The 60948-nt window shown below is 45.4% G+C and overlaps 1 pseudogene; it reads right to left on the bottom strand.

The window, feature by feature from the left end:
• Positions 1-23691: 23691 nt before the first annotated feature.
• LOC138287328 (zinc finger protein 271-like) lies at positions 23692-51299 on the bottom strand (annotated as a pseudogene).
• Between the last annotated feature and the right edge of the window lie 9649 nt (positions 51300-60948).

Genomic DNA, 60948 nt, shown 5'->3' with positions numbered 1-60948 from the left:
TTTGAAAACTTCTAAAAGTTTTCCCAAGTTTGAAAAAGTATTTTTTTCTGTGCTTTCTAAAGTTCTAAAACTTTTTCTCTCACTATCCTTATACCTAAACTATCATGTCTGTTGTAGAGCCCACTCCCAAAACTGTTAATGCAACATATGAGAGTTTAAACTATAAAAGTTTGAGGGGTCTCTGCCTGGATAGAGGTTTGAGTATAGGTAAGAATCCTACAAAAGAGTTTCTCTTTAACATGCTCATTGTGGATGACCAGAACCAGTCTGGCCCAAATCAGGAGAGGTTAGAAAATGGGGAAGCTTCCCAGTCTGACTCAGAGGAGTTCCATGAGGAAGCTGGGGAGGGTTCTTACAAGGTCCTGCCCCCTAGCAGGGCACCTAGTGACACTGGTAGTGTTAGAGGGTCCCACACCAGTAGGGCATCTTTCACTCCTACAGGCCAGGTTACTGGGGTCCAGACAGTTAGGGACAGGTCTCCTTCTGAAACTTCCCATATTTCTTCTGTGTCTAAACATTCCCAACCCACCCACCCTGAGGATAACTTGTTAGAAAGGGAACTCAAAAAGTTGAGGGTTGAAGAGACCAGACTGAAGCTTAAACAGAAGCAGCTGGCCTTAGACAGGAAATCCCTAGACATAGAGAGGGAAAGACAGAGGCTGGGGTTAGTTCCCCATGGTGGCAGCAGCAGTATTTCTGATAGTGATCCTGTTAAAGAGTAAGATTTCAGGAATCTGCACAAGATAGTGCTCCCTTACAAGGAGGGGGATGACATTAATAAGTGGTTTGCTGCACTTGAGAGGGCCTGTATGGTACAGTTGGTTCCTCAAAGGCAGCGGGTTGCTATTTTGTGGCTATCTTTCACTGGAAAGGGTAGGGATAGGCTCCTTACTGTCAGATAAAGTGATGCCAATAATTACAAAGGTTTGAAAGATGCACTCTTGGATGGATTTGGCTTAACCACAGAACAATACAGGATTAAGTTCAGAGACACCAGAAAAGAGTCTTTTCAAGACTGGACAGATTTTGTGGACTGTTCAGTGAAGGCCTCGGAAGGGCGGTTGCATGGCAGTAAAGTTTCTGACTATGAGAGCCTGTATAATCTTATTCTGAGAGAGCATATTCTTAACAATTGTGTGTCTGACTTGTTGCACCAGTACTTAGTGGACTCTGATCTGACCTCTCCCAAGAATTGGAAAGAAGGCAGACAAATGGGTCAGAACAAGGTTGAACAGAAAAGTTCATACAGGGGGTGACAAGGATGGCAAGAAGAAGGATGGTAAATCTTCTGAGAAGGGTGGGGACAAAAGTAAGCATTCTGAGTCTTCATAAGGCCCACAAAAATCCTCTGGGGGAGGTGGGTCCAAATCCTCTTCTAATAATCAACTAAAAAAGCCTTGGTGTTATTTGTGTAAAGTCAAAGGCCATTGGGCAAGTGATTCCACTTGTCCAAAGAAAAACACCAAACCTCCCACCACCACAACCCCTGCTGCAAATTCTAGTGCCCCTAGTAATAGCAGTGGTGGTGGGAAATCTACTACTAATAGCCAATACAAGGGTGTAGCTGGGCTCACTATTGGCAATGTAGTTGGGGTTGGTCTTGTTAGGGAGACCACACAGGCTGTTTTAGTCTCTGATGGTGGCATTGATTTTGCCACCTTGGTTGCTTGTCCCCTTAATATGGGTAAGTACAAGCAACGTCCCCTAATCAATGGTGTTGAGGTTGAGGCCTACAGGGACACAGGAGCCAATGTAACTAGGGTGATAGAAAAACTGGTCCACCCTGATAAACACCTACTTGGTCAGCAGTACCAGGTGACAGACGCTCATAACAACACTCTTAGCCACCCCATGGCTGTTGTGAATCTCAACAGGGGGGGGGGGGGCTACTGGTCCAAAGAAAGTTGTGGTTGCCTCAGATTTACCTGTAGACTGTCTACTAGGAAACGATTTAGAGACATCAGCTTGAGCAGAAGTGGAGTTGGAGGCCCATGCAGCAATGCTGGGCATTCCTGGGCATATTTCTGCTTTAACAAAGGCTCAGGCCAAGAAGCAAAAAAGACAGGGTAACTTGGATCCTGGAACAATGGACCAAGTGCTCCCTAAATCTAGGAGTAGCAAGGGTAAATCCCAACCCACTATCCCTCCCTCTACAGATGATTCCCCTTTTGAGGAAGAGGAATTCTCTCCCTGTGCAGAACCTACACCAGAGGAGCTGGCAGCAGACACTGCTGAACTTTTGGATGGAGGGGGGCCTGCCAGGGAAGAGCTGAATGTGGCACAGCAAACCTGTCCCACATTAGAGGGTCTCAGACAGCAAGCTGTCAAACAGCAAAATGGGGATGTCAGTGACAGTCATAGGGTTTACTGGGAAGAGAGCCTCTTGTACACAGAGTCAAGGGACCCAAAACCTGGAGCAACCAGGAGATTGGTCATTCCCCTGCAGTACAGAGAGTTTCTTCTCACCCTAGCACGACATTCCTTTGGCTGGGAATTTGGGCCAGACAAAAACTTGGGAAAGACTTGTCCCCTTGTTTCACTGGCCTCATATGTCAGAGGACACAAAAGACTTTTGTAAGTCTTGTGTGACCTGCCAAGCCAGTGGCAAGACTGGTGGCACTCCAAAGGCCCCTCTAATTCCACAACATTGTAGCGCTTAATCCTGCCGTCTTTCTCGACTGCTTCCTGGTGGTGCATGCTCTGAGGGCTGTCTGCCTTCACCCTGCACTGGAAATCCCGAAGAAATCTCCAGTGGGTTGGTGGAGTCTTCCCCCTGCTAACGCAGGCACCAAACTTCTGCATCACCGGTACTATGGGTCCCCTCTCATCTCGACGAGCGTGATCCCTGGAACACAGGAGCTATATCCAAATGACCCCCACAGTCCAGTGATCCTTCAGTCCAAGTTTGGTGGAGGTAAGTCCTTGCCTCCCCACGCTAGACTGCAAACCTGTGTACTGCGTGATTTGCAGCTGCTCTGGCTTCTGTGCGTTTCTCCAAGGATTCCTTTGTGCACAGCCTAGCCTGGGTCCCCAGCACTCCGTCCTGCAGTGCTCAACCCTCTGAGTTGGACTCTGACGTCGTGGGACCCTCCTTTGTGACTGCGTGGACTCCGGTTCACAAATCTTCTAAGTGCCTGCTCCGGTACTTCTGCGGGTGCTGCCTGCTTCTGTGGGGGCTCTCTTAGTTGCTGAGCGCCCCCTCTGTCTCATCCTCCCAGGGGCGACATCCTGGTCCTTCTTGGTCCCCAGCAGCACCCAAAAACCTATACCGCGACCTTTGCCGCTAGCAAGGCTTGTTTGCGGTATTTCTGCGTGGAAACACTTCTGCAACCACCAGCACGCTGTGAGACATCTTTCATCCAAAGGAGAAGTTCCTAGACCTTTTTGTTGTTGCAGAATCCTTGGCTTCTTCCACCCAAAGGCAGCCTTCTTGGACCTTCATCTGGGGTTTCCTGGGCTCCTGCCCCCCCGGACACTATCACGACTCTTGGACTTGGTCCCCTTGCCTTGTAGGTCCTCAGGTCCAGGAATCCATCTTTAATGCTTTGCTAGTGTTTGTGGTTCTTGCAGAATCCCCCTATCACGACTATTGTGTCCTATTGGAGTAGTAGGGGTACTTTACTCCTACTTTTCAGGGTCTTGGGGTGGGGTATCTTGGACACCCTGACTGTTTTCTTACAGCCCCAGCGACCCTCTACAAGCTCCCAAAGGTCTGGGGTCCATTCGTGATTCACATTCCGCTTTTGGAGTATATGGTCTGTGTTGCCCCTAGACTTATGTTCACCTATTGCAACCTATTGTAATTCTACACTGTTTGGATTACTTTTCTTACTATTACTTACCTGTTTTGGGTTTGTGTACATATGACTTGTGTATATTACTTACCTTCTAACTGAGGGTACTCACTGAGATACTTTTGGCATATTGTCATAAAGTACCTTTATTTTTAGTAACTCTGTGTATTGTGTTTGCTTATGATATTGTGCTATATGATATAAGTGGTATAGTAGGAGCTTTGCATGACTACTCCTCTGATGGGAGCTCCCTTGCGTTGGCGGGCACCTCTGTGCCCACCGCAACAACAGGTACAGCCACCACCCCCTCCTACCAGCACCGCCCACACAGCAGCCCCTCGAGTTTCCCGTGCCCGCTTACCCAGGAGGGTGGGCATGTCCTTCGCCCCAGGCACCTCAGGCCCTGCCCCAGTCAGCCCTGCTGCCCTCAGTGAGGAGGCTATTGACCTCCTGAAATCCCTCACTGTTGGGCAATCAACCATTTTGAATACCATCCAGGGTGTTGAGAGGCATTTGCAGCAAACAAATGCATACCTGGAGGGCATTCATTCTGGCGTGGTAGCCCAACAGAGAGCATTTCAGGCTCTGGCCTCAGCACTGATGGCAGCCATTGTCCCTGTGTCCAGCCTCCCCCCGCCAACTTCCTCTATCCAGACCCAATCCCCTCTACCTCAGCCCATTTCAAGCACACCATCAGACCAGCATGCACACTCATCAACACACAAGAGTGGACATGGCAAACATAAGCACCACACATCCCAAAGGCACTCACACAAGCACCATCCCCATGCAGACACACAAACATCCACTGTGTCCCCCTCCTTCACGTCCTCCCCATCCCTCCCTGTCTCGTCTCCACTCACACCTCCATGCACTACATCTTCATCCACTACCTCCATCTCTAGCATGCCCATCACCACCCCCACTACCATTCACACATCCCGTGTCCTCTCACAGTGTGTCTTTGAGCTCTCCTCCTGTGAGAAAGTAGCCTCTTTCTAGCCTTGTTACCCCCACTTTAGGCCTGTTTGTGAGTGTATGTTAGGGTGTTTTCACTGTCTCACTGGGATCCTGCCAGCCAGGGCCCAGTGCTCATAGTGAAAACCCTATGTTTTCAGTATGTTTGTTATGTGTCACTGGGACCCTGCTAGTCAGGACCCCAGTGCTCATAAGTTTGTGACCTATAGGTATGTGTTCCCTGTGTGATGCCTAACTGTCTCACTGAGGCTCTGCTAATCAGAACCTCAGTGGTTATGCTCTCTCATTTCTTTCAAATTGTCACTAACAGGCTAGTGACCAATTTTACCAATTAACATTGGCTTACTGGAACACCCTTATAATTCCCTAGTATATGGTACTGAGGTACCCAGGGTATTGGGGTTCCAGGAGAGCCCTATGGGCTGCAGCATTTATTTTGCCACCCATAGGGAGCTCTGACAATTCTTACACAGGCCTGCCATTTTACACTGCACTTAAGTAACTAATAAGTCACCTATATGTCTAACCTTTACCTGGTAAAGGTTAGGTGCAAAGTTACTTAGTGTGAGGGCACCCTGGCATTAGCCAAGGTGCCCCCACATTGTTCAGGGCCAATTCCCCGGACTTTGTGAGTGCGGGGACACCATTACACGCGTGCACTACATATAGGTCACTACCTATATGTAGCTTCACAATGGTAACTCCGAATATGGCCATGTAACATGTCTATGATCATGGAATTGCCCCCTCTATGCCATCCTGGCATAGTTGGCACAATCCCATGATCCCAGTGGTCTGTAGCACAGACCCTGGTACTGCCAAACTGCCTTTCCTGGGGTTTCACTGCAGCTGCTGCTGCTGCCAACCCCTCAGACAGGCTTCTGCCCTCCTGGGGTCCAGCCAGGCCTGGCCCAGGATGGCAGAACAAAGGACTTCCTCTGAGAGAGGGTGTTACACCCTCTCCCTTTGGAAAATGGTGTGAAGGCAGGGGAGAAGTAGCCTCCCCCAGCCTCTGGAAATGCTTTCATGGGCACATTTGGTGCCCATTTCTGCATAAGCCAGTCTACACCGGTTCAGGGACCCCTTAGCCCTGCTCTGGCGCGAAACTGGACAAAGGAAAGGGGAGTGACCACTCCCCTGACCTGCACCTCCCCTGGGAGGTGTCCAGAGCTCCTCCAGTGTGCTCCAGACCTCTGCCATCTTGGAAACAGAGGTGCTGCTGGCACACTGGACTGCTCTGAGTGGCCAGTGCCACCAGGTGACGTCAGAGGCTCCTTCTGATAGGCTCCTTCAGGTGTTGCTAGCCTATCCTCTCTCCTAGGTAGCCAAACCCTCTTTTCTGGCTATTTAGGGTCTCTGTCTCTTGGGATTCCTTAGATAACGAATGCAAGAGCTCATCCGAGTTCCTCTGCATCTCTCTCTTCACCTTCTGCCAAGGAATCGACTGCTGACCGCGCTGGAAGCCTGCAAAACTGCAACATAGTAGCAAAGACGACTACTGCAACTCTGTAACGCTGATCCTGCCGCCTTCTCGACTGTTTTCCTGGTGGTGCATCCTGTGGGGGTAGTCTGCCTCCTCTCTGCACTAGAAGCTCCGAAGAAATCTCCCGTGGGTCGACGGAATTGTCCCCCTGCAACCGCAGGCACCAAAGAACTGCATCACCAGTACCCTGGGTCTCCTCTCAGCACGACGAGCGAGGTCCCTTGAATCCAGCAACTCTGTCCAAGTGACTCCCACAGTCCAGTGACTCTTCAGTCCAAGTTTGGTGGAGGTAAGTCCTTGCCTCCCCACGCCAGACTGCATTGCTGGGAACTGCGACTTTTTCAGCTACTCCGGCCTCCGTGCACTTCCGGCGGAAATCCTTTGTGCACAGTCCAGCCTGGGTCCACGGCACTCTAACCTGCATTGCACGACCTCCTAAGTTGTTCTCCGGCGACGTGGGACTCCTTTGTGCGACTTCAGGTGAGCACCGTTTCACGCATCCTCGTAGTGCCTGTTTCTGGCACTTCTCCGGGTGCTACCTGCTGCTGAGAGGGCTCCTTGTCTTGCTCGACGTCCCCTCTGTCTCCTGACGCAATTTGCGACATCCTGGTCCCTCCTGGGCCACAGCAGCGTCCAAAAACCCTTACCGCACGATTTGCAGCTAGCAAGGCTTGTTGGCGGTCTTTCGGCGGGAAAACACTTCTGCACGACTCTCCACGGCGTGAGGGATCCGTCCTCCAAAGGGGAAGGCTCTAGCCCTTGTCGTTCCTGCAGAAACCTAAGCTTCTACAGTCCAGTAGCAGCTTCTTTGCACCCGCAGCTGGCATTTCCTGGGCATCTGCCCATCTCCGACTTGCTTGTGACTTTTGGACTTGGTCCCCTTGTTCCACAGGTACCCTCGACTGGAAATCCATCCATACTGAGGGTACATTCTGAGATACTTTGGCATATTGTCATAAAAATAAAGTACCTTTATTTTTAGTATAACTGTGTATTGTGTTTTCTTATGATATTGTGCATATGACACTAAGTGGTACTGTAGGAGCTTCACTCGTCTCCTAGTTCAGCCTAAGCTGCTCTGGTAAGCTACCTTTTCTATCAGCCTAAGCTGCTAGACACCCCTCTACATTAATAAGGGATACCTGGGCCTGGTGCAAGGTGTAAGTACCCGTTGGTACTCACTACAAGCCAGTCCAGCCTCCTATAGATGTCAGTCTCCACTGGTTCTGGAGAGGGCATTGTGCCCAGAGTGCTTCATCCTGCCAAGGGTAGGGTGAGTGGATGCTTTTCTCCACTGGTTCTGGAGGGGGCTTTGTGCCCAGAGTGCGTCATCCTGCCAAGGACTGGGGTAGTAGATGGTTTTCTCCACTGGTTCTGGAGGGGGCATTGTACCCAGAGTGCTTCATCCTGCCAAGGACTGGGGTAGTGGATGCTTTTCTCCACTGGTTCTGGAGGGGGCATTGTGCCCAGAGTGCTTCATCCTGCCAAGGATAGGGCGAGGGGATGCTTTTCTCCACTGGGTCTTGAGGGGGCATTGTGCCCAGAGTGCTTCATCCTGCTTCATCTCACAACATCCACTTGAGAGACCGTGGCTTTGCACTCCCCAGGATAAAGCAGTGGGCAAACCACCCACTGGAGAGACTAGAGCGACTGTGGCTTTGCACTCCCCAGGATATAGCAGTGGGCAGTGCACCCACTGGAGAGACTTGAGAGACTGTGGCTTTGCACTCCCCAGCATAAAGCAGTGGGCAAACCACCCACTGGAGAGACTGTGGCTTTGCACTCCCCAGGACCAAACTGTGGGCCTGGAACCCCCTCGTGGAGCAGTGGTCCGTTGCTCCGGCTGAGGTGCCACCCCTCCTCCTCCCCCTGAGGTGTGTGTTTATTTTCGATCTGATGCCGCAGAAGTGTTCTCTCGGTTTCGAATCAGATATCATGTGTGGGCTTCGCCCATGCATTTTGGGACCACTGGTTCACAGACAATGATTTCATTACTATCCGGACTTGTGTAGTTGGTGTACATATTTGTATATACTGATGATTTTAATTTTGGCCTATCTGATTTTTCGATGATTATACTCGTTACAATCATTTTATCTTTATTCCAGGGGGTGACGGGGTGTAAATGTAATGTTGATGCATGTATTTGTGTGTATGGTGTTGTGGGTGGGGGTGGGGGTTTTGCATTTTGTGTGTGTGTCACTCTCTTTTCCCTCCTCCCCTCCCCTGTGTGCTAGGTGCAGTACTCACTGTGGTTGTCGCCGGCGTCTTTGCTGCTCCTGATAGAAGAGGAGGTAAACCAACATGGGCAGGACCTGTAACTCGGGCTCCATGGCGTCCTGGTTTCTCGTTGGGTGTTGAGAGGTGAGTGGTTTCCGTTCCACAGACTGTTTCTGCCGTGCTTTTGATGGCGTTGGTATCCCCCCGGAAAAGCTGGCGTATTGGTGCCTTGTAATACGGTGGGCGGTACACTGTGTTCTGCCTGTCTGTTGGCAGTTACCGCCACGATGTTTGTTTCTATTGCTGTGGCGGTCGGAGTGTTAAAGTGGCTGTCTATGTTGGCAGTTTCCGCCATGGTCGTGATTCCATTTTTTTTACCGCCGGCCTGTTGGCGGTCTTACCGCTGCTTTAACACAGGCTGCCAGGGTTGTAATGAAGGCCTTAATCTCTTCAGGAAACTCCTTGTGCATGGAAAATTGACGCAAAGCCTGCCGGAAACAGCGCACAACTGTTTTGCAACTGAAGAATCGCCACACAGGTGAACCAGAACAACGCAGCCTGACTTCCCGAGTGAAGATTCAATGCAGCGACTGCCTTGCAACCGGAAATTCAACACACAGCTCTACCGGATCGGCGCACAGGCCAACCCGGAACAACGCAGCCGATTCCCCGAGTGGAAAATTGACGCATCGCCTGCTGTGCGACAGGGAATTCACCACATTGCTCTACTTGAGCAACGCCTGTGACTTCTTCCAGAGCACCCAGGATTTTCCCGCATCATCATGAGGCATCCAAAAGCTCCCTGCATCGCAGTGAGGAACCAAGACTGCACGCCGAGAAACAACACAAAGCCCCTTGCAGCATGGAAAGAAACGACACATCGTCTGTGGCGCATCAGAAAATCCAACGCACACCTTATTTTCCCACGCAAACCAGGTACTTTGTGTAATCAAGAGACAACTGTTGATTTCTAAGATTTAAGGCTTTTTAATCTTGCAAAAGTGATATCTTAAATTGTGATTATTGAATTTTTATGGTTTTTACCTTATTTTAACCAGATAAATATCCTATATTTTTCTAACCCTGTGTGGTGTATTATTGTGGTGCTTGCACTGTGTTACTGCATGACTGATTGCACAAACACATTGCCTTCTATGTTAAGCATCACTGCTCAGTGCCAAGCTACCAGAGGGTGGGCACAGGATAATTAGGCCTGTGTATGATTTACCCTCACTAGGATTGGTGTCCCTACTTGGACAAGGGTGTACACTTCTGCCAACTTGAGACCCCATTTCTAACACCTGCACATCCCCACAGTGCTGTCCGCATTTCCTCCTATTTCCTCCTTCCAAGTTAAAAATCTCCTGAATATGAAATCAGGCTCACCTGATGATCCCTGCCCAACTAAAGTCACTTGTTCTGGGATCAGATCTATGACTTTTGTGGTCAAAGTCTTCAATTAGATATTAACAGGAGTTTATCCCTGGCTTTGGAAGGAATCTGTGGTCATTCCTCTTCGAAAGAAACCAAATGGGGACCCAGAGGACCTCAAGAACCTTTGCCCAATCCCATTAATGTACCCAACAGCAAAGATTCTTGGAAAATATATAAACCGTGAATTGGATGAATTTATAAACCTCCTAGGACATCTTAGGTCCATCATAGAATAGTTTCAGAATTCGTCAAAGCTCGGAGTCGGTAGTGGTTGCCGCTGCAGATTCCATTTGTTACGAAGAAAACCTGGGGTTGCCGCTATATTGGTAATGTTCGATCTATCAGTGGCATTTGACACAATAACACCGTGCCACCTGGTCCAAAGATTATATTAGGTGGGGGTGAGGGTCACCGCTCTGAACCCTCTTTGTTCCTTTCTGATGGATGGGGTCTAGTCAGTTATAGTAATTTTAGAGCAGAGGCTTTCAAGCTCCCGTGTGGGATTCCACAGGGGTCCTCCCTCAGCCCCACATTATTCCGTCGCTATGTCTCCTCATTTGCTGAACTGGTGCGCTCTTTCAGCTTTTGGGTGTTATCGTTTGCGGACGACCCTCAATTTATTATCTCTATATTGGACAATCAGCTGCTGGTAGCTGACAAGCTCAAACACCTTATGAATGGCATCATTATCTGGATGAAAGACAATTGTGCAAAACTGAATGCTGAAAAAACAGAGATCTCGGTTTTTAAGGCGCAGCATTTGGTGTGGACTTGTGGTCCGCTACCATCTCCAGTGCAAGTTATTTGTTATAACACTCCTACTTTTGTCGCCCAGGTCAGTAGGATTGTGAGCTCCTGCTTCTTTATTATCAGATCCTTGAAAAAAATCTTTAATCTTATTCCATCTACACTCCGAATGCCAGTGCTCGTCGCTTTGATCACATCTCGTCAAGACTTTTTTAACGCTCTATATTTGTCCAAGTCCTCGCTGAATAGACCACAGGTCATTCAGAATGAGGCAGCCCACCAGGTCCTGAATGTGCCTAAACTCTCTTGGGGAAGGAAGGCACTCACTCCCTTCACTGGCTGCCAGTCAGGAAGCGGGTGATATGTGAAGCTCGATGCATGGTCTCTCTGGCTCTTCACCATCAAGGGCCTGTGCCTTCCAGAACAGCGTTCCACTGGTGCACACCTAAAGGACTGCTCCGATCATCCTCTCTCAGGAAGGTGACTATCCCCAGATTCGGCAAAGCCAGGTGGGGCGGCCACTCGTTCTCAGTCTCGGCTTGATTATGGAACACTATGCCTGTTCATATCGCGGCTCTGGGCTCCTTCTTGGTGTTCCAAAAGCAACTTAAAACCTGGCTTTTCCATTCCATGAATGTAGCTCCTTGGCTTCCACAGATGTTTCCTAATCAGCCCTAGTGCTTTGACATCTGCAGGTTTAGTGCGCTTTACAAATTTTATTCCATTCCAAAGAGGGAGTAACAATTCTCTTCATGGAGTACAGTAACTATTCATAAGACCCAATGTCCTACAGTTTGGTGATAATACCTTTCACATATTTCATCTTGACTTTTGCACATATTGTACTGTTCAGTGGGCAAAGCTGGTCCCTGTATCTGACCCGTGCTCCATCACAGTTGACCTGAACTTTTGGATTTGACCCTTTGAAATGTGATCAGAGAACCCGAGTTGGCGCTATCTGTTTCTAAGCACTACAAAACAGTTTATTCTTTACAAAATTCCTGTCTTGAATACTACTTATTCAATTTTTGTTGTTTGGGTCTTGTTTTATTCATAAAAATATAAGCTATGTTTTTAAACTGGTGTGGAGTCTTTTCGTTGTGTTTTCACTGTGTTACTGTTTAAAGTATTCCACAAAGACTTTACAAATTGCGTCATGACTGACTGCTCTGTGCCAAGCTATCAGAGGGTGAGCCCAGGTTAATTTAAAGTGTGTTACTGACTTACCCTAACTAGGATTGTGATTCCTGGTTAGACAGAGTTGGGTGAAACTGGCACCTTGTTGCAGTACCCCCCCCTAATTTTTCCCTGGTTTCTGATTGCAACTTGGACTAGAGTGCACTGGGATCCAGCTAACCAGGGTCCCAGTGCCAGTCGTCTTTCCCTAAAATTGTAAAGGTAATTGGAAACACCCTTAACTCCCTAGTAAATGGGTACCTAGGTCCATGGGTTACTAAGGGTAGGCCCCTGAGGGCAGTAGCACTGATTCTGCCACCCTCTAGGACCATGCATCCAGATGCACCCAGCACTGCCACAGCAGGCTGAGTATACTGATGCAAACCTAAAATGCAAACTCGACATGGCACACTGACTGTGTGCCCGGTCCACCATACACTGTATACCATATAGGTAAGTCGCCCCTCTGGTAGGCCTTTCAGCCCTAAGGCAGGGTGCAATATGATGTATATGAGGGCATAGCTGCATGAGCAATATGCCCCCACTGTTTTCTTGCCAAACCTGAGACATAGTGAGTGAACAGAGCAGCCATTAAAATACATGTGCTGGACACTGGTCAACACGAGTTCCCCAGCTACACAATGGCCACTCTGAACCCTGGGTTGTTTGGTATCAAACAACTCAGAATGATAAATTCAAACTGGTGCCAGCCTTGGATGTATCCATAGATTTTCCTCATGGGCCACCTTAGAGGTGCCCCCTGCAAAAGCTAACTATCCTGGCATGGTTGCTGACTGGTCCTATTCAGCTGCCATCTCCAGACAGCCAATATACAAACCTTGGGGGAGAGCACTGCCTTTCCGGTTTGTAAGACAATGCCCTTCCCTCAGGAATGTGCACTGTCCTGGCAGTGAGCTTCAAAGGGCCTACTGCCCTTGAAGCTCAACCCCCAAGCGTGCTGCTAGCAGCAGCTAGTATCCCCCTTTGCAAATCATCACTTTTGGCTGGAGAAAAGGTGGGAAACCTAACAAAGGGCAGGAGGAGTGGCCTCACCTGGCATGAACCCCCCCTAAGGTGATGCCTGCGAGGTGGACCCTCTTTTCCATTTTCCTCTATCTTGAATGGAGGGAAAGTAGCCAATTAGGTTTAGGGCAGTGACCCTTCCCACAGGAAGGGGTCACTATAGTGGGTTTAGTCACCCAAAGGTAAGTGCCCCAGTGGACACTACTGGGTTCCCCCCAAAACACCCACTAAATTCAGTATTTAGTGGGCACTTCTAGGCCAAGATTTCAGATTTGAAAGGACAAAGAAGACTAGTCCAAAGAAGATCCAAGGCATGAGAACTGTGGACCTGCTGCACAAGAAAAAGGCGAAAAAACCTGCCTGCTGTACCCAGGACACGACAATCGCTGCTGCAGAATAGCTGCACACTGGACTGACATTAAGAAACCCAGAGGAACTCCAGGCTTCACAAATCATCCAAGATCTCCCTTCTGAGCGGAGGTACCACTCTGCAACCAACAAAGAACCAGCAGCCCAGTGAGGGTCACTTCACTGACTGGCCAATATCTCCAGAACCGGAAGTTGCAGATGGACCCAATGACACACCGATGACCACCAGGACAAACCCAGCAAGTGTGCCACCTTTGGTGGCACTGTGCTCTCCAGTGGCCGAGTTGTGCCAATACACTGAGTACTGGTCAGCTGATGTTGGACAACCAGTAAACCAGCTTTCTCAGAGTTGAAAAAGGATCAAGAAGAAGCTCCAGTCAAGGGACGTCAGAAACACACTGGACCTCCCATCAGAGTGTCCCCGTTGTCCTGTAAGCAGCCCTCAAAGAGACTCACCTGCAGCTCCAAAGGACTCTGTTGTGTACAGCTCCTAGATCACCAACTCGCTCCGCACCCAGCTGACCAGCGTTCTGCAACGAGGAACCAGCTGTGCACCCAGGGTCGCACACCCCTTGCGACCTCAACACTGCAAGAGGACCACCTTTAACTTTGCAACTGCAGACCTTTTCAAAGTGGACACTCGGAGTGGCCCTGCACCAGCTCCAAGAGACTTTTCAACGCTGCTCCCGCCGGAACCGGGAGTCACTCAAACTTCTCCTGTTCGCACAGCATGGCTACCGATGACCTCGACCAACCTGCGAAAGCTGAACTTGATATAGCAACTGTTTGATTTTACATGCATTTTTTAAAGTGACTGCCTATTGATTCCTATGGTGCATAATTATGCACAGAAAGACTGCATTTATTAAAAGTTCAGAAAATCATATCTTAAAAAGTACTTAACCAATCTTAACAATCTTGGTCTTAAAATGTATATAAAAAGCTGAAGTAGTTTTATAAATTGGTCTCAAGTTACTCCTTTGAGTGTGTGTGGTGCATGATTGATACTATGAGTACAACACTCTCCAAGATTAGCCTAACTGCTCGAACAAGCTACTTCAAAAATTAGAGCATTACGTGGTCTAGTTTTTACCTCTGGAAACCAATGTGTGGTTGCCTTGACCCCCTGCAGAGTGTGCCTAGTTTTGCACACTAGATAGAGGGCAAGCCTCCTACAAGAGTGCATACCTATGCCAACCAGAAACCCAATTTCTAACAAGAATGGTATACTTTGTGTCATCACTGCTCACCCTACGCTACATGCTGTTGTGGAACTCGCTGATTCATAACGGAGAAGGGACCTTGAAAATGGACAGGCAGTGCGACCTTCACAAACTGAAATCATTTTGCAACATTCATAGCCAGATTGCCCAACACCAGTCCATGCTCTTGGTGACAAAATCCTACCTAATAATTCTGAAATAACTGAGGAAACAAGATGTAAAGCTCCCCACCAGAGGGTCATAGAGGGAGTGTGGAAAACTGAGGCCCGGATTTATGGGTATTTGGTGAAGGACAACGCACCAAGTCACCTTGCTGTGCTTCCCTGCAGTCAAAGTGAAAGGGCAGGAATGCCCCATATCTATCTATGGCACATGGCGCATTCCTGTCCTTTCCCCCTGCGCCTGTTCTGTTTCAGCAGCCCTGCACCAACACAGGTACCTTCCTGCACAAACACAACCCTAGGTGGCTTCTTCCTCCTTCTGTGTGTGCAGCACAATGCAGCACACATAGAAAGAGGGAAATACCAGGAGAATAAAGATTCTTCTCCATGTTGTGCCGCAGTGATTTGCGCTGCCTTGCCGTATCTATGAGGCCATTCAAAGCCACGCAAGTTGGCTTAGTGTGGCCTCATAGATACGGTTGAAAGGTTTGCACTGCCGCTGAGTCACTACAAGTGATGCAACGACGGAGCAATCCTCTCATCAATATGACCCTGATTTGCCAGAAAGTGGGCTTCCTTTTTTGTTTTTGTGGGTGTCACAAATGTCAAAGCTTGAGAAACGACCACTCCGTGGCCTCCCCTGGATTAACTGATACCGGTAACTCTGGAGGCAGAGTTACCCAGCAATTACACGTGGGATTCTTGGAAATGAGGATTAACCAGACAAATCAATCATTCTGCATCCAATTTCCCTTGTAACTCATCATTTATCCTGGATTTCACACAGAGCTTTTGCCTTCACCAGTCTGTGTAAATCTGCTAACCATTCAATTGGCTGGGTCGGTAAATGAAGCTGCTGACGATTGGAATTCAAAGGGTAAAGCACTGGTATTGGGGAACCTCCCTCTGTGGCATATTACTCAGTACATATACCCTGCCTGAGTGTGTTATATTGTCTTTAAACACCTGGTAATGAAGCATGTCACTCAGCACATATACCCTGCCTGAGTGCGTTATATTGTCTTTAAACACCTGGTGATGAAGCATATCACTCAGCACATATACCCTGCCAGAGTGGGTTACATTGTCTATAAATACCTGGTGATGAAGCATATCACTCAGCACATATACCCTGCCTCAGTATATTATATTGTCTTTAAACACGAGGTAATGGAGCATATCACTCAGCACATATACCCTGCCTGAGTATATTATATTGTCTTTAAACTCCTGGTAATGAAGCATATCACTCAGCACATGTACCCTGCCTGAGTATTTTATATTGTCTTTAAACAGGTGGTAATGAAGCACATCACTCAGCACATATACCCTGCCTGAGTGTGTTATATTGTCTTTAAACACCTGGTAATGAAGCATATCACTCAGCACATGTACCCTGCCTGAGTGTGTTATATTGTCTTTAAACAGGTGGTAATGAAGCACATCACTCAGCACATATAACCCACCGGAGTGTGCTATATTGTCTTTAAACACCTGGTAATGAAGCATGTAACTCAGCACATATACCCTGCCTGGGTGGGTTATATTGTCTTTAAACACCTGGTGATGAAGCATATCACTCAGCACATGTACCCTGCCAGAGTGGGTTACATTCTCTATAAACACCTGGTAATGAAGCATATCACTCAGCACATGTACCCCGCCTGACTGTGTTATATTGTCTTTAAATACCTGGTAATGAAGCATATCACTCAGCACATATACCTTGCCAGAGTGTGTTACATTGTCTATAAATACCTGGTAATGCAGCATATCACTCAGCACATATACCCTGTCTGAGTATATTATATTGTCTTTAAACAGGTGGTAATTAAGCTTATAACTTAGCACATATACCCTGCCTGAGTGTGTTATACTGTCTTTAAACACAAGGTAATGAAGCATATCTCTCAGCACATATACCCTGCCTAATTGTGTTACATTGTCTTTAAATACCTGGTAATGAAGCATATCACTCAGCACATGTACCCCGCCTGAGTGTGTTATATTGTCTTTAGACACCTGGTAATGAAGCATATCACTCAGCACAGATACCCTGCCTGAGTGTGTTATATTGTCTTTAAACACCTGGTAATGAAGCATATCGGTCAGCATATATACCCTACCTGAGTGTGTTATATTTTGTTTAAAAACCTCTTAATGAAGCATATCGCTCAGCACATATGCCCTGCCTAAGTGTTATATTGTCTTTAAACACCTGGTAATGAAGCATATCACTCAGCACATATACCCTGCCGGAGGGTGTTATATTGTCTTTAAACACAAGGTAATAAAGCACATCACTCAGCACATCTACCTCTCCTGAGTGTGTTATATTGTCTTTAAACATGAGGTAATAAAGCATATCACTCAACACATATGCCCTGACTGAGTGTGTTATTTTGTCTTTAAAAACCTGGTTATGGAGCATATCACTCAGCACATATACCTCGCCGGAGGGTGTTATATTGTCTTTAAACATGAGGTAATGAAGCATATCACTCAGCACACATACCAAGCCGAAGTGTGTTACATTGTCTTTAAACACGTGGTAATGAAGCATATCACTTAGCACATGTACCCTGCCTGAGTGTGTTATATTGTCTTTAAACACCTGGTAATGAAGCATATCACTCGCCACATATACCCTGCCTGAGTGTGTTATACTGTCTTTAAACATGAGGTAATGAAGCATATCACTCAGCACATATACCCTGCCTGAGTGTGTTATATTGTCTTTAAACACCTGGTAATGAAGCATGTAACTCAGCACATATACCCTGCCTGAGTGTGTTATATTGTCTTTAAACACCTGGTGATGAAGCATATCACTCAGCACATGTACCCTGCCAGAGTGGGTTACATTCTCTATAAACACCTGGTAATGAAGCATATCACTCAGCACATGTACCCCGCCTGAGTGTGTTATATTGTCTTTAAATACCTGGTAATGAAGCATATCACTCAGCACATGTACCCTGCCAGAGTGGGTTACATTGTCTATAAATACCTGGTGATGAAGCATATCACTCAGCACATATACCCTGCCAGAGTGTGTTACATTGTCTATAAATACCTGGTAATGCAGCATATCACTCAGCACATATACCCTGTCTGAGTATATTATATTGTCTTTAAACAGGTGGTAATGAAGCTTATAACTTAGCACATATACCCTGCCTGAGTGTGTTATACTGTCTTTAAACACAAGGTAATGAAGCAGATCACTCAGCACATATACCCTGCCTAATTGTGTTACATTGTCTATAAACACCTGGTAATGAAGCATATCACTCAGCACATATACCTCGCCGGAGGGTGTTATATTGTCTTTAAACATGAGGTAATGAAGCATATCACTCAGCACATATACCCTGCCTAATTGTGTTACATTGTCTTTAAACACCTGGTAATGAAGCATATCACTCAGCACATATACCCTGCCTGAGGTGTTATATTGTCTTTAAACACAAGGTAATGAAGCACATCACTCAGCACATCTACCTCTCCTGAGTGATATATTGTCCTTAAACATGAGGTAATAAAACATATCACTCAACACATATACCCTGACTGAATGTGTTATTTTGTCTTTAAAAACCTGGTAATGGAGCATATCACTCAGCACAGACACCCTGCCTGAGTGTGTTATATTGTCTTTAAACACCTGGTAATGAAGCATATCGTTCAGCACATATACCCTGCCTGAGTGTGTTATATTGTCTTTAAACACCTGGTAATGAAGCATATCACTCAGCACATATACCCTGCCTGAGGTGTTATATTGTCTTTAAACACAAGGTAATGAAGCACATCACTCAACACATCTACCTCTCCTGAGTGTGTTATATTGTCTTTAAACATGAGGTAATAAAGCATATCACTCAACACATATACCCTGACTGAGTGTGTTATATTGTCTTTAAACACCTAGTAATGAAGCATATCGTTCAGCACATATACCCTGCCTGGGTGTGTTATATTTTCTTTAAAAACCTCTTAATGAAGCATATCGCTCAGCACATATACCCTGCCTGAGTGTGTTATATTGTCTTTAAACACCTGGTAATGAAGCATATCACTCAGCACATATACCCTGCCTGAGTGTGTTATATTGTCTTTAAACACAAGGTAATGAAGCACATCACTCAGCACATCTACCTCTCCTGAGTGATATATTGTCCTTAAACATGAGGTAATAAAACATATCACTCAACACATATACCCTGACTGAATGTGTTATTTTGTCTTTAAAAACCTGGTAATGGAGCATATCACTCAGCACAGACACCCTGCCTGAGTGTGTTATATTGTCTTTAAACACCTGGTAATGAAGCATATCGTTCAGCACATATACCCTGCCTGGGTGTGTTCTATTTTCTTTAAAAACCTCTTAATGAAGCATTTCGCTCAGCACATATACCCTGCCTGATTGTGTTATATTGTCTTTAAACACCTGGTAATGAAGCATATCACTCAGCACATATACCTCGCCGGAGGGTGTTATATTGTCTTTAAACATGAGGTAATGAAGCATATCACTCAGCACATATACCCTGCCTGAGTGTGTTATATTGTCTTTAAACACCTGTTAATGAGGCATATCACTCAGCATATATACCCCGCCGGAAGGTGTTGTATTGTCTTTAAACATTTGGTAATGAAGCATATCACTCAGCACATATACCCTGCCCGGGTGTGTTATATTGTCTTTAAACACCTGGTAATGTAGCATATCACTCAGCACATATACCCTGCCTGAGTGTGTTATATTGTCTTTAAACACGAGGTAATGAAACATATCACGCAGCACATATACCCTGCCTGAGTGTGTTATATTGTCTTTAAACACGAAGTATTAAAGCAAATCATCACAAGGCATGAATTATTCCTACTCTCGAGGCCTGGTCACCACCCTCTTACCACCAGTCTCTGAACAGCTCCACTGCTGCAATTCCCTGCCTCCCGGGTGGTGTGGGGTGCTGCTGGTTTCCACTTAGGCCTTGATGTGGTAAGTCGGGGGCCTGCTGCTCCTCTACGTGCGGACTTTTCGGTGCCCGTTCCAGCATGCAGAGCCCTCAGCCCACTGCCAGGCTTTCAGGTCCCAATCAGGCATCTCCCCGAAACTCTAAGGTGGCGCAGAACGACACTGATAGTCTCACCTCGCGGGCCCTACTGTAGTGCGCCAGGAGCCACCGCCTCTTCCCACCTGACTTGTCTGGCATCAGGGCCAGCAGGTAGTGCTGTTGGCCCGCTGCCAGCTAATAGGTCACAAATGGAATGTGCTCCAGCCCTAGGGGCCTGGGGGTAGCTGAGCTATTGTTTAGATTTGTTTTCAATAAATTATATGTATATTTTTAACTTTTTAAATAATGTAATTTAATTTAACAATACTTAGTCTAGGGTGTTATTTTAAGCCCTTACTTCCAATGTTTTCTATTGGAGTGTGCTGTAGCCATGGGCCAGATGTACGTAAATGCAATTTTGCATTTCTGAAAATACGACTTCGTAGAAATCGCTATTCAAGAAATGCCAAAAGCTACGTACAAAGATACCGATTTTCTAATAGCGATTCCTACAAAGTAGGAATCTCTATTAAGAAATCCCAATGCATTTTAGTTAATGGGCCAGTTTTGCATTTCCTAAATAGCGATTTCTTGTTAAGAAATCGCTATTTAGGAAATGCAACATCAGGGATGGCAATGGGAAAAAGGCCCCCCTTGGTGCACCCCAAAAATAGAGGTGCACCTTTAGAGCACACATATGCCTCGGGTGCTTTTTTAGAATTGCACCTGGTTACCACCAACAAGTCGGTAGTAATTGCATCTCCAAAATGCCCAAGACGCATTTTGGAAATGCATGGTACATAAGAATAGGAAATGCAAATAGGAAATCCCTACTGACATTTCCTGCTCTGGGAATCACAAACTGCGATTTTTACAGGGTAGAAATCGAAATTTGTGATTCCTTAAAGGGCTTTATACATTAGCAAAGCCCAGTTTGCATTTCTCAACAGACCGAAATACTGATTCGGACCGTTTAGAAATGCAAAAAGGCTTCGTACATCTGTCCCCATGTGTGGTGCTAAGCTTACTACATGTAAATTATTCACAAGTGCAAGTAACCCTTGTGAATACCCATACCTGTGGTCTCTTGTATGGTGGCAGAGTATGTGGATGGTTTACTAGTACTAGGTAAACGATTAGCCTATTTGAACCTGGTGCGTGCTGCACAAGATGGTGGCCTCCTTCAGCAGGCTGTGTTAGTCCATGGTGGAAGTGTGTACCCCACACACTGTTACAAGTCCCCTCCTGTGAAGCGATTTCTAGCTGGTGAATGGGTAGAAGGCTGCCAACCAATCCCTCTTGTCAGATTGAGTTTGCCCTGCTCCAGTGAATTCTGCTGATCCCCGTTTCTTTGTTACCCATGGCATGGGAAATCTACAGAGAGGTCTGTTTGACCAGGAATCCACAACACAACCTTGACTTCACAGCTTAGATATAGTTGGACAACGACAGGAAGAAGCACAGGTCCAGAATTGTGCTTTTTTCACAATATTGTATCGTGCTTCATACCCTGATAAAGCTCCCAAGCACTTCTTGGCCACTAGCCATAAGGTATAACTGGTAATGCATGGCCTCTGTGGGAAAACATTAGGTGTTATGTGTGAGGGTCAGAGGTGTGCTCCAACCATTTCACAGAAAACTTTGTATACCACATTCTATTGATTATATCTGTACAATACAGCCATTCTTGTGAAACAAAGAAAAATATAACATCCCAGCCCTGCCCACTGCACCCTCCGGTTTCACTGATTTTATCCATAACCAAGATAGTCTACCTCTCTTAATCCCTTCACTGCCAAATGTATGGCCTTTTTCCCCACCATCCTTGGGATTCTAAAGATATCCAGGGTTTGTAGATTCCCCTGGAGGGGACCGAGAAAATAGGCAAAGTATATGAACATTTTGAGTATTTTGAAAAGGTGCTCCAAGTAAAATTGTCAGTTTTTTTTCCTGAAAACAGCATCTACAAACGGTTTGTGGTACTAAAGTCACCATCTTCCCAGCTTTCTAGAACATGCAGAGCTGAATCAAAAAACCTAATTTTGCACCATAGTTTTGGCATTTTTCTAAGAGGTGCTTTCAACCGACTTCTAGTTTGTGGTGGAAACCAGTGTGAAACCCGTGGGTGATTCAGAAAAGCTATACATTTCTGAAAAGTAGACACAATTCTGAATTCAGCAAGGGGCCATATGTGTAGATGCCTCAACATTTTTCCAAGGAAAATGACTGTTGAAATAAAGATATATTGAACATTAGTAACAAAGAAACACATTTGTGACAACATTCTCATCTATTCATGTATTCCCAAATCTCTGTATCCAGTATCATAGTTGTAAGACCCTATGTAAATACCCCAGTATTACTGCACTCAGCTCGCATTTTGTAGTGCTTTTGTGGGCCGCCTCTAGAGGCACAGATCAGCTTCTCCACACCCATACATTGGTCAAGCAGCCGTTCCCATTCCTCTGTGATGTTTTATTGTATGGAGATTCATTTTCTATGATCTAAGAACCTTTCTTGAGTCACATCTTGACTACACAGCTTGCTAGGACCTTATTTATATGGTATTCCCAATTCTACCTGCCCTACCTATATGCAAAAATGTATTATTTGTAAAAATAACAGCTCTAACAGGACATGAAGTATGCTGTGTAAAATGACTCTGTCATACTTAAGGTGATGGTTTCACGTCACCGGGACAACACTTTTCATGCATTCACTTTGCTTTTACATAACATTATCAGGTGTGTTGATCCAAATAGCTGAATTAAAATGAACCAAAAATAAAACTCCCAGCATGCACCGTTAGGGTAAACCAAAACTCCAAATAGTTTCTCCCAGTGACAAGGAGTCATCTGGTAAAACTTCTCCTAACTTATGTTGAGCTTGACACCTATTACCTCCTGAAACAAGCGTTGACTACTCTGATAGGAGAACCAGATTTTTCTGTAAGTTCTCTTCCATATTGCGGTGTGAGAACAGATTCACCTAATGGAGTATCTTCTAAAGATCTACCAGAAGAACCAGTGGAAACCAAGTTGCTTGAAGTTTGGGTGGTTTCCCAGGGTCAGATCTTGCTGCAGCTGCCTATGGAAGGTTCCAACTTCCACCTTGAAGAGTCTGACAACAGCCGGTGTACTAGTGATCTGCAGAGTATCAATACTTTACCAGATCCCTCCCGGTTATATGCAATCAGCAGCCATGCCCTTCCAAAACAAGATCTGCCTGTCTCTGAGAACTATCAGCATTTTTGAACAGGAACAGGTGAAGTTTCCGTCCACACGTGGGACCAAACTAGCCCTGGTCGATCTCTAGGATGAGTCACTCAAGGCCAGTGATCGGGTCAGACAGCACTCCTAGTTTTGTTGTATTGGCCTGAAGTGTTCACCCACGAGTCTTCTACAGGTGCTGCAGGATACAGTATAGAATAGGTTGGGTTTGATATAGAGCGAGTCTGGTGTTCACCCACGAGTCTCCCACAGGTGTTGCCGGAGAAGGTGTAGAGTAGGCTGGGTTGTGAGAGTGTCTGGTGTTCACTGCCAGTCTCCTGTAGGTGCTTCTGGAGAAGGTGTAGAGTAGGCTGGGTTGTGAGAGAGTGTCTGGTGTTCACTGCCAGTCTCCTATAGGTGCTTCAGGAGAAGGTGTAGAGTAGGCTGGGTTGTGAGAGAGTGTCTGGTGTTCACTGCCAGTCTCCTATAGGTGCTTCAGGAGAAGGTGTAGAGTAGGCTGGGTTGTGAGAGAGTGTCTGTGTTCACCTTCCAGCCGTCTACAAGTGCTGAGCAAGACCCTAGACCAGTGGTTCCTAACCCCCCCCAAGTCATTATTTGAATTTGGGGATCCACAATGAGGGCCAGCCTAAGCATTTTTGATGAGTTGAACCACAAAACAGTACACAAAAACACAGAAGCAAGCATTCATCATACAAACACACAAATGAGAAAGTATTTTATTTAATTCACAAAAAATAAGAAAAATCAACATTTAAATTTAATAGGAAGGTTGGAGCTTTTCTAATTCAACTGAGGCCACTCATCGTCCATCCTATATTCTGTTTGATGCACTTGCACTGCTCCCACAAATCAATCCGAGGATAGCAACTTAATTTTCAGCCTCCAATTTCAAAGTCCTTCACATTCACAGAACGTTTAAAGTATTTTCGGTTGTACATTGTGCGTCTCTTCTTACATTCACTTTATTGATCTCTTAATATTATTTGATTTTGTAATCACTTACGGACTCCCTGAGTAGGCTTCACAGACCCCAAGGGCCCCAGGACCACAGGTTAAAAATCACTGTCCTAGGCATACATTTCAGTATTCCCTCTTCATAAATAAGGAAATCACCGAAGAGTTGGCAGAATGCGAGTGAATGAATCAATCAAGTTTTATTTCACAATTAATGTACATTAAGGTATATTCCATGAAATTGTTACATCAATAGTACAGAAGAATACATCAATGACAAAAAAGGATATTAACATTAGCTAATCAATTCATCAACAGTAGTAGGGAAACAAGGAATTGATGCACCAAAAGTATAACATACACCTAAAGTCTAAAAATTATTATACATTTGAGGTAATATTCAAAGATAAAACAGACTAACTTAAAGAAATCCATAGTTTAAAACACCAATGGTTGAACTAAACTTGCAGGAATATGTACCAGAAGTTTCCTCCAACCTATGGATGACATGCATTTTTAGGCTAATAACGTCAACTTTAGTAGGAAAGTTATTATATATTTAAAGCTTCTCACATTAGCTTTTTTTTTTTTTTAAAGTTTTGTTACTTTCATTTTAAGGGCAACAATACATTGACAAACGCAGCTTGCAAAATGCAATTCTGTTTTCCTGTTATCTGGCGTCTTATAATCACACAACTGGGTGTCTGAGCAACTATGTGCAGCTTCTTATTCTGCACATCCGCACTGAAAGCTAGGGACAGATTTCTTATCAATCAACAAACCATTTAAATTAATCAAACATTCCCAGTGGCCTCAGCCTAAGTGGAGGACACAATTCTCAGTGAACTCCCGCCACGTCACGCAGACAGGTCATGAGGGTAGGAAGAAAAAAAGTGTAAAGACATTTCTAATGGACGCTCTTATCTGCCTGCGGATACACCAACTGTAGAATAATCCCAGGCACCAGTCTGGATCCAGAAACTTCAAAGCTCTCACATCGCCGGTAGGAGGCGCTGGTTCACATCAGACATGGAAGTGGTGTCTGATGATGTCACCAAAGGCATATAGTGCACAAGGACATCAGTTTTTATCGATTTTTTTCCACAGGTTGGAGACCAGCAGACTGACTAACATCAATAGAGTCGTCCAGTACCAAAGTGAATTTAGGATCTTATTAACTCTCCCTACAACACATCTATCAAACAGGGAGGGGGGGTTGGGTCAATGAGAAGTCTGCAGGTAGATGGAGTATACCCCAGAAAGGTTCTTACCGCTGGTAAGTAACCTCTTGTTCTGGTGGAGGGTAGACACGCTGACAAGGTGATGTCTACCACCTCTGGTGGCAGCTGCAAGGAGTTCAGATGTCCCTGTTCCATCTCCAGACATGAAAGAGAAGGCCTTGGAAACTGGGATGTAGCACCATTCCCTCCAACTGGGAGAGAAAGTCTAGTCTGAAAGACAGCTTCCGAAGGGGACATATGGAGCAGAGTAAAGGTTTTCATACCACACTCCCCTTGGACAATTTGAGGGAATTAAAATGACTTGTGACCAGTCTGATGTATCTTCCGCAGAAACCAAGAAATCAAAGGAAATGTGTAGTGCAATTGAAAGTTCCACTTCAACTGAAACATGCCCCCAAGGCTCCTGTGAACAGATACTGGAGGGCACAGAATGCTGGAATTGAGCATTCGAAAAAGGCGAACAAGTCCACCAGGGGTGTACCTCACCGGATGAAGATGTCCTGGACTAATGCCCATAGCAGACGCCACTCATCATCGGCAAGATAAAGGCAGCTGAGGCTGTCAGGTCGGGCATTCAGGAACACTCCGCGAGGGGGCTGCTGGTGACCAAATTCCTTGGCAGTGTGCCCAAGACGAGTCTCAATGCTTGCAGGTAAATGAGATGAGACCCTATTCCCTCTACCTTATTGACGTAGTACATCGCTGAAGAGCCGTCCGGCAGGACCTGGACAGACAGACCACGGATGGAGAAGAAGGCCTTGAGTGCCAGACACATGGTCCACAGTTCTAACAGAAACTGTTCTTCCAGAGGCCAAGGGCCTCTGATCACCAGATCCTCTAGGCGAGCTCCACACCATGAAGTGGAAGCATGTATTACTACTGTAGCCACTGCTGAAGGAGGAGCAAAGTCCATCTTGCAACTCAGGTTCACCTCGTTCCCTCACTAAACGACTTCTGTTGGAGCACTGGGGAGATTATGCTGGAATCCAACAGGTCTCCGCCGTACTGTAGCCCCTGCCCACAGAGACGCAACTACAGGGTCCACATGTGCCAACATTTATACAGGACTAGGAGAATGCAGGAACCCATCAGACCTAGGAGTCAAAGGACCTACAGAACTGGGACTTTCGCATTGTGCTGGAAAGAGGGAACCATTTCCCCTGAATGTCCTCTGAGGTGGAAGAAAGACATGGAGAAGAGTGGTGTCCAAAACTGACCCTATAAAGTGGAGTCGTTGGGAGGGCATCAGGTAGGGTTGTGGCTCATTTGTTGAGAAACCCAGGTTGAAAAGTAAGACTGCACTTGACTGTACATGGGGAGATACTGCCTCCAGCGATCCTACTCTGATTAGCCAGTCATCCCGGTATGGGTAAAATAGGTGTGCTTGACCTTCAAAGATGGGTTGTAACCCCGCCATCACCATTGTGAAAACTCGAGGTGCCAATCTTAAATCATATGGGAGCACAACAAACTAATAGTGCATAGAACCCACTACCATACGCAGATACTGCTGATGCAAATGCAGGATCAGGATGTGGAAGTACGCATCCTGCACATCGAGTGACACCATACAGTCACCAGCTTCCAAAGTCAGTAACACTTGCGGTAGGGCCTGCCTCTTGAACGTTTCCTTTTTGACCGGGAGTGAAGTTGGAAGTGGTGTTAACTGTGCTTCATGTCCCTAGCCCGGGCCATGAAGAGCCTCGCCTCATGGTCTTTGTTGTCCTTTGGGTGCTTGATCTGGCAGGAGTTACAGAACCAGGAGTCGTGGTTTGAACCGAGGCACTAGCGGCAGATGAAGTAGAGATCTGTTAAGGACGCCTGTCTTTCCCAATCCCTACAGGGCCTGAACACCGATATCTTGAGAGGACACATGGTACTGCACTTGTTGGAAAAAATTCTGTGAGAAAACTCAAGACTCTTTGAGAGAGTGAGCGCCGGATCTGCACCAAAGAGTAGAAAAAAGGGAAATTATGTCCTTGTGCTGGGGTGAGCGCTATATGGCTCTGGTGACACCACTGGATGTCACTTTTGGCACTGATGCAATGCCAGGCCCCCTACCGGCAATGTGATAACCTAGAAGTTCCTGCTCCAGACTGGCACCTGGGGATTATGCTATAGGTAAGGTGTCATGGTAGAAGTATCCATCAGAAGTGATCTCTCTTTATCAGGTGCTGAGACTCTTGACTCTCATTGGTTCACAAACCCTTCAATGCGAAACATGCCTGGACGGACAGAGCTCTGGCTGCATAGATGTGCTGTGCTCATTCTAGTATTTAACAGTAAGTCACAATTTCATTTCCAAGTCCTGAAAGTGACCTTGTCCCAAACTACCACTACTAGGAGGTGGTGATGTGGTTGACAGGAGGAATTTGGCACTCTGTTAAAATTAATTCAGTGTAATGCATTTGTTTTTACTATCTTTGGCTAATGAAGATTTTTCCTTTTCTTTCTTCTCATGTGAATATTTTATCGGAAAACTCCTTCCCCTACTCAAAGCTGGGATATGAGATATTTGGCAGCTCCAGCAACACAAAAGCACATGTAGATGATTTAGAATGCTACGGTCTATCTTATTTATGGTCTGAGCAAGTCTCAACTGCATCACAAACGTTCATTCTTTAACCACGAGGCAGCACATACGTTTGAAGACCTTGCATTCACTAGCAGAGTTTATAAAATGAGGGTTCCTGTTTGCTTGTAAATACAAACCTGAATATCATTTGTGTTCCTTTTCTTCTCAATCCAGATTTCATTTACAGTGCCAAGGTTCCAGAAATGTATAGCAGGGAGTCAATAGTTCTGGATTCTAGCTTCTAAGAGTTGGGCTTCTTTACTGCTCACATTTCCTACTTCCATTCCTCATGGTTTTGGACACTGTTCTCTGCCCGCTGACACAGAACCATCAATGTTGCATAAAGCACCCAAACACCACAATCAGCTATGAATATTATCCAGTGCATGCTTGTTAAATTGGTTCGAGTGTGATAGGTTTATGGATTTTAGCAGTAATCCCTTAACTTCGCTGAAAATACACTTGTTAGTCGAAGCATTGTACATAGTGTTGCTTTTACAGGTAGCGTGATAGGTTGTGTTTGGATGTTTTCCTTTATAACTCTACTTTACTGAAGAAAAAAAACAACAGTTTCTTTTCTTTTAGTCCACACTCCGCTGATGTCTTTAATGTGTTACCTGCAACTTCATTTTTATTTCTTATATTAATACAAATGAAATGAGCAACCACTGACAACAGACACTTTTGGAATTCTACAAACATCTGTGTTTCTTCTTTGCTGACGAGCGGGGGCTTCTATCATCTACTTATCATCAGTTGACATTTGAATGTCCCACATAATTGTAATTTTATCATCTTCTGTGATTCGCTGATGGCTATGTAGGCTCGGCAATCGACTGAAGCTCTTCTCTTATTTACTGCACTTGAATGGTTTCTACCCTGCATGAGTTTGCTGATGTCTTAGGAGGTGTGATAGCCGACTAAAATCTTCACATATTCACTGCAGTTGTATTGTGTTTCCCCTGTGTGTGTTCGCTGATGTCTTTGGAGATCTGATAAATGGCTAAAGCTCTTCAAACATTCACTGCAGTGGCATGGCTTTTCTCCTGTGTGTGTGTCCACTGATGTATTTTTAGGTTTGATAACCGACTAAACCTCTTTTCACACTCACTGCAATGGTATGGTTTTTCCCCTGTGTGTGTTTGCTGATGTCTTTGCAGGTCTGGCAATTGACTAAAGCTTTTCACACATTCACTGCATCTGAATGGCTTTTCTCCTGTGTGTGTTTGCTGATGTCTTTGGAGGTGTGATATTCAATTAAAGCTCTTCTCACATTCACTGCGGTTATATGTTTTTTCCCCAGTGTGTGTTTGCCGATGTACTTGGAGGTGTGATAACCGACGAAAGCTCTTTAAACATTCACTGCAATGGTATGGCTTTTCCCGTGTGTGTGTTCGCTGATGTCTTTGGAGACATGATAACTGAGTAAAGCTCTTCACACATTCACTGCAACTGAATGGTTTTTCCCCTGTGTGTGTTCGCTGATGTCTTTGGAGATCTGATGATTGGCAAAAGCTCTTCAAACATTCACTGCAGTGGTATGGCTTTTCTCCTGTGTGTGTCCGCTGATGTAGTTTTAGGTTTGATAACCGACTAAACCTCTTTTCACACTCACTGCAATGGTATGGTTTTTCCCCTGTGTGTGTTTGCTGATGTCTTTGCAGGTCTATCAGCTGACTAAAGCTTTTCACACATTCACTGCATCTGAATGGCTTTTCTCCTGTGTGTGTTTGCTGATGTCTTTTGAGGTGTGATATCCAACTAAAGCTCTTCTCACATTCACTGCAATTATATGTTTTTTTCCCAGTGTGTGTTTGCCGATGTACTTGGAGGTTTGATAACCGATGGAAGCTCTTCAAACATTCACTGCAATGGTATGGCTTTTCCCCTGTGTGTGTTCGCTGATGTATTTGGAGAGTTGATAACTGAGTAAAGTTCTTCACACATTCACTGCATCTGAATGGTTTTTCCCCTGTGTGTGTTCGCTGATGTCTTTGGAGATCTGATAACTGAGTAAAGTTCTTCACACATTCACTGCATCTGAATGGTTTTTCCTCTATGTGTGTTTGCTGATGTGTTCGTAGGATTGATAACTGACTAAAGCTCTTTTCACATGGACTGCAATTATATGGTTTGTCCCCTGTGTGTGTTCGCTGATGAATTTGGAGGTATGATAAGTCACTAAAACTCTTCACACATTCACTGCAGTGGTATGGTCTTTCCCCAGCGTGTGTTCGCTGATGTCTTTGCAGGTCTGGCAACTGACTAAAGCTCTCCACACATTCACTGCATCTGAATGGCTTTTCTCCTATGTGTGTTTGCTGTTGCCACTTTAATATGGATGAGAAACTGAAGCTTTCGCTGCACATGTCTGATTCTTCTTTCTTGGTTAGTGTCTCTCGGTCAGATATATATTTGTCTTCAGCCCATGACTGTGCTTCCTGATGGGCCAACATGGTTGATAAAGCACCTGTATTGTTCTCACATTTCCTGTATGTGTTGGTATTCAGGACAGTTGATTTCCAATTTAAAAGTAAAGAACAATGCTCGCTAAATACTCGCCACACTCAAAATATATGTCTTGAGAAAGATTGTGTTTTTAGATTTAATAATAGTTTTCAATACTTATGGGTAAAGATTAATCCTCCTCCTTCTGGTCAGTGCATGTTGGTACTGTCCTCTCCATATTAGATAGCAGAACCCCTCTTTACTTTATCCTTCAGCTGTTTGTCTCCGCTGGGTTGTGTTTTTCTCTGGTTGCAGTGAGTTGGTCGGGAAGAGTTTACAATACACCTAGAGCACTGAATGATGGTCTATTGTCAATTTAGAGAACAGAGTATTGGGGTAACCACATCATACCGATCCCATGATGGAAGCTGGTATTGGTCGTCTGTTCATTCAGGAGGTGGTTTGTCAGTGTCGTTGCTTTGATTTTCTAGAGGTTACTTCTTAGTCTTCTGGCGTGGAGCTGCACAGCTCAGACTTACATCCACTGAGCTGTCCTTCACAGCTCCTCCAGGATCTGTCCGTTTACATTCAGGGCCCTCAGTCTCTGACTGTGCTGATGTTTCACTGAATACTGGAGGTAACTATTTCTGTCCATTTTTTGTAGAGTTACCGAACTTTTGTTGTTTATTTAGAAGCATTTAATGCATTCAAGGCTTGTTTTCTGTTGGATGTAAAGACATTTAAAATTACGAAATGCAAATATAACAGAATGTGAACACATTATATTTAACTGGCTATAACCTCCATCTCTTCTTTACCATCTTTGAAACTTAGCAATTATTATTTCACCATACACAGATATTTAACTAAATGTTCTGTTGCTCACGTCACATCTTATTCACTTCAGGAAAGGAGGTGATTTACCAGTGTTCATGTGGTAAAGGAAGGGTGAGCACGGAGCACCCACGTGCTTCAGGTACAGCGTAAGGTAGATGCAAATGGATAAGATTTCATTTAAAAAAAAGAACAGATTGTGGAAACAGAGGGATCAGGATGTACTGCTGTTTCTTCAGTTTCAGGAAGTGTATAACAAAGTTAACTCCCATTGAAGTATGTAACAAAGGTAACTGCGTTCACATACATCAATGCTTTCCTGTTTGCACTGAATCAGCTCACGTGTCAACGCCTCTCTTTACCTTGCTGTTCATTAAGTAACTATTGCCACTTTCTCAATATCCACCAGGGTTGGTTCAAGCATTTCTGGTTTCTTCTAACCTGAAACACTAACATTATTTTGCGCTGAGGTGGATTTTTATTGCTGTAACATCTGCCCATCTCCCTAAAATGAGTGCAACTTACGGCCCTGGTTCTGGCCGCACACGTTACAAACACAAGAGATTCTTTGGTTCTTCCTAAAGTAGCCAAAGGTCAGACCTTGTTGCATTTCAAGCTGCAGCTCCTTCCAGAGCCTTTGTTGTAAAACAGTGAATGGTCACTCTAAAGCCCACCCTTTACATTATGTACAGAGATAAGGCAAACAAACATTGATTCATGATTTAATTTTCAATATCAGTTCTTTAGTCCTTATTATTGAGACTCAATCACAACCAACAATTTATCTGACATATCGCACGGTCAAACTGAAGAGGTACAGAGGTAGGTACTTATGAGGTATAAACAGAGGAGATGCACAGGTAGGTGCTTATGAGGTACAAACAGTGGAGGTGCACAGGTAGGTGCTTATGAGGTATAAACAGAGGAGGTGCACAGGTAGGTGCTTATGAGGTACAAACAGTGGAGGTGCACAGGTACGTATAAACAAGGGAGGTGCACAGGTAGATGCTTTTGAGGTAAAAACAGAGGAGTTGCACAGGTAGGTGCTGACGAGTTACAGACAGAGGAGGTGCCCAGGTAGGTGCTTTTAAGACGTAGACACAGAAGGTGCATAGGTAGGTGCTGACGAGGTACAAACAGTGGAGGTGCACAGGTGGGTGCTTATGAGCTACCATCAGCAAAGGTGCAGAGGTAAGTACTTATAAAGTAGAACATATAAACAGAGAAGGGTCACAGGTAGGGGCTTATGAGGTATAAACAGAGGAGGCGCACAGGTAGGGGCTTATGAGGTACAAACAGGAGGTGCACAGTTCGGTGCTTATGAGATATAAACAGAGGAGACACACACGTAGGTGTGTGCTCCTTTCTGGTTCTGCTTCCACCTGCAATTGGTGGAGTATTGGTGTACAGTGCATTCTATTCCTGCGGTCTCACATAGGCACATAATGCATCAGTGTTACTGACCCTCTTACTTGATGGGAACAGAGTCTCAGAAACCACAAGAGGCTGCTTGCCTCGACTGGAGGATCCAGGTGTCGGGCACATGAGCTTGTGAGATGAAAGGATCCTAAGAAGCACCCGTACCCACAGCAGATTCAAGGGCTCATTTGCCATCAGTCCAGTCTGAAACTCAGATTCCTTTTCCAGTGCCTCTGGGGATACACTTGTCCCTAGCCCCCTCCTCCCTTCCTGTACTGCTGGCCCTCCATCCTATCACACTGGTAGCAGACTTGGTGATGATTTAGAGATTGGCAGATAGGTTACTGGATTAAGAACTTGGTAATATCCCCTCTGCTTTATTACATTTATCACAAAATTTTAATGCAGTAGCATTTGTGAAGAGAGTAACCAGTCCCCCGAAATTTATTTAAAATCAGGTCTTTGGAGTACAATGTGTCCTGTGTCTTTTCAGTATCAGAAAGTCTCAATTGTATGAATGACACAGTCCTCCTATCCCACCACTGCTGTGACTTGGGGTCATGTTACCACCCACGCTTTGTTTCTTTTCTCTTCTTTTTCCAGCACCTGCCGCCTATGATCATGAATTGTTCCGAGTCCATTTCCTGTTGGTTCACTCTGATGTTTCCAGTGATGATGCTCTTTACTTTATTGTTCTTTCTCCACTTTGTTTTCAGTGTGCATCATCAGAGGCGAGGACTGGATGCATGTATGGGAGACTTACCTGTGAGCTAGAGAGCCATTATAATGCATTGCAACGCACCCGTTGAGGCTTCTGTATTCATGCATTACAGTGTGTTTTGGGAATTTTAACCTTTTTCTTCGCTTCTGGTATGGTAAGCATGGTAAACACTGCATGATACTTGTCTCTCTGTCTTTAACCCCTCGGGTGCCCTGGACGAGGTGATTATGTCCATTGCCGTGGCGCTCAGGCACCCGGGGCGTAACCACCTCGTCCAAGTATAGGCCTCCAGGGGAAGAGCTATCGCTTCCCCCAAGGGCCTCGCACCCCCCTCCCATGGGCAGGGATGGAGGGGGAACGGCTTCCCCTTCCACCTGAGCCCCCCCAAAATGACATCTGTGACGTCAGCGTGTGATCGTGGTTTGACCTCATCAGAGGCCGCCCCGCTTCCAGCGCAGATCGGAAGAGAAATGCAAAAGCATTTCTCTTTGGCTCACAGGCTGGGGGCGGGAGAGGCTGCAGAGGAAAGGACAGGGCTTTCCTTTACTTTGATGTCTCTCTGAGCATTTCTGCTTCCCGATCCCGAAGTCATCGGGCTACAGAAATACCCACTAGACACCAGGGATTGTGTTTGTGTTGTGTTTATGAATAAGGGGAGCAGCCCCTTTGGCAAGTGCCGCTCACCAGGTGGCAACTGATTTTAAGGCCTCCCCCCCCCCCCCCCCGGGCAGATCGGCCTAATTTAAGGGTCAGAACCCACTAGAAACCAGGGATCTGTTTTTTTTTTCTTCATTTTTTACACATGGAGGAGCAACCCCTTAGGCAAGGTTCGCTCCCCTGGGGGAAAAATTACCTTTAGGCCATTTCTGCCCCCCTTGGGGGCAGATTGGTCTATTTTTGTTAGGCCAATCTGCCCCCAAGGAGGGCAGAAACCACTAGACACCGGGATTGTATTTTTTATGTCAATTTCAGGCAAGGGGAGCGACCCCTTAGGCAAGGGGAGCGACCCTGGGAGGCAAATTTATTTTAGGCCATTTCTGACCCCCTTTGGGGCAGATCGGTCTATTTTTATTAGGCCGATCTGCGCCCAAGAGAGCCAGAAACCACTAGACACCAGGGTTTTTTTGCACCAATTTCACGCAAGTGTCGCTCCCCTGGGGACCAAATTCACTTTAGGCCATTTCTGCCCCCCTTGGGGGAAGATCAGCCTATTTCTATTAGGTCGATCTGCTCCCAGGGGGGCAGAAACCACTTGGGCGGCAGGGATTGGTGTGTGCGTGTGTATGTGTGTGTGTTTTGTTGGGGGGGGGGCAGCCCCTTTGGCAAGGGTCGCTCCCCTTGGAGGCACATTACTATTGCCGATTTCTGCCCCCCTCACCCCTTGGGGGCAGATGGGCCTATTTATATAAGCCCACCAGAGACCAGGAAAGATTTGTTTTCAAAACAAGAGGGCGGGGTATGGTCATAACCCGCCCCCAAATAAATGGGGACAAAGTTGTTCTGCCCACCGGTGGTGGGGGTAACAGTCTTTTAGCTCCCTCCCCGCACACTAAAACATATTATCCCACGGCAAGCAAGAGGACGTTTGATTATTTTGGGTTTTGGTTTTACATTTGGGCCATGAGAGCGTGTCTAACTCTCAAAATCGTCCCACTTGGAATGGTGAGTGCTGCACTGTTTGGACTTTGGGACGCTGCCATGAAGAAAAATCTACGAGGGTGTCTCAGTGGCACACAAGGGTGACATTTCAGGTGAGCTTCACTTCTTGGCAGTGGATTGGGTCTTGGAATCTACTTTAGCTGGATGTCTGGATGGATATCTACGTTTGCAGGGTTTCCTCAACTACAGTGCAAGGGGCGTCTGAGGCTTATGATTTCCCTAGCAGGACCTCCATTCCACTAGCTACTGCAGATGGGGCAGAAGTTAAGTTGCCAGTGGAAAGGGCCTGATGGTGAGCAGAGGTACCAATGAGGGTGGTATTGATGTTCCTCAGCACCCCTGCAATGGTAGCCATGGTGGCATTATGTGCTTGCCACTTACTTCCTGGTGGTATTCCCTCTGTAGACTTAGATTCTCCCCCAACATGGTGATCGTTTGGCCCATCCTGTCCTGGGAACTTTGGTATGCCCCCAGGACTTGGGATATAGATTCCTGGTCAGTGGAGTCCCTTTGAGGCCCCTCCCTCTAGCCCACAGAATCTCTCCCACCAGGTGCCTATGCACCTGCCCCGGTGTGCCCACTCCCAGTGGTAATAGGCCCTTCATTGTCAGGGATGGTAGGGTTCATCTCATAGCCCTGTACTGTGAGGCACACTATTGATTGAACTGGCCTTGGAACACAGGTTGGCAGGTGACTGGTTGATTGTGATGTGGTAGCACCAGGGGTGGGTGGTGTTTATGTGGGCAGGGTGGAGTCGCTGACTGACCAGGTGTCCCAGATTGCTGGTCGTTGTCCAGACATCCAGGCATGTTGTCCTCACTGGGGCCTCCTTCCTGAGGGGGACTGGCAGTGTTTGATATCCTCTCCATGGTGGCAGTGGCTGGGTTGAGACACAGGGTTCAGCTTGGCATGGGTGTTAGATTAGCTCCTAATGAGATACAGGACAGTGGCTCTACATGATTCCCTGCAATGACACTGACAGATGCTGCTCAGCACATCTTTATTGTACATACTACTCAGTGACTTGATTGCCATACTGCAAGTTGGTAGACGTCATACAGGTTTAGAACAGACTGCGCAGCAGATGAGTTGTGTTATACTCTGATAATTGACATGACTGTCCACCTCTGTCACCTAGTGATTTGTGAGGCTTGCTAGCAGTCAACATTTATAGCTGGATAATACACAATTGTGTACTAGTGGGTACATACTATGTGAGTATGCAAGGATTAAAGTCCTGTATCTGGATGTTGTGCATGTGTGTCGACTCAGCCATCTTACATTCAAAACAATGTTCCGTCTATTTCAGATTTGGGCTCTTTGATTTGCGCCCACGGGGAATGGTCATTCAGCTGTAGCTGTATGTTGTTCTGTACGCTATTGTGAGTGTGTCATTTCATTTCTGTCTCTGCCATGTACAGGTTGTCACTAGGTCAATGTAGATGGGGTAGCTAGTACTTTAGTTGTATATACATGAAATGTGATGTGCTGTGCACATGTAATGTTTTCAAAATGTTGTGTTAGTGCATTCTGGGAGTCATGGTGCTTTGATTATGCAGCCGTTAACGTACCATTAGTAAGGACTGTGGGGTGGACCAGGTTCAGTTTGTCCCACCGATCAGAAAGTTGTGTTCACTGAATACTTCCATAAACTTGTTTTCTGTCAACAGGTCTTTAAATCGTGTTCTTATCTGTCACGTTTTTCTGGGCATTCAAAGACCGAGGTCAAATGTCAAGATGTGTTTTTGTGGAATCCTGTTTTTTTTGTTTTGCTTTCTGCTGACTTCAAAGTAACAACCTTTATAGAAAACAGCCTTTCTCCATGGCGCCTACTTGTGCCCTTTTTCAATTTTATTTTAGACATAGCCATGTCAAAAGTTATCTTGTTCTTCATCTGCACAAAACATTGGCACTTTTTTTGTGCAAAATCCTTCTTCTTTGAGTCCATTTAATTTGTGAAACTGCCTTCTAAGGAACAAAGTACAATACTGCATTTCAGTCTCAGCGTCAGCCTCAAATATGGTGATCTTGGGCAATTTACACAGAGGATAGCCCATTCGCTGTCAAGCACAGGATAAGATCTTTTCACAGAAAAATGAAAACCACATTGTAACAAAATGTAGCAATGATAGGTTTCCATTTTGATCTGTAAAGCATAAGTTTTATTTATGGCACCTGTGGCAACTTCTTTTGAAGAGCTGGATAAGTTTAAATGCATCATTTTTTATGACAGTTTTTGTGTTTGTTCACCTACAACCTGCAACTGTGCCTTTTATGGAACACATACATTACTGAATATAAACAATTTCCTCATGTTACCTTGCAGGCACTAGGGCCATTATGTGGATGGTGCAGCAGGTGCATTGGCACAGGGTCCAAAAGCTCTAGGAAACCCACGAGCACTGATTATTGCTGTACGTTGCCATTGAACAAGCAGTCCCAAGCGCAGTTACCTTGCAGGCACTAGCGCCATGACAGAAGAGACACAGTGTCCTCATCCTCCTGATCCACTCTGCAGAGTCTGAAACAGTCTCTCACCCCATCCTCATTCAACACTGATGCAAGATCAGAATCCAAGGAGACGCACTCCGATGGGTCTACTCTTTCCTGACTGGAAGAACCAAGTCAGTCAGCCTGACACTGTACACTTTAGATGCCTGTGACCTCATTTTCGGAGTTCGCAAGGATCCCTCTATCCGGAATCCTCCGCTCTCACAACATCAATGTCCTCTCCTACACAGACCACATGTAACTCATTCTGACTCTCATGGTCAAAACGGCCAGTTTCCGGATCAACTTAAATTCCTGCATGACTGAAATTTCCCAGTAGATGAAAACCAACGGTCTCAAACTGAATACTGATAAGACTCAAACTGTGATCTTCGGTAAGAGCTCTACATCATGGGACTCCAGCTGGTGGCCTCCAAAGATAGAACCAACATCCACTTCTGTGTGATCACTCATGAGGGGAAAGGTCTCTGGAACTCACGTATAAATAATCTTGTGAGTCTCACAGGGCGTATTTCAGAATTTTGGGGTTGGTGAAGCCTGCACTCCGTGCTACTTTTCTTACACCCCTTAGTGCCCTCCTAAAGCACCATGGCGGTAGTTAGGGGACTCACAGCAGAATTTTTTTACGCACAGTCCTGCGCTTTGTAGGATTAGCGTAAACAATTCTGACGCTAATCCTGCAAAGCACCCAGAGGCCCATTGTAACCAATAGAAGCCTCCTTTTAACGACTGCTCTGAGAAGGCATTAAAACTCCTGACAAAAATGGCACAAGGAAATCTCTTAGATGCCTAACAGGGCAACGCCCCCTTTGTATACATTATGCCTGGTGTAGGTGTAATGTAACATAAAGAGTTACAAGTGGCACAATGCATGCATTGCACCACTTTGTAAATATGGCATAGCGTTTTTTAGCCTTCTAACGCCACATTAGTGTAAAAAATTATGCTAATGTGGCGTTGGAATGGCGCTAGGGGCTCTTAAATATGTCCCTTAGTATTTCTACATCTGGACAGCATGGTTACCCCCATTTTCTGCCTGTTGTAGTGTGTTTGACTGTGTTCACTGGGATCCTGCTAACCAGGACCCCACTAATTATGTTCTCTGCCTTTAAACTTGGTTACTTGAACCACATACACCCCACATTTGATATACAGGTGCCCCCATGTAAGTCCCTAGTAAATGGTACCCAGGTACACAGGACAATGGGGTATCAGGGGATCCCCATGGGCTGCAGCATGTATTACTCCACCCATGGGGAGCCCATGTAAAATGTAACTGCAGGCCTGCCATTGCAGCCTGCATGAAAAGGTGTGTGCACCTTTTCACTACAGGTCATTGCACCGGGTCACTGTAAATCACCCTTATGGTAGGCCCTCCCAGCCCAGAAGGCAGGGTGCAGGTATCTGTGTGTGAGGGCACCTCTGCTAGGTGACTATCTATGTCCAGCTACATAATGGTAACTCCGAACCTAGGCATGTTTGGTATCAAACATGTCGGAATTATACCCCAATACAGTTGCCAGTATTGGAAGTATGATTCCATGTACTCTGGGGGCTCCTTAGCGGACCCCCAGCATTGCTGCTACCAGCCTTTTGGGGTTTTCCAGCAGCCCAAGCTGCTGCCACCCCTCAGACAGGTTCCCGCCCTCCTGCTGCTTGAACAGCTCAAGCCCAGGAAGGCAGAGCAAAGGGTTTCCTTTGGGAGAGGGGGGTAACACCCTATCCCTTCAGAAACAGGTGTAGCCTCCACAAGCCACTGGCACATTTGGTGCCTTCTGTGCATAAACCAGTCTATACCGGTTCAGGGACCCCAGTCCCTGCTCTGGCTTGAAACTGGACAAGGGAAAGGGGAGTGGTCACTCCCCTATCCATCACTACCCCGGGGGTGGTGCCCAGAGCTCCTCCAGAGGATCCCTTGATTCTGCCATCTTGAATCCAAGATGGGCAGAGGCCTTTGGGAGCATCTGAGTGGCCAAGTCAGGCAGGTGACGTCACAGCCCCCTCCTGTTAGGTGGTCACTTGACTAGGTGACCAATCCCCTTTTCAGGGCTATTTAGGGTCTTCCTCTAGGGTGGGTCCTCAGATTCGGCTTGCAATATTCCAGCAGGACTCCTCTGCAACCTCTACTTTGACTTCCAGCCACTGGAACTGTGACTGAACTCTCCAGGAACCGACAATCTGCATCCACGATGAAGACTCTGCTTGAAACATTGTATCCACAGCTCCTTCCAACTTCTCCACATTTCCCCGGCTGTGCGTCCTCCGAGAACGGCAAGTCTTCAGTCTGCATGAGAAGGAAGAAGGAATCTCCCTTAGAGTGAAGGAGTCACTCCCCTGCATCGGCAGCCACCAACTGCAAGGACGACCGGCTGCATGGATCCTGCATCACGGGGAGTCCTCACTGCCAGCTGTCCAACTTTGGTGGAGGTAAGCCCTTGCCTTCCCAAGCAGGACAGTACCCCTGTGCCTCTTGAAGCTACCAAGGCTTGTTGGAATCTCCTCCAAGTGATCTGCAGGCTCCGTGTAGCCCCAACCCTCCTTCCTGTGGCGCACAGCCCTCTGTGTGCTTCTTCTGTGGCGTGTGACCATTCTCCAGTTGTGCTGTGTGGGTTCCTCTGCAACTCATGGGTCCTCTTCCAGTGGGTCTCCTGTGGGGGCTGTCTTCTCTTCTGTGGACTCTCTGCCTTGCTGAGGGTCCCCCCAAGACTCCCCCTGTGGGCTGAGTCCTCCTGGACCTTTCTGGTCCCTGGCAGCTCCACTTTTGCTTCACCACGACTTCTGCCTTTGGCAAGGCTTGTTGGTTGCCTTTCCATGCCACTGACTGACTGCAATCATCCATCTGGCATGGGACGTTGACTGAATCCTCCAGGAACTCTCCTCCGGCTCCAGGGCTGTATTGCTGACCATCTTCGGCCTACCATCGACCAACTGCAACCGCAGGTGGGTAGTGGCTACTGCCACCACAGGACACTTCTGGACTTGGTCTCCTTCTTCCACTGGTCTTCCTCCTCAGGAATCCACCACCGGTTTCTTGCAGTCTTGTCTGGGTGTTGCATTATCTTCTTTTCCGTCCTTTTGGGCGGTTTGGGGAAAATCCAGTAACTTACTCCTTTCTTACTGGTCACTGCGGGGCAGTGTGATACTTACCTTAGGGTTTCCTAGTTCCCCCAGCTCCTCTCTACACACGCCATTTACCTAGGTGGGGGTCCTGCATTCACATTCAATTTTTTTAGTATATGGTTTGGACTCACCCTTGGGTGACTAGTGTCTATTATTATTGCTCTCTTTTCTATTTCTATTTATGACTATTTCTGGTTATAGTGTACTAATCTTCTGTGTTTCTTACCTCCTATTGGAGGATTGCCCCTCTAGTACTTTTTGGTTACTGTGTCAGTTAAGTAAAGTACATTTAGTTTTGTAACACTGAGTGTTTTCTTTCATGCTCTTGAGTGCTGTGTGACTACAGTGGTACTGCACGAGCTTTGCATGTCTCCTAGATAAGTCTTGGCTGCTCATCCACAGCTACCTCTAGAGAGCCTGGCTTCTTGACACTGCCTACACTACACTAATAGGGGATACCTGGACCTGGTATAAGGTGCAAGTACCCAGCACACACCAGGTCAGCTTCCTACAGGGACTCACAATAAGGGAAATTGTGCGGCAGAATAAACTATACAAAGACAGTGATACAAACATTCAGTGTCGCTGCGGAGCAATGCAATATACATGATAGCAATAGAGCCAACGTTAAAAGGGAATGGAGGATAGATTGATAGAGACATGACATATGGTGATGGGTAGACAAAGTAAAGCTTACAAGAGTAAAAACTATATTTTATATATATATACACATTTTTTATTATTATTTTTATTACATTTGTGTATTCCTTACTATATATATATATATTATTAGATTTATTTATAATTTGAATTTTATTTATAGATTTTTTTTTTCTCTAGTACAGTAGGACTAGAGTAATACATAAATAGATATGTAAGTACATAGTAAGGAAATATATGTCCAAGGAATATAATAATGTGTATAATATGAGAAGAAAAGTAGTATTGTATAAACACAGACTTTCAAGATTTTTAATATTTAAAGTCAATAAGTGTACTTTTCTAACATTTATTTATCTTTACTCAATTTTGAATAGCCAAATATCTATGATGATAAACATTTGATCAGTGTAATATAAAATGAGAGCAGGGATTCATAAGTATCATTTTATGTACATTCATGATTTTTGGGAATTTCTGATAATATGTTTATTCTGACGTGCATTTTTGGTGATAATAACAACCTGACTACTGCTTGGGTTGCAGAATACCAGAAACCTATATGTTTACCTGACTATTGCTTGCTTTCGCAGAGTACTAGTAACCTGCGTAATGTTCTGACAACTGCTCGAATAGCAGGGTATTACTGATAAATGTCCTGTTGAGTCTAATTATGTTTTATGCAATACAGTTTATTTTTATATAACTTGTTGTTATGTCTCCTTTGTGGTGTATTTGTTATGTCCCGAGTGGTGTGCAAACGCTTTACACATCACCTCAGGGATAAGCCTGACTGCTCGTGCCAAGCTACCAAGGGGGTGAGCAGGGATTATATTGGGTGTCTAACTCCCTCGCCCTGACTAGAGTGGTAGTCCCTGCCTGTCTGAGGTACCTACCCTAACCAACAAGTAACCCCATTTCTACCACTCAATTTATATCCTAGGTACACCGGCAGGTGCACTTGTACTTCCATCAGCTTCTCACTAGTAGTAAGTTCTGCAAGCCGGTCTTTGTGAGTCATCCATAACTAACCTCAATCCAAGAACATACTCAAAATACATAACAAATTACAACACTGTATACTGCCACAAGGATGTATTTTAACCACTTGTGACACCCTGTACATGTTAACATGAATGGTGTACATATCATTCAAGTTCCCATGGATCTTATCTGAGCTGTGGAATAATCTGACACCAGGACCTCTTTCTAGACAAAAATAAAGGACAAAAATATGCTCCATGTTTTGGCTTTTCTCCTAAAAGAATTGGTATGATTTTTATACCTCCATTAACGCATGAAATTTTCCAGCAGCAATGCCTCTACCCTGAACTGTGAATCAACTTCAAGAAATTAAATGGTTTGATGTGGTAGAAATACATTTCTTTTTCTTTATGTGTGTGTTTATACGTACCAATTCACTAATTTACAATCCCAGCCTTCCCTCTTTCACTTGTTTTCAACCAGAGCCCAGTATCTTTGCTTAATCCCCCTTGTAAGCTCCAGGTAAAATAACCCTAGAGTTTTCTAATAATTACTCAATACAAGATCATTTAAACAATCTGCACCTGGGAGTCCGAGCATGTCTAAAGAACTAATCTGTTGGAGGAGAAACTATAGCATCCTTAGATGCTTCTTTGAGGGGGGTGTTGGGATGGAATTTCCCCTGCATGTTAATCAAAGTCTAAATAGAGTGCTTGATTGCATGTGAAGATAGAGTTATAAGACTCTGTGTACATGAGCGTGAGTACTGAGTCAATGGGCTCCATCCTGGATGCTTGCAGTTAAGCATGGAACAAGATGAAGGGTGAATGCAGTTTCTGCAGACCGTGGAAGGGTACTGCCTACATTATGATAAATGGAGTGCTGAAACAAACACACAGAAGTTTGAAGGATGGAGAAAGGATTCCTTAGCGGTGTACAATCAATGAGATAGGGCCTCGTTACCAAAGGTCTGCTGATCCAGGCTTGGAGGTGGAGGGAAGGAACTATACAGGTGCATTGCTAAGGGAAAAGGGGTGACCCACAGGAGCTTCACTGACCTTCACTGACCTCACATACTCGGGGCACTTGGTGCCGGAAAATAGGTGGATTGTTCTTCCGGGCAAGAATAAATGTTTCCTTCATTTTTACACTTATAATGTGAATAGGTTTCCAAAGTGTAAAAGGGAGATGTCTATCTTTTGAGCACTGTTCACCAACCCTATGCACTCCTGGTTGTATATCACTAGGGAGAAAGGATATGGTGAAGATTTAAATAAAAACAAACATAATAAACCGAATAGGTGGCTTACCTGCATTATTCTGCTTTATTCCAAATGATCGGCGAGAAGACTCCTGACCTAGGACCTGGAACAAGAGAACCAAAATGGAGATTATTTCCAGGAAAACTGTCATATAGGGGGTCATTCTGACCCTGGCGCCAGGGTCACCGACCACGGGAGCACAGCCAACAGGCTGACGGTGCTCCGTCGAGCATTCTGACCGCGGCGGTTCAGCCGCGGTCAGAAACGGAAAGTCGGCGGTCTCCCGCCGACTTTCCGCTGCTCGGGAGAATCCTCCATGGCGATTCTGACACCCCCTACCACCATCCTGTTCCTGGCGGGTCTCCCGCCAGGAACAGGATGGCGGTAGGGGGTGCCGCGGGGCCCCCGTAAGAGGGCCCCACAAAGTATTTCAGTGTCTGCAAAGCAGACACTGAAATACGCGACGGGTGCAACAGCACCCGTCGCACCTTCCCACTACGCCGGCTCCATTCGGAGCCGGCGTCCTCGTGGGAAGGTAGATTTGCCCTGGGCTGGCGGGCGGCCTTTTGGCGGCCGCCCGCCAGCCCAGGGCAAATCTCAAAATACCCTCAGCGGTCTTGCGACCGCGGAGCGGTATTTTGTCGGGGGAAGACTGGCGGGCGGCCTCCGCCGCCCGCCAGTCTCAGAATCACCCCCATAGTCTGTATATCAATAATTGGACAAAGTACTGGATAATAAATATGACCACCACAAGCCAAGCGGTGCCTCCCTTTGGATATACTAACTAGCTGGTAATCAGGCTAATGTAGGACGGTGACCTTAGTACAGCAAATATTTGATAACATTTTTAGGGGAAAAAGACACATTTATACAGCGCACTTTTAAAAAATGATTTTAAAAAACGAAACATTTTGCTATATTTTGCCTATTTTCTCAGTCCCCTCCAGGGGAATCCAGAAACCCGGGGTAGCTTTACAATCCCCATGATGTTAGAAAAAAGAGGGCACAAATTTGCAGTGGGTATAATACATGGAAAACAGTTATGGAGCCCTAAGTGCAAACTACCCCAAATAGATAAAAATGGACCCAGCACGGGTCAGGGAGATCCAGCAGTTAAGGGGTTAATATAAACAATCAACAAACATTTCAGGTAGATTTTTTTACCAAAACGGACCCAGAGTGGGCCATTAGCATAATTTTTTTGTGCAAAACTACTAATCGAAACTAATCGATTTTGGATCAAATGTTAGTTGAAATTGTTCATTAAACGTGCCAGCTGGTACACCCGGGAGGTCAGCGATTCCAAATGCAGGTGTAAACAACCAGAGAGGAAGTGGCTCACCAACACGCCGGCCGAGTCACCTTCAAATTGGCCCTCAACAGCTACCAATGCCACATCAAAGCAGCAGGAAATAAAGCCCTAACCTGCCGAATCGAAACCAGCATCAACCAAACCAAGGAGCTCTTCACCATTGTACGAGAGTTTGCCTGCCCGGCAGCCACTTAGAACTCCATCCCCATCACAAGAACTCTGCAAAGCTCTCTCAGACCACTTCCACAACAAGATAGAGACCATCTAAAGAAATTTAAATCCCCAACCCTGCTACTCCCCCATACATCACAGCTACCCCACCGCCGACCACCCGCTCAATGAATGAGAACTACTAAGCATATCGTACATGACTACACTCGTGAGCTCCATCCATTCATTAGCACCCACCGACCTATGCCCCACATGATCTTCAAACACAGAACAAACAAGATCAATGGATGCCTTGCTAACCATGGCCTCTCTCCCAGAAGCCTGGAAACAAGCAGAGATCGGAATCCATCTCAAGTAGCCCTCAGCAGACCCCAGTGTGCTCCAGAACTATCGACCAATCTTGATGGTACTGTTCCTCGACAAGGCCATCAACCTCAAACTCACCGAGTACCTGGAGAGAAACAACCTGCTAGACTTCTCCCAATGACACATGACATCGACATCCTCTCTTATGCAAATGACAAACAGCTCGTACTCTCGCTCTTGCCCGACCCCACCAGGACAAAGACCAACTTCCACAACTGTATGAATAACATATCCACACGGATGAATAACAACTGTCTGAAGCTCAACACTGACAAAAACGGATGTTCTGATATTTGGAAGACGCTCAGCCCTCTGGAATGACTCCTGGTTGCCTTCAGAGCCCCACCCACACCTACACCTAAAGATCATGCCCAAAACCACGGCATCATCCTTGACAGCAAACTGTCCATGAAACGCCAGGTCAATGCCGTTTCCTCAGACTGTTTCCACACACTCTGCATGCTACCGCAAGATTTTCAACGGGCTCCCTATCAGCATAAGGAAGTCACTGACACAAGTCCTCATCACCAGCTGATGACTGGACTACAGCAACGCACTCTATGCAGGTACCACCACCGAAACAAAGGACCCAAGACAATCCAAAACGCAGCTGCCAGACTGATCCTCAACCTACCCGAGAGAACCCACATCACACAGCACCTAAAAATCCTCCATTGCCTCCAGATCCAGAAGAGATGAAACTTCAAACTTCGGGCACATGTCTACAAAGCCCTCCATAACCAAGGCTCCGTCTACCTGAACCACCGCCTTCACCTCTACCAACCGAACAGGAACCTTCGCTCAACTCGCCCTTGCAAAGGTACCAAGCATACACTGTTGCCGCACTGGAGGACACGCCTTCTCCTACCTCAACTCCAAGGCCTGGAACACCCTTCTGCTCCACCTCTGCACTGCACCCTCCCTAACCCAGATTCCAGTGGGTATAGCCGCAAAGGAATTCTGATGGTACAGGGGTGTATAGGGCGGAGTTCATAACTTCTAGGCATCCTCTAGAAAAATTATTCAGTGCTCTCTGAAGGCCATCCAGATTATGTAGCCAACTCACTCTTGTACCTAATACCATTGGCACACTCTACTAACCCATTGCTCAGCACAAAATCAGTGTAAGTAATGTGGGCATAATCCCAGATCAGGTGTAGCTTCTCTTTTGCACCAATGCAGGACCACTGTCTGAAGGAAAGTAATGAACTGCGCCCTAGATACCCCTGGACCATCAGACTTCCTTTGCGGCCAAACCCATAGGAATCTGAGCAGCAGAACACTGCTTTCGTAATCTGTGTCTTGTGAGCTGCAGTGCAGCATGCACAGATTACTAATAATACACTAAAAGGCAGTGCAGCACGCACAGATTACTAATAATACACTAAAAGGCATTGCAGTGTGCACAGATCTCTCACACTGCACTAAGATCAATTCCAGCAGGCACAGTTTTCTGACTGTGCAGTAAAAAGCGGTGTGTGCAGATTCTTTGTAGTGCAGTGTGCACTGGTTTCTCATTGTTCAGTAAGATGCAGTGCAGTGGCAAAGATTTCTCGCAGTAAGATGCAGTGTAGTGTGCAGATTCCTCACAGTGCAGTAACATGCAGTGTAGTGTACAGATTCCTTACACTGCAGTAAGATTCAGTGCAGCGTGGACAGATTCCTCACAGGGCAGTAAGATGCAGTGCAGTCCAAAGATTCCTCGCAGTGCAGTAAGATGCAGCGTGGACAGATTCCTCACATTGCAGAAAGATGCAGTGCAGTGTGCATAGGTTTCTCACAGTGCAGTAAGATGTGGTGCAGTGACAAAGGTTTATCATAGTGCAGTAAGATGCAGTGTAGTGTGCAGATTCCATACACTGCAGTACGATTCAGTGCAACGCGGACAGATTTTTCACAGAGCAGTAAGATGCAGTGCAGCGTGTATAGGTTCCTCTCAGTGCAGTAAGATACAGTGTTGTGTGCGCAGATTCCTCACACTGCAGTAAGATGCAGCATAGCTATCAAGTTTGCAGATTGCTTATGTGTGGCATTTCTACAATTTCAGTGGTGTTATGTGTGAGATTAAATTGCCAAGTGTGTGACACTTTGAGTGACAATTTCTCGCCAGTAAATTAAACAAATGACTAGTATCTGGGTGCTAAAACCAGAGGAGAATTGACTGCTAGCAAATACTTTATTTCAGGCAAAAATCATGAAAGCAATAAGTCATAAAACTATAAAATAGATAGATTCAAACAATTTGCTACATTTTAAAATACATCAATAAATTTGCAATTTAAAACAGTGGTCTATATAACTCATAACACCTTCTAATTCCAAGGGTCCTCTATACGTTGCTAAGGTAAGGATTCTCTCTCTGTACTATACTCTTACGCCCAAAAAACGATAGATCTTAAAATACTATAATATAATAAAATTCATAAAATTCCATGCATTTTAAAATACGTCAATAAATTTAACAGTTTATAACAATGATCTAAATGACTATACTCTTAAGCCCTTCGAGGATAACTTATATAGGGAGACGTTAACTTCTCGTGTTTCAATTTTCATGACCCTCATAATCTCCCAATAGAGTCTTGCACCCATATCTCTACATAGAGGTAGTATCCATTTTTGCGCAGTTGCTCTTATAACGGACAAAAGAAGAAGTCTGCTTCAGTCTCACTTTTGTTAGAGCAATAAGAGCACTGGGCAGACATATTTGTGGCCTTAACTCATTTAACCATGTAAGATCTCAGCGGCAACACCCCACATCTGAATAGGACATAAAGCTGCTTTGCCTGGGGGGGCAGTAATCTATGAAAATAGGGTTCAAAGTGTGGTATACATTTGTGCAATAAAAACCAGGCAGATGTAATGCTTATGTACTGCCAGTATTATTTTTTCAGTTTCTGACTATTGGATACTATTGAGGCCTACTTCCTACCTCAAAGGAAGAAGGGGTACACTTTGGGGAAGGTTAAAAAGGCTCCTCAAGAATCTATTCTCCATTTACTGTAATACATGTGCATTTGAGTATCCCCAAATTTTCAACCCATAGATGGATGCGGTCGCACCTGCAGCTTCATATATTTTTGAAACTGGCGACACCAGACCTCCATCTAGTGCCCTATATTTTCTAACTATGGCCATTGAGCTACAGTAAAGTATGGTCTTTATTTTCTGTTAGAGATCAGGTTTATCATGCTAGGGTGGTAGAGTACATTTCACAAGTATTTCAGCCTTGTGTTATTGCAAGATGGTGGGGGTCTTTGTATTCATGACTCTTGTTTACACAGTTCTGTGTCTTGCACTGTTAATTATCCTAATCATTGTAGCCCATGCGTTTTACAGTAGATTGCAGTCTTTTGATAAAACTTATTGAAAACTATAATGCATCTCTTTCATTGTCTGTGTGCGAATGAGACTTGTTGCTGTTGCAAGTAAAGGGTAATCTCACTTTAACCACGAGCTCCCTGCGATGTCGCACTCTTGAGTCCATGCGTAAAGGCTACGACAAATCACTTTCTACTGATTGGGTTTTTGGTGAGGTACTGCTCGTGAGCCGGGAGGGTTGGGCTGACAGTGTGACTTTTTGCTGCATTGGCCTAGTCGCCTCCAAACAAAAGTACTGCCATCCCTAAACCAGCAGTCTTGCCTAGACCAGGAGTCCAACTAGGACAACTTTCAGTGCACTCCTGGTCAATTTGTCATCAAAAGATTATTTAATAAAAACTTGTAAAACAATCACGCTGCTAGAGCAGGTAACTTTGCTTTCAGACATAATTCAAGAAGAACGTAATTAGTGATTTCATAACAAGTGGAATCAATTATTTCACTAAAAATGATCTCCTCCCGTTTTTATATGATAAATTAATCCATTTTTGTTATCGGTACAGGAGGTGGGATGTAAAAGCTGCATGTGTTTGAACTGTGGTGTTTTGTGCTCTCTTTCACCTCCCATCAGTTGTTTCCCAGTTTTAGTAAGGAGGGGTCGCCCAGCCCTGTGAAGTCCCAGTCCCCTCATCAGCTCCTCAGAGCATCCCTGCTTCCCTCTGCTGCAGGGGGTGAAGTGTCTGGCAGGTAATACTACACTGGGAGGGGGACGTAAGGGAAGTCTGAATGGGAGCTTCTGAAGGTTGTGAGAGGCCTGGAAGCAGTGGTGCTGTGCACACTCCAGGCCAGAGACAAGGGGGTGAAAAGACATGGGCAGACGGACACAAGTAACAGGTGCATAAAGACATGAGCAGGCTACCACTACAACTTAATGCATACACGGACAGACAGACACTGAGACACAGACGCAGTAAAATGCGCTTAGTACAGGCACAGGCATAAAGAGATGAGCAGGCAGCCACTGAAACCTAATGCAGACATGGACAGATGGACACTGACACACGCAGACGCAGTAACAGGCGCATATGTACAGACACAGGGCATAAAGACATGAGCAGGCTGCCACTGCAACTTAATGCAGACACAGACAGGCGGACACTGAGACACAATACCAGGCAAATAAAGACATGAGCAGACTGCCACTACAACTTAATGCAGACACAGACAGACGGACACTGAGACACAATACCAGGCAAATAAAGACATGAGCAGATTGCCACTACAACTAAAATGCAGACATTGACAGACGGACACTGGGAGACACAGTAACAAGCTCTATGTATAGACACAGGGCATAAAGAGATGAGCAGACTGCCACTGCAACTTAATGCAGACATGGACAGACAGACACTGAGACACACAGACACAGTAACAAGTGCATAAAGACGTGAGCAGACTGTCACTGCAACTTAATGCAGACATGGACAGACAGACACTGAGACACACAGACACAGTAACAAGTGCATAAAGACGTGAGTAGGTTACCACTACAAACGAATGCAAACACGGACAGACGGACACTGAGACACACAGACACAGTAACAGGCACATACAGATATGAGCAGACTGCCACTACAACTTAATGCAGATATAGAGCAGAAAGGCAGGGGCCAGGGCACACACACAAAAAACAATATGTGGGGCATAAGGGGATGGGTGAACTTGCACTGACAATTACAAACAAGGGGCAGAAAAACAGAAACTGAAACGTAGACCGAAAAAAGTTGAAAGGCTTAAAAAAATAATGTAACTTTGTGTAATGTAACTTGTGCTCATGTGAAGTGCACCAATACTTGTGGGTCGAGGTCGCGCTACATAAAACCGCAAAAAAAAACTGTCTACCTTCCACAGCTGTCACTACCTGTCTACCTCTCTTAAACAGCATACAGTGCTTCTGGATGTGCACCACTTATGCCAGGATTTGCACTGTAATGCCATGGTGCAATATGAGAGACAGCATCCCTGCCCAGTACAACACATCAGGAGTTAGTCTAATGCTATGAAACAGCCCTGCCAAGTACCACACGTCAGACAGTAGACTAACACTATGAGACAGCACTGCCAAGTAGCATGCATCAGGAGTTATACTAAGGCAATGAGACAGCCCTGCTATGCGTGGGGTGCCTCCCCAAAAAACACAGCGAAAGGCGGCATCTGCTTGGTTATTGGGGAAACCCAATCATTGACAAATTCAAGTGATGGGCGAAGGGAGCAGGTTTATGCTAAGATAATTTCCTTAAAGGAACATGATATCCACGTTGGTGGCTGCGCTGGAAAGTGTTAAGTAATTCTGGGTCACAGCAGCTCTGTAAAAAATGCCTGGCAGCACTGAAGCAACCGGCCTGCTGGAGTCATTGTGTGCAAACAAATGTAGCATCTCATGATCTCACAAAATCAGAGGAGCTCCAATTATGCGTGACTAATGCACCTTAGCGCGGTGATGCGCACACATGCACGAAAACGCGTGAGTCCAACTCCTGATGCGTGGTACCTGCAGAGCTGGGCAGGAATGCGTCTCAGCTCACGCTTAAAACCCCTCTCTTTCAGTTTCAGGGTCCCTCTCTCCACGCCGCGGAGCGGGGAGACCAGGAAGCCAGAGGGATCAACAAACTGAGGTAAAGAGAACTCACCTCGGGTAGGAGTCCGGGAGAAACATCAGCACTGGAGGCGGAGAGCAGGAGAGAGCGGCCGGAAGTGATATCAACATCCGCTTCTGGTGCTGTCTCTGCCGCCGCTGACCCGGAAGAGGAAACTCTTCTCCCTGTAACTATACAGAGTTTCTGGTGTCAGGTTCCGAGTTCTGAAGAGACGACGCTTGCTCTGTGCTCAGATATAAAAGCAGCTCTAGTTGAACAGATCTTTGTAACAAGAGAGAAGAGGATATTTAGTAAACGCCAATGTTTGTCTCCAGCATAGTGTCCTGGCCTGCTACTAACATGGACAGAAGCCTCTAATTCCGGGTGAGCGGCGGCAGAGACAGCACCAGCAGCGGATGCTGCCATCACTTCCGGGCTACCGTCTGTCTGAGCAGTTATCTTCATCTTCAGACCCTCACAGACCCCAGACCACAGGTTTCTGCTCAGGTAGGAGATTGTCAGCACCTTCTGCTGTGTTTGTAGAAATAGACTGAATAATCCTGGAGGAAATCTCTGCCAGGAGCTGGGCTGAGCTGGGCTCTTCTATCCGGGGACTTCTGTGGGGGCTTTCCTTCAGGGCCTGGGGGTGTTTGTTGTCATCATTTGTGTTAAAGAGGGGATCTGTGCACTGCATCTTACTGTAGTATGAGAAATACGTGCACTGCATCTTACTGCACTGAGGGATCTGTGCACCGCACTGCATCTTAGTGCACTGACTGATCTGTGCACTGCACTGTGAGGAATCTGTGCACTGCACTGCATCTTACTGCACTGTGAGGAATCTGTGCTATTGCACTGCATCATACTGCACTGTGAGGGATCTGTATGCTGCACTGCATCTTACTGCACAATGAGTAATCTGCACACTACACTGCGAGGAAATTGTTCACTGCACTGTATCTCATTCCACTATGAGGAATCTGTGCACTGCACTGCTGTTTACTGCACTGTTGCTGCAGCATTAATCTATTGCCTATTTTTGTAGCAACAGGCAGCACAGCATGTCTACTAGAGATGTCTTAAGGTCAGAAAGAGCACATGGCTAAGTAGGTCTTATGGAAAACAAACTGTTGAGTAAGGTTTTAAATGAAGATACTACTGTGATAGACAGCAGTCAATGTTGAAAGAGCAGGAGTACTACAGTGGTACATAGAAGGAAAGCATGATAGGTGTAGATACAGTTTTGTGCAGTGTGTTATTATTTGTTCTTTTCTTACTATCTCATCAAGAATCAGTAACAAGTCTTTAACCATAGGAGGGATCTAAATAATAGAAGCAAATTACTGTTGTAGTTTTTGATAACAAAAGCTGCAATCGTCTACGAACCATATCTTGACTACATTGTTCTGAAAGAAAAAAGATAATTGTACCTAAAATTTAGAAGCAGAACTCTCCCTGTCCTTTCCAATCCTAAAGCCTGGCATAAGGACTCGATGCTATTGATCAGTGTGATTGTACCATTGGAGGAGCTGAAATAATCTCATGGTGGCCATTGTTTATAAATCACAATACTATGCATTGCAGGGAGACACTGACAGTTTGTTATCAATCAGACTTAAAAGTAATTTTTTTGCCTACAGCAGTCGACTTACAGGTGGCATGGAAGTCAATGATATCAATAAGTCATGGACAAAAAGATGAATGACTGCACTATCAACCAGGGAGTTGAGGCACTAACTTCATTTTAGCTGAGCTATATGAATATAATCATGTGATGTAGTTTAAATTGTCATTTAAATTGTATTTTAAATTGTTTATGTTTTTATTATTAGGCTTTTATTAAGAAGAAATTATAATTTTTCCTGTTATTCACTGTTAGTACTCTGCATCCTTCTGAGTGGTCTCTGAGGTTCCGTCCCACACATCTTTGATTTAGGTGAGTGGACCTCGTACTGGGTCCCTAAACAGAAGTTCGAAGTAACAGAACCATACTTATTTCTGTGCAATATTTCTGACAACAAATAAGAGACGTAGCAGGAGAAGATTCCACTTCCTCATTTGGGAGGGGTATATCTTTGAGAAGTGGTAGTTAACAACAAGTTGCTCCCACAGCTTTGTAAATGGAGATATTATTTTACCAGTCAGAAGTCACTGTTATAAGAAATCCAACCCTTGAGTGTCCTACTACAGTTGTGCTCCTCCAAGGTACCTCTTCTAGATGCGTGGTGCCATGATCCACCAAAATCAGCATTTACTTGTTATCTGATGTTCAGGGGGGTGTCAGACCTCACAACATCTCAAACACTACACCTGCTAATGTCGTTGGCACCAACAGTGTCTTGGTCTTATTAGCAAACTCTGTGACCTGCATCCTGGGAGTGAAAGTGAGACTCTCTAAGTTTCGAGCCTCTATTCCCCTCCCGAAGGCCTCCAGCCAAGAAAGAACCTGTGGATTACATTTGCTGCTACAGAGGAATCACTTTTCCAGAACTGCAAGCCCTGTTCAGTCCCTAGGACAGCCAGCACCACTCTGCACACCAGCATTGCTGACCAGGTAAAATTGATCTGACTGTGGGTACTTGCCCCCAGTTCCCCAGAACTCACCCCACAAGTGACCGATTGTATACCTTTCTTTTCTTCCATTGACTTCAATGATAAGAATTGCCAGCAGTGATTTATTTATCCTTTGAAAGTTCACAAGTCCAGTTAACTGCATTTTATTGCGAATGTTTTGGTGTCTAAAATAATATAAAAATACACTTTATTGTTATAAATTGGCGTTGGATTTATTTCGAGTTGTGTAATTTCCTTATTCTCCATGTTGATGTTGTAAAATGCTTTACACATGTTCCTCTAAGTAGTCTGACTGCTCTTTGCCACTCTCTCCCGGGACTGAGCTAGGGGTTGGGTTCACTGGTGTGAATTCAAGGTCCACTACTGGGTATTGTGTTAGTAATACATGGTAGGACCCCCCTAGTCATACCATATAATACTTCCACCTTGCTACACACACCCTCGCCCATGGATCATTATATAGCAGATTTATGCACTTAAGGAAGTAGGGGCCAAACTTAATATGGTCCAGGGCATAATGAAGGAATGGCCATTAGCCTGAGTCGAATGTTTTCTCAAAGTCCAGCTGGGCTATTGTTGACTCTGATATCTCACGGGCTCTTGCTAGTATGCTGTGGAGTTGTTTCCCTCACTGGCCTGAAACCCTTCTGTTTGTGGTTGATCTGTATATTGGGGAAGATTTATAAGCCTGAGGGTCTCGTTGAACAACTCCATTATCTGAGGTCTTAACTGGGGGCAAATTTCCAGTATAGTTCTACTGTGTAGCCCTTCGGACCAGAAGCTTTCCTTGTGGGTCTATCCTGTGCAGTCGAGAGGAGTTCCTCTGGCATAAATGGGACATCCAGTGCTGTCTAGCTCTCCAGAGAGAGCCTGGGGACTATTAAGCACTTATAACTTCCTAACTCAAGTATGCCATTTAAGACAACGGCAGAGCCCAACACCTTCGTTTTTCTAAAGGTAGGATGCATTACATTAAAAAGAAGGACATGTGTTTTATTGACTTTACATGGCCTGACAATAAAAACTCCACATTGTTGTTTTTTCTGTGGAAAGGCTAGTAGCCCTTTTGGCGAGTATTGAGTTACACTCTAACAACTCAGCAGTACTACCTTCCAGATGATATCACTAAATATGGTACTTAAAGTTATCAAACAAATCATTCTTTGAAACTGACTTGTTGCTCAAGTAGAATTTAATTTACCTCTTGCTCAAAAGTGGCCACTTTGTTGCCCAAAAGTTTGCAGTACCTGTTTATGGTTGCACAAATGCTGCTGTCCTCGAGATAGCCTTCAGCCCTCTTAGAGAGATGAGAGAACGACTCTCAGGAAGAGGAACAAAGGACCTGCCGAGGGAAGAGGTGTGACCTCCCCCTGGCAGGATGGCCAGAGTAGGTGAGCGCCCAAAAAGCGGGTATCAAAGGGGAAACCACCTTTGATGGGCAAGTGTTAGTCACACATGGCAGGGGCTGCTCTTTTGTTTTAGCACAAACAGATAATGTGGAAGGCGTGAGAAAAATATCCAGATGACTAGACTGCAAATTGAGCTTAATTGGATTACATTACTATGAATTTATCATTTTAAATTATTCAACCACATAATTGATACAACCCATGTCTCGCTTTTCAATCACTTGTATATACTTGTTAATGATTTATTTTTATCATCAAACAAACCACGCAAAACAAAGACACAATAATACCATAAATTATAAAAAGAATTATGGCCCTCATTACGACTTCTGCGGTCTTGCAAAAAGACCGCGAAAGCAGCGGGCGCCACAATACCGCCAGTGCTGGAGGTATTGGTGGCTCCCTATTTTCACATTTCTGCTGGGCAAGCCAGCGGAAAAGTCACATCAACATTGAAGCCGGCTCATAATAGAGCCGGCAGAAATGTTGATGTGCAGAGGGTGCAGCAGCACCCGTCGCGCATTTCACTGCCCGAAATTCGGGCAGTGAGATGTGTGATGGGGCTCCCAGGGGCACCACGAGTCCCCTTTACCGCCAGCCTTTCTATGGCAGTGTTTACCGCCATGGGCAGGCTGGTGGTTGGGGACTCATAAGGGCAGCACTGCCCTGGGGATTATGACCGCCTGGGGGAAGCCTGGCGGTATAGTGAAGGGGCCGGCGGTATGGCCATGGCTAATGCGCCATGTTCATAATACACTAGCGGAACACTGCCAGTGTTCCGCCTCCCGCCAGTCGTAATGACCCCTTATATGTTCATGAATACACAATGACCAAAAAAATTAATGCTTGTGTTACTTGTACATTCGTACATATACAACCATTCCTCATCTTCCCAAACCTTCATTGTTTTGAGAGTACATCGAATATATTTCAAGTCCATGATCCACCTGGAGGTAGCAAAAAAAGAAAGGAAGGTGAAACCAATAGCAAAGTCAATGAAATAGTTCAGACCCTTCAGCATGAAATCTGCATCATCGTTTATCTTACAGTAACTCCTCCTCCGATGGGTCGACGCATTTCAGCCTTAACAATTCAAGACCTTTTCAGGACCAACGGAAGACAAGAAATTGAATTCCTGTTCCCTAATACAGCCTCCATAAGTGGTAAGGCAGCATCAATCAGACAGTATATCATAAAATTATGCCTCCATCGCACGTTTATCATGGTCACCGTTTATCAACCTCTGGTCGGTTCTTGAGCGGAGTTTAAAAGACCCATTCTGGTGAATGCCAGCAAACCTGGAACTAATCCAGAATGCAGGCTTTCTGCTGTGTATGCGAAATGTGGGTCATTTGCCTTGCACGGATTGACTGGAGCCAATCTGAAATACTTGGCATCAACCCATTGATTCTTTTGTTTTAGCCGACAGGCTGGCATCTTGAACAGAGAGGGATGAAGCCATTGTCAAACCGTTTTTTGAAGGGAATTGTATCTGTTCATAGCCACACCTCTGAGCTGTGCAAAGGCATTCAACACACTGAAAGAAGAGTTCTGTCATTCTGGAAGTGGGTGTCATCAGACAGGAGGGGACCTGGTAGTCCATTGGCGAGTTAGTCGCCACATCTCCTAAGCTCATAGTGGGCATAGGGATGTAAAGCCCTGTAGGAAAGTAGCCTCTTTCTAGCTTGGTTACCCCCACTTTATGGCCTGCTTGTCAGTGTGTTTGAATGTGTTCACTGGGATCCTGCTAACCAGGACCCCAGTGACTGTGCTCTCTCCTCTAAATTGGGTTGCTGATAACTTTTTATCCCCACGATTGGCATACTGGTGCCCCCATGTAAGCCCCTAGTATATAGTATCTTGGTACCCAGGGCATTGGGGTTCCAGGAGATCCCTATGGGCTGCAGCAGTTATTTTGACACCCATGGGGAGCCCATGCAAAGTGTTCTGCAGGCCTGCCATTGCAGTCTGCATGAACTGGATGCATGCACCCATTTTTACTATATGTCACTGCACCAGGTCACTATAAGTCATCCCTATGGTAGGTCCTCTCAGCCCAGAGGGCAGGGTGCAAGTATCTGTGTGTGTACTGCACTAGCAGAGGTGCCCCCACAAACTCCTGATCCATTTTACTGGACTTTGTGAGTGTGGGGATGCCATTTTACGTGTGTACTGGACATAGGTTACTTCCTGTATCCAGCTACATAATGGTAACTCCGAACCTAGGCATGTTTGGCATCAAACATGTTGGAATCATTCCCCAATACTTTTGCAAGTATTGGTTGTATGATTCCATGCACTGTTGGGGCTACTTAGAGGACCCCCAGCATTGCTCCTACAGCCTTCTGAGGTTTTCCAGGCAGCCCAGGTTGCTGCCACCTCACAGACAGGCTTCTGCCCTCATGTTGCTTGAGCTTGTGCTTCCCCTAGGGCCATTATTCTCTATTGTGTTTTACACTGTTTGCACTGTTTTCTAACTATTCTTATGCCTATTTCTGACAACTAGTGTGTATAACTTGTGTATTACTTACCTCCTAAGGGTGTGTTGCCTCTATAATATTTTTGGTGTTGTGTCACCTCAATAAAGTACCTTTATTTTTGTAACACTGAATGTATTCTTTTATGTGTGTAAGTGCTGTGTGACTACAGTGGTATTGCATGAGCTTTGCATGCCTCCTAGATAAGCCTTGGCTGCTCAACCACAGCTACCTTTAGAGAGCCTGGCTTCCAGACACTGCCTACACTACACTAATAGGTGATACTTGGACCTGGTGTATCCACCACACATCAGGCCAGCTTCCTAAAACCCCCTAAGGTCTGACTCCATCATATGTAGGCCCCGGCTCCATCATGGCTATTGAAGGTTGCCATTTTCTCACTCTCAAACCATGGAAGTAGCCATCTTTCCCGATTCATGCAGAATCTTTGTCAGTCTGCCCTTAGAGGCAGATGTTGCCAGACCTCATCTTTCTTGGAACTGTGAAAGCATCAAATCCTTAGATAAATGACATACATACAACACTTGATGCTACGTTCGTCTGGGTCAGATGTCTTGTCCTCACCATGTCAAGGTTGAATAAGAACACATATAGACATACAACCAAAATAGTGTAGTCTGAATTCACGTCCTTTTACCTTATATGTTCATTGGGAAACACCAGGGACGCACACCTTGATGCACATAATCTATGCCAGACATTCCGAAACTTGTGTCAGAAATTCCAATTTCTGATAAGATTTAGAGCCAGATGTATCATGCATTTTTGCAGTCGCAAACGTCCCAATTGGGCCGTTTGCGACCGCAAAAATGTGTTTTGGTATGTATGAATCCCAATTTATGATTCGATAACTTGTTACCAAATCGCAATTCGGAATTGCAACTACATACTGATTCAGTATTAGGAAGGGGTGTGTCAAGGGCGTCCCTTCCTAATACCGAATTGCAGCGGTATGTAGGAATGTTTTGTGACCGACATGCGGACACAATATATTTACATTTTAACACCTACTTCAAGTAGGTGGTAACCCATTTGCAAACGGAAAGGGGTCTCCAAGAGACCCCTTCTCCTTTGTGAATGCATGCGAAAACATTTTTAAGAGCAGGCAGTGGTCGCACGAACCACTGCCTACTCTTTAAAAAATAAAAAGAAAGCTTTAATTTTTCTTTTTTGAACCCATCCTGTTTTCCTTTAAGGAAAGCAGGTTGCATTTAAAAAAAAAAAAAAAGATTGTTTTTATTCAAAAGCAATCACAGACATGGTGGTTTGCTGAGTCCAGCAGGCCCCAATCCCTATGATTGTAGCCATTCACAATGGGTCGCAAGTTGCGACCTACCTCATGAATATTAATGAGGTAGGTTGATTTGCAAACCATTGAGAATCGCTAAATGAAACTCATGGAGTTTCATACGTTCAAATAGCGATTACCTAATTGCGATTCACAGGAAATCGCTACCCATATAAATGATACATCTGGCCCTTAGTTGCTAAGGACTGCCAATTGACCACTTTTCAGGAGAGGTTCTGTGCCCAGATTATCTCCAGTGCTTCTGCCACAAACGTCTCATTTACTGCCAGCGCATTTCACAGATGCTACACCTTGTCTAAAGCTGATAAAGCTATGACCCAGAGGAAGACCAACTGACTGTTACTGCAGCATGTGTTTGCCCTTCGCGGGGCACACGCCTTCACATCCACACTATGAAGGCAGCCTGTGCTGTCAACAAGGTATGCAGTGCATCTCTTTTCCTTTAGAAACTCAAAATTGCAAGTTGCTCTGCCTTCCGTGCTCTCTTAGTATAACGCACAGACGTAGAAGTTAGAGTGTTAGGTTCTAGGTGACATTTTAACAATGTTAGAAATGTTGTTATATGTGTTTAATGTGCTGTTTGTATAATATTTTTTGTAGTTGTTTTAGATGTACTGGGAAACACATTATTCCTGTAGTAATAATAACTTTCACTCAAAATTATTAATTCTTCTTTGTGCAGTATGTGTGGATGTGATATTTTAAATAACGAAATAGGTTTGGTACTGTTACCACGGTGCCCCTCTTTCCTTCATGGGATTATTAACCCAAAAGCAGTACTTCTATGTCAATTACACAATGAATAGTGTTCTTCAGGGCTACAATAACTCATTCATCACTGGTGCTTTTAAACAAGTTTTCCTGTATCAGTCATGGTAACTTTGTAGAGTTACACTAAAGTCTTGACTTGCACAATAATAGAAGTGTCATTGCTGGCACCCAAACCTCAGATCACGCCTGTACTGGAAAGATGGCCGAATAAAGACTGCCTTCAGGGTCTCTTGACCCAGCAAAAAGAGGCTGCACCAAACACGGAAATGTGTATTAGACCTAGGATTAGCAAAGAAAGGGCTGTGTCTGTGGTGGCCCTCATGGAAAAGTCCCTAGGCCTAGAATGTGACTTCAAGAGTAGGATGGCTGACTGCCTTTTACAGCTGCAGGACAATAAAAGCCTGCACACCTGAGAGCCCAGCGCCAAAAAGCCTGAACACCACTGGACACCGCAATGCAGCCTGGGAGACAAAGTCCTGACCCTCAAAATTTCACCCGAGTCTGCTACACCAGGAAGAGATGTCAGAGTGCAGTTTGGTCGCTCAGCACTGAAATTACTGCAAGTTAAATGGAACTGCTGGTTTTTCCGTAATAGGAGACCAATGGCAACTGGTTTTGTGCTGTTCGCCAACTGGACACTGGAGGATATCGACCCCCTGAGGCCAAAGTCGATCCCCTGTGCTTGTAGACCAAGGGGTCGCCACAGGAAGACCCCATGACGCTGGCCCAGCAACCTCAGCATCTTCAGCGTCCTGCGTCTCTTGCACCAGGACCACTCCTGTGATTCCTATAGCAGTTTGCCCTTAGAACCTTGAACTGAAAGCTGTTTAAACTATTCAACGAAACCTGACTGGTCCTTGTGACTCACCCCACTAGAGTGCCTTTGTAGCCATATTCAAGTTACCTGCTATGGCTAACTCTAATCCGTGAGTCACAGTAAATTATAAATATTTATTTCATTATTGAAAAGGAGTGATTTGTTAATTCATAACTCCGGAAAACTCTGGTGGATGTTTGTCATTGGGGTGTCTGTTTAAAGATAAAAATAAAGTCTATTTTTATAAATTGGTGTTAGATTTTTATTCTGTTTCATTGTTTCTTATTCAAATGTTTTAGTACTCCATGCTTTACACTTGTTCCTTTGATAAAGCCTGATTACTCAAAGCTACGGCTACCTGAGATTGAGCTAAGGTTTTACAAACAAACCTGAGTAGACCTTGCAAGGAGTTGTGCCTTTATTACAGTGTAAGGTTGCACAACGGCACCATATCATAAAACCAATTTCCTCA

This window comes from Pleurodeles waltl, chromosome 4_1, assembly GCF_031143425.1.
Source record: "Pleurodeles waltl isolate 20211129_DDA chromosome 4_1, aPleWal1.hap1.20221129, whole genome shotgun sequence".
In the NCBI taxonomy this organism is placed as follows: Eukaryota; Metazoa; Chordata; class Amphibia; order Caudata; family Salamandridae; genus Pleurodeles; species Pleurodeles waltl.
Note: the sequence above shows the minus strand (reverse complement) of the source record. Positions and strands in the feature narration are given on the sequence as shown.